This window comes from Aquila chrysaetos, chromosome 22 (genome assembly GCF_900496995.4).
Source record: "Aquila chrysaetos chrysaetos chromosome 22, bAquChr1.4, whole genome shotgun sequence".
Lineage (NCBI taxonomy): Eukaryota > Metazoa > Chordata > Aves > Accipitriformes > Accipitridae > Aquila > Aquila chrysaetos.
In genome coordinates this window covers 1,471,606-1,525,160 of record NC_044025.1, presented here as the reverse complement: position 1 = coordinate 1,525,160, position 53,555 = coordinate 1,471,606, and the positions used below count along the sequence as shown (strand labels likewise).

Sequence of the window (53,555 nt, the reverse complement as noted above, 5' to 3'; positions counted from 1 at the left end):
GCATTATCACAGACAAAAGCCCACCTCCACATCATTACAATGAGCAAGTCGGGACGTTAAACACACACAGAAGGGAAGGGATGACAACATACTCTTCTAGATTATGGCATAACTCAGGTGTTTCATAGGTTACAAAACCAGGGCTGGCTCCTCCCAAAGCTCCCTTTAGGGCACTTGCCATAAGTATACAATTAAGCTGTTAGTTAGAAACATCACCACAACGTGCAAGCACACAGGAGGAACCTCCCAGGCCTCCCTATGCAGCTGGAACAACGTGTCTGACTTGGGCCAAACTTACTTGGGAAGCCAAAACTCACATTGCATGATACTACAGATGGGCACCGAACAGGGAAAGGAGCAAACCAGATCTCTTGTGTCTGGTTCCACAGCCCCTCACAAACACCTCCCAAGACTCTCGTCTCCAAGCCGTCACAACTTGCTTGGTGTTCGTTGACCCTCATAGTTTGCAAGCACTTGTTATCAGAGGGCCAGAACCCAGACCCTTTGTCCTCGACATGGATCACTACCACGCCACGGACCTCGCCGAGATTTCGCTACATCTCCGTACTGAGAAGGAAGATACGTTGCCTGCTCACTAGTCTTCTGGAAAGAAACCTCGGGGCTTTAAGAGTAAAAGAGGAGCTGTCCTCCGGCAGAGGCTGGGTCAGTGAACAGCATGTAACACATCAGCGACGTGATAAAAGCAGCAAGCCCCCCTGAGAGGAAACTCCAGCAAGCAACAGCAGCCTCCCGCTTCTCCTGCCTCCCGCAGCAACTGTCACGCTGAGCCGCGATCCCCCGTTCACCTCCCGGGAGCAAGAGGCGCCAGCGTCCCGCGCGTCGCTGAGCGAGGCTTTGCCTTCCCGCTACCTCCACCCCCCGAGGCAGGAGACAGAAGTCGGGGGGAAAGGGCGGAGAAGCAGCGGAGGGAAGCGTCGCGCCGCGCCGCGCCGCGCCGCGGGGAAGGGCTGGTGGGAGGAACTCACCGGGGGAGCGGCGGGGTCCGCGCGGCGGGCGCCGGCAGGGTCCTCCCCGAGCAGCGGCGCGGGCTCGTCGGGCGGCGGCCGGGCCGGGAGGGTGTCGCAGCAGCTGCCGCCCGACAAGCGGAGCTGGCTCTTGCGCGAGTCGGCGGTGAGCGACACCTCGTGCGAGTAGGAGTGCAGGAAGGCGCGGACGCCGTCGATGCCCACGAAGTGCGAGGCCGGGACGCCGCGCAAGGCGCCGCTGCCCGCCGCCAGCAGCTGCGAGCGGCGCCAGCGCCGCAGGCGCAGCGCCAGCAGCAGCAGCAGGAAGGCGAGGAAGAGGCAGGACACGGCCGCCACGGCCACCACCAGCCACCGCGTCAGGCTGCCGGCCGGCTCGCCCGGCGCCGCCGCCGCCGCGCTGCCCAGCTCCGACAGCAGCTCGGCCACGCTCTCGGCCAGCACCACCGTCAGCGTGGCCGTGGCCGACAGCGCCGGCCGCCCGTGGTCCTTCACCACCACCACCAGGCTCTGCCGCGCCGCGTCGCGGGCCAGCGGGAAGCGCGCCGTCCGCACCTCGCCGCTGTGCAGCCCCACGCGGAACAGCCCCGGCTCCGTCGCCTTGGCCAGCTCGTACGACAGCCACGCGTTCTGCCCCGCGTCCGCGTCCACCGCCACCACCTTGGCCACCAGCGCCCCGGGCTCCGCCGAGCGCGGCGCCAGCTCCACGCCCGCCCAGCCCGCGCCCGGCGCCGGCGCCGGCGGCGGGTACAGCACCTGCGGCGCGTTGTCGTTCTCGTCCACGATCACGAGCCGCACCGACACGTTGCTGCTCAGCGCCGGCGCGCCGCCGTCCTCCGCCCGCACCCACAGCCCCACCTCGCGCACCTCCTCGTAGTCGAAGGAGCGCAGCGCGTACAGCGCGCCCGTCTCCGCCTGCACCGACACGTAGGACGAGAGCGGCGCGCCCCGCACCCGCCCCTCCGACAGCCGGTACCGCACGCGCGCGTTCTGCCCCCAGTCCGCGTCCGCCGCCCGCACCGTCAGCACCAGCGCGCCCGCCGCGTTGTTCTCGGGCAGCCGGGCGCTGTAGCGCGCCTCCGCGAACACCGGCGCGTTGTCGTTCACGTCCAGCACCCGCAGCGCCAGCACCGCGCTGCTCCACAGCGCCGGCGACCCGCCGTCCGCCGCCCGCACCGTCACGTTGTACTCCGCCACCTCCTCCCGGTCCAGCTCCCTCGCCGTCACCACGCGGTAGTAGCTGCCCTGCGAGCTCCGCAGCCGGAACGGGACGCCCCCGTCCAGCGAGCACCGCACCTCGCCGTTCGCCCCCGAGTCCCGGTCCTGCACGTGCAGCAGGGCCACCACCGTCCCCGGCGGCGCGTCCTCCGAGATCGCGCTCAGCGACGACCGCACCGAAATCTCGGGCGCGTTGTCGTTCACGTCTGTCACCGTGATCGCGACTTTGGCCGTGTCGGAAAGGCCCCCGCCGTCCCGCGCCTGCACCTCCAATTCGTGCGAGTCGCCTTCCTCGAAGTCCAGGTTCCGCACCAGCGTGATCGCTCCCGTCTCGGCGTCCAGCTGGAAAACCTCCCATGCCAGATCCTTCGTTTTCCTCAACGAGTATTTCACTCGCCCGTTAAGCCCCTCGTCGGCGTCGGTGGCCGTGACGGTGACGAGGGTGGAGCCGACGGGCACGTCCTCCGGCACACGCAGCGTGTACTCCGCCTGGCTGAACACGGGCGCGTTGTCGTTCGCGTCCAGCACCGCCACGCGGATCCGCGCCGTGCCCGTCCGCGCCGGCTCTCCGCCGTCGCTCGCCCTCAGCACCAGCTCGTGAAACACCGCCTCCTCCCGGTCCAGCGCCTTCGCCAGCACCAGCTCGGGACGCTGATCCCCGCCGGGGCCCGCCTGCACGGCCAGCGAGAAGTGCTCGTCGCCGCTCAGCTCGTAGCTCTGCAGCGAATTCCGTCCCGAGTCCGGGTCGTGGGCCCTGGCCAGGGGAAACCGCGACCCAGGGGCTGTCGTCTCGCTGATTCTCTCCTCCAGCTCGAGTTCCTGGAAGCTGGGCGCGTTGTCGTTGATGTCCGTGATTTCCACTTCGATGCCGTAAACCTGCATTTCCCCCTCCACTATCACCTCACAGCGCAGCACGCATTTCTCCACCAGCGGGCACAGCTGCTCTCTGTCTATCCTCTCCGCCGTCACCAAATGTCCCGTCTTCCCGTGAAGAGCGAAATACTGCGTCGTCCCCTCGGAGACAACGCGGACGCCGCCGTCGCGGAGCGCCGGCAGCTCCAGCCCCAGGTCCTTGGCCACGTCGCCCACGAACGAGCCCTTCGGCATCTCCTCGGGAACCGAGTAGCGCAGCTGCCCCCACGCCGCCTCCCACGCCGCCACCAGGACGCACCACAGCAGGGCTCGCTCCCGCCGGCCCCAGCGCCTCCCCGCCGCGCACATCTCCGCCGCGGCCCCGCCGGACCCGCACCGCCGCCGCACGCTCCTCGCAGGCGCTCCGGCTCGGGCTCCGCTTCCCTCTAAGGCTCGGCCCCGGCTCGCCGCTCCCGGCCGCTGCCGCCGGCCCCTCCGCCTCGCTGCAGCACGGCTCCGCACCGCGGGGACGCTCGCAGACCGCCCGGCCGCCGAGCCAGCCAGCCAGCCAGCCAGCGAGCGAGCCGGGCCGCAGCGGGCGGGGCTGCCGGCAGCGCTCCGGCCTTCCTCTCGCTCCTCCTCGGTCAACAGCGGCGCCCGCAGCCTCCTCCCGGCACTGCAGGCACCGAGCGCTGCCGAACGCTGCCCGCCCTGCCTTTCCCGCGGGCAGCGGGCGGGGACGGCACCGTCGCCACGGGGACAGCGGGGCCCGTCCCGCGGTCATCTCCTGCGCTGGCTTTTCGCCAGCCCTTCTCTCCTTCGACCCTCGAGGCGATCACGACCAGGAGGAAGGCAGGGGCCTCCCGCGGCCGCGCTGCTTCAACCGCACGGGAAAAATCACTTGCTAACGCCGAGACGTGCCAAGTAAAAGAATGTCTCTTCGTCTCACATGCAGGTGATTACGAGCCTCATCCCATTAGTCCGAAGCCACAATCTCCAACACTAATATGTGTAGCAGTCATGCCTGAACGACTGGTGCAAGGAGAGCAAGAGGAAACAGGCTCTGAAATACAAACCGGGATATCCAGACACACACCCCGCCCCCTCCGTGAACCAGAGTTAGGAACCCAAGCGGCAGGGACTTTGCTTTAAAGACCTCCGTTCCTAAGGAACACGCTTGGAATTAACTACGCCACCACCACCGACTGAGATTAGGCATTTAAAGGCTGAAGCAGGCACATGGAGCCACTTGGGAAGAAAGAGCACTTTTAGGCTCGGAAGGAACCCCAATTCAATATGGAGAAGAAATAGCGAAACTTTTACAGGCAGTTCTTCAAGCCAAGGAAGTTCCAATAACACATTATGAAGCCCTTCAGAGTGGGAATAGTGAAATTGTAAAGGGAAGTCGAAAAGCGGATCAAGTGGAAAAAGCAGCAGCTCTCAAAGAGTCAACAGTTGAAGGAGCCTTAATTCCAGTACCTCGTTTAGAATCATCACCTGCACAATATACTGAGAGAGAAGATCAATTGCCAGAACATTTAGATTGTTCTAAGAATGATCAGGGATGGTGGGTGACACCTTTAAAGCAACTGCTACTTTCTGAAAAGATGATGGAAAGTCTACTTAAAAGATTGCATCGAGAAACACATTCAAGAACAAATGCATTGGTATTGACTGCCAAAAAGATAGCTTATAGGATCAAAAATGCAAAATCTGACAGACATAATAGTTAAGAGACGTGCTATTTGTTGTGCTAATCATCCAAAAAATTACCAAGAGGGTTACAGGAGAAGTTGTGAAACAAGGAATAACTACTGGGGAATACTGGCAAATAGATTTTATGGAACTACCACGGTGTAATTCATACAGATATTTCTTGCTGATAGTAGATAACTTTTTTGGTTGGCCAGAGGCCTTTCCATGTCGTCCCAAGAAGGCTAGAGAAATCATTAAGGCCTTGTCAAAAGAAATTTTCCCTAGGTTTGATATTCCAGAAGGTCTTTCTTCTGACAATGGGGCTTCATGTTTATGTCAGATAAGGTAATGGATTGTGGTCTGGTCAATAAACCTCGAAGAACCACCTGTAACTGCCAAGACAGAGTAACAAGTACGTAAGAGGCAATTCCTACAGGGGGAGATTGCGACCACGACTCATTGACCACCTACTCCAATGAGACCACCTACTCAAAAGAAGATCATGAAGGAGGAAGACCGAGTCTGCGCACTAATTTACATGACAGGCGAAGAAGAAAGGACCAATCGTCCTTTAATATATAATAATAATATAATAATATGTATTTATTTATAATATATAATTTATATTTATAATATATTAATTAAAATATAATATTTTAATATATAATAATATAATAATAATAGTGAATATGTATCACTTAATTAGATAAACGTGGGGATTTCTGAGACAAAGGTGTGCTGTCTTGAGACAGGCACCCGTTCTTGCGCATCCATGAAATTAATTTAAAAATACCTCGACTCTGTGTGGTATTCCTTGCAGGCCGGGTAAACGAACCCCGTTTGTGGAACAACAATAAGGAACACGCTTGAAATTAACTACACCACGACAATCGGCTGAGATTAGACATTCAAAGGCCCAAGAAGGTGGGGTCAATCAACTGCGAATCTAAGAACATACCACAATCTCTAACACGACTTTTTGTAACGTCGTGCTTGAATGACTGCTACAAGGAAAGCAAGAGAAAACAGGCTCTGAAATACAAAACGTGATATTCGGACACACACCCGTACCCCCCGGAGAAATAAGCATATCGGGCTCATGAACCCACGCTTCAGGAACTTTCCTTTAAATACTCCCGTTCACACGGCTCATTCGGAGGGTGGAGGGTGATTGCAGCCATACGACACCTCTGCGTTGCTCCCAATTTTTCTTCTGCGCCTATTTTCCCGCTAGTCGTCAAGTCCCGACGGTGTTTTAGAACGGGATGAGAGCATTGGAATGCTTCAGTGAAGTCACTGAGCTACTGGCTACATCACTAAACTGTTGGAAGACCTACAGAGGCAGCTAATACCGAAAAGGGAAAGTTAACGGACTTGAATGGGTGATTTCCCATTAGGCCACATAAATTACGGGTCTGCATGCTTCATAGGCATTTACACCTAAACAATTAATTCGATAACGTGAAGGAATCGGCTAGGAAGGGGCGGTGACGACCAGAAAGAAATGACACGCCTCCCGTGGTTGTGTTATTTCTACCGCGGGGCAAAATGTTTTTGTTACGGTGATACAATGTAGATATAAAGTTCTCTTAATATTCCGTGCAGAACATTACCAGTCTTGGCCGTCAGTTCAAAAGCACAATCTGCCACCACCACTTGCACAGCAATTAGCAGCAGTCGTGCTTGCACGACTTTTCCCTCACCCTTTCCGCAGATCAAAAGTGTGTCACACTGGAACGCCACCAGCCACATTAGTTTCCCTAACCCCCAGCCATAGCACAAGGCAGCAATGAAGATCCCCCCTCACAAGGAGTCCTCCTCAGGGACGGCCCTCTACTCTCCACTTCGTTGCTTTTCGGCTGCACATCGGAGGCCGCTCGCAATCAGCCTCGATTTCACCCCACTTTTTTTTTTCAGGTTTTGTTTGTTTTGTTTTGTTTTGTTTTGTTTTGTTTTGTTTTGTTTTGTTTTGTTTTTACAGCCATACACGGTACGGACCGTGCTTACACTTAGGACTTGCTGCTCCACTCGAGAGTAACTCAGCAGCAGGCAGCGATGCACATGCCCCCTCTGTTCGGGGCTCTATCAGAAAAAGAAAACAGCTAGCACATAGCACAGCCTTAGCGTTGGACCTTTCCTTCGTTCGTGGAAAGGGAGAGCGTCAGCAGGCGCCCAAGCGGCCAAAGGACGAGCACGAGCCCACTCCCCTCGGCGTGAGCTTAGGAAAGGCGCAGAGGCAAGGACTGCGCGGGCTTACAGACCTGCGGGGCCTCGGCGTCCGCGGGCGGCTCTCCCGCGCCGGCGCTGCTGGTCGGGCTCCGCTTCCCGCAGGGCTCCGCGCCGAGAAGCTCCTCCGCGGCCAGGCTGGGCGGCGGCGGCGGCAGCCAAGCGCCCTCGGCGACGGCGCGGCCCGGCGCCACGCACAGGTTGTAGGAGTAGGGCAAGGTGCCCTCGCAGAAGTCGGCCGGGAAGGCGGCGCCGGCCACGGAGAAGCGCTGCGCGCCCAGGCAGCGCAGGACGGCGGGCGGCCCGGCCCGGCGCACCCGCGCCAGCACGGCCAGCGCCACGCTCAGCAGGAAGAGGGCGGAGAGGAGCGCCAGCGCCAGCACCAGGTAGAACTGCAGCTCCGCCGGCGAGTCGGCGCCCGCCGCCCGCTCGCTCAGCTCCGGCAGCGCCTCCTGCAAGCTCTCGGCCAGCACCACGTGCAGCGTGGCCGTGGCCGACAGCGCCGGCTGCCCGTGGTCCTTCACCACGGCCACCAGCCGCTGCTTCGCCGCGTCCCTCTCCGACACGGCCCGCGCCGTCCGCACCTCGCCGCTGTGCAGCCCCACGCGGAACAGCGCCGGCTCCGGCGCCTGCACCAGCTCGTACGACAGCCACGCGTTGCGCCCCGCGTCCGCGTCCACCGCCACCACCTTGGCCACCAGGTACCCGGCCTCGGCCGACCGCGGCACCACCTCGAACGGGGCCGCGGCCGGGGCCGCCCCCGCGCCCGCCCCCGCCCCCGCGCCCGCCCCCGCGCCCGCCGCCGGCCACAGCACCCGCGGCGCGTTGTCGTTGCGGTCCAGCACGAAGACGCGCACCGTCGCCGTCGAGCTCCGCGCCGGCGCCCCGCCGTCCTGCGCCCGCACCACCACCGCGAACTCGCGGCACTGCTCGTAGTCGAAGGAGCGCTGCGCGTACACCGCGCCGCTCCGCGCCTCCACCGACACGTACGGCGCCGCGCCCGCGCTGCCGCCCGCCAGCCAGTAGCTGACGCGCCCGTTGGCGCCCGCGTCCGCGTCCCGCGCGCGCACGCGCAGCACCGGCGCGCCCACCACGTTGTTCTCCGCCACGTAGGCGCTGTAGGCGGCCTCCTCGAACACCGGCGCGTTGTCGTTCACGTCCGACACCTCCAGCACCAGCGCCGCGCGGCTGGAGAGCGCCGGGCTGCCCCGGTCCCTGGCCACCACCGCCACCCGGTGCTCGGGCGCCTGCTCCCGGTCCAGCGCGCTCGCCGTCACCACCTTGTACGAGCCGCCCGACGACGCCACGATCGACAGCGGCGCCTCGCCCGACAGCTCGCACGACACCTGCCCGTTCTCCCCGGAGTCCCGGTCCCGCACTTTCACCAGGGCCACCACCGTGCCGGCCGGCGCGTCCTCGGGCACCGGGCTCGACACCGACAACAGCGTGATTTCGGGCGCGTTGTCGTTCTCGTCCGTGATGTCTATCTGCACTTCGCAGTGAGCCGTGAGCCCGCCCCCGTCCCTCGCCTCCAGGCCGAAGCTGTATTTGCTCTTCTCCTCGAAATCGAGGGGCCCCGCCGTCCTGACCTCGCCGCTGTCGCTGTCAACACTGAACAATGCGCGGACGCCGTCCGGCACGTTGCCGAAGGAGTAGGAGACCCGCCCGTTGGACCCCGCGTCTGCATCCGTGGCCCGCACCCGCAGTACCAGCGACCCCGGTGGAAGGTTCTCCCGCACTCGCGACTTGTAGGCGCTTTTACTGAACAGGGGCGCGTTGTCGTTGAGGTCCGTCACGTTGATGCGAACCTGGACAGTCCCGGACCTCACGGGGTCTCCGCCATCCACCGCCGTCAGCACCAGCTGAAAGGAACTCCGCTTCTCCCGGTCCAGCGCTCTCTCCAGCACTAATTCCGGCTGCTTGCTTCCATCCGGGCTCTCCTTCACGGCCAGGGTGAAGGACGGGTTGCCGGTGAGCTGGTAAGTCAGGAGCGCGTTACTGCCCACGTCCGTGTCTCGGGCCATCTCCAGCGGAAAACGCGCCCCGGGAAGTGTCCATTCACCGATCTCTATGTCCAGAGCAGCCTTGCTGAAGGCTGGGGCGTTGTCGTTGATGTCCTGGATGGCCACCTCGACGTGGAAAACGTTGAGCGGGTTCTGCACCAGCGCCTCGAAGCTGACGGAGCAGGACGCCGCCTCGCCGCACATCTCCTCCCGGTCCAGCCTCTCGCTCACGTAGAGGTTCCCGGTCTCCCCGCTCACGCCGAAGTACTGCTTCTCGGCGCTGAGCCGCAGCTGGCGTGCCGGCAGGTCGGCCGGGCTCAGCCCCAGGTCCCGCGCCAGCGGCCCCACCAGCGAGCCTCTGCCCAGCTCCTCGGGGATGGCGTAGCGGACCCGCTCCGGCGCCGCCCGGCAGCACAAGCCCAGCAGCAAAGCGGGCAGCAGCACTCGCCCGGCTGCTCGCCGCCGGCTCTGCCTCTGCCTCTGCCTCTGCCTGCCCGCCATTGTGGGCAGCGCTCGCCGCGCTCCTCCCTCCTGCCGCTGCCCTGCCTCCCTTCCAGCCACTCTCCGCAGCGAGCGCAGGGCCCGCCGGAGGGCAGCGATCTCGGCCCCGGCTCGGACGCCGCTGCTCCCCGCGCCGCGCCGCCTCTCGCCTCTGCTGCCCGTGCCGCTGCCGCTCTGGCCGGCGCCGTGCGAGCGAGCAGCCTGCGGGGGCAGGACGCTGCGGCGGCTGCGGCTGCGGCTCCGGCTGCGGCTGCGGCTCCAGCGCCGCTCCGCCTCGGCCAACAGCGGCACCCGGAGGCGCCGCGACGCCACCGCAGCCGGCTGACGGCCGCGCTCGCTCCCGGCGGCCCCGGCTTTCGAGCTGTACGCATCAAGCTTGGCGGTCTCTCTTTTAATACAAAAGGACACTCAGAGGCACTGACGGAATGCTTAGCAGGAACCCTAGCCATTATAATACAACCGTCGTCTCCTACTCAAGAAGGAGTTTGAGGCCGCAGTAGACTTTTAAAGTAGTGATACACCCTGCCATGTACCTTTACGTCTTCTGGCGTGCGTTGGTATGAAAACTAAGAAGGAAATATCTGTGACAGAGCAATAAAGAAGCTTCGTCATGCATGTTTTCAGCCCTTCCTGATGTTTCTTCTCCCTGCCCACGTGTGCCTCGGAAGCCCATGCAAAAAGGGTGAATTTCATTTTACTCTGAAATGCTCAGGTTTGATTCTGATTTAGAACAACAGTTAACACTGATGGAGAGATGTGAAGCCTAAAGGTCGTGGACCTGAACTCAGACCAATGTCACTGTACGTGCCTGGCAGAGAAGAGCAAAGCGCAGAACTGTGTAGGCTCTTTGCCCTGTGCACATCCTGACGCTGACTCGACTTCAGTCCAGAAAAACCTTCAGTGCTCTTGCTGGAAACGCCAAACTCCGAGGCCTGCCATAAGGCTCGATTTTGCATTTCTCTCTCTGTGATTTTGGGAGCTTCCAGGCACAAGTCCCACCATCTGGCCAGCCCATGCAGGGACTGCCTGATCAGCTGAAAGCTTGTCAACGATTTCTGGTGATTAATGTACAAACCCAAAACCTCCACCTGACCTCATTGGGGCAGGTACTTCAGTGCTGTGATTTGCAGTTGCTTTGCCACAAGTCGCTGAGGCCTCAAGGTGTAAGCTAGGCAAGTTACAGTGATTTAGAAGGACTGCTTGGTCTCTCTTGCCTGTACTGCATGACATGACTTTACTAGGCGCCACATGTTCCTTTAATGAGAACAACAAAACTCAGCAGCACTTAATTAAACCAAAGCAGCCAAAACCAATACCTCTCACTAAGCAAGATGGGGCAGGTTATTTGCTACTGTGACACATCCAGGCCTGTGCAGGCTAGGAAATCACACAGAGGGATATGTAGCCTTGTAGTCCTCAGAGACATAAGAACAAGGCACAGGCAGGTGGGATTGGCCAGCAGTACTCTACACCAGTCTGTACCACCTTCCTGAGTAGCCAGCTTGCCAGAGGGGGATCAGAGGTGACTGCTGCTATGCAATAATGCTCATTGATCTTCATTAGTGCTCGTTATCCACTTGGAGTAAGCGATGGGTAGGGGGGTGTGCAAGTGTTCTCCACGAGTTCCTACTTGCCAAGCAGAAGCTCAAATCTTTCAGCCATTTCTGATTACTAAACAAAAAGAAATAGTCTAACTTGCTCCACCGAGGTAAATATTTGACTACTGGAATGTACAGAGGCTTGGCCACAAGTCTGCCTTGAAAATTCATCTCCCAGAGCACCTGGAAGTGGCTGAGGTCTGAACCCACAAGCAAAGCCCTAAAGTCTTACTTTGGACTACATAGTAGGGGGGGGCGCTTTTGGAAATCTGCCAGTCCTTGTGACTTTTTCTACTGTGTAAATGCTTTATCAAAGTCTTTATCTAGGTGTAAGAGCTTATGAGAGACTCAGTTTTAACTTCTGTTTCATTTTCCTCACACAAAAAAGACTTGTCTTCACGTGGTTCTCCAGGGAAGTCAGCGTTTGCTGCAAAACAACACTCACAGTTCCAACTGCAAAAGAACAATCCACAAGTGCTAAACGATGACCTTCCAGGAAACAAAGCCTGAAGGCAGATCAAAGGATGGGAAAATGTAATTACCACTTTGATGAAAGTCTCCATCAAAACGTTACAGGGAGAAATACATGGATAGAGGAGGTTTCACACAGGAATTACAAGATGTTCTAGCCATATGTCCTGAGTTCAGCTGGGATAGAGTTAATTTTCACAGGATCCTGGGAGGGGTCACAGCCAGGACAGCTGACCTGAACTAGCTAGGAGCTATTCCATACCATGTGACATCATGCTCAGTATATAAATGGGGAGCAGGCTGGGTGGGGGGCTCTTGGCTTTCAGTGGGGGAGCGTCGGGGTCCGGGTGGTGAGCAGTTGCACTGTGCATCACTCGTTTTGTATATTCTTTTATTAGTACTGTTGTTGTTGTTGTAACTTCTCATTTTGTGTTGTCCCAGTCAATTGTCCTTGTGTCAGCCCACGAGGTTCCTTTTTTTTTTCTTTTCTCCTTTCTGATTCTCCTCCCCATCCCACCGGAGGGGAGTGGGGAGGAGTGAGCAAGTGGCTGTGTGGTCCTTTGTTAGCGACTGGGCTGAAACCACAACACCATGTATATATGAACAATGATATATCATTGTTCTCAATTCTCTCCAACCCCACGCAACTTGCAGGTTAGCTTCTGACCCTCATAACTGGCACACACATGTCATGAGAGGTTAATGGATCACGATCATACCAAGAAAGGACATACATTTGTCTGCTCACCACCATTCTCAGAAGAAACATAAGTATTCAAAAGCACACGAGAGTTAACATGGCCAAACTAAAAGATGAGCGGTCCTCCAACAGAGACTGGGTCATCAAACTCTTCATTTAGGAGAAATCTCTTCTCCTCTTTTATCACACACACTGTTCCACAGAGATGCAACTTCTTCAAAGGTCATGTTTACATCTATTCACCTGTAACAAAACCAGAACACAAATGTACCCCCCCTTACATCTCCTGCCTTCCACACCAGCTGTAACATGAGCAAGAGGCACTAACACACAAGGCATTGCTAAATGAAGATATGCCACTACTTATAACTAAACCTACATACATAGAACACCAGGGGGCAGGGAGGGGGGAAGAAAAGGAAAAAAAAAACCAGACAAGCAATGCAGGGAAGCATTAAAAGTACTGTCAGAGAAACTCACCAGGAAGATGTTTCAGTCTTCACTGTGGGCATGGCAATTCATCCCCCAGAGCACCTGGGAGCCATTGCGTTCTCAAGCTGCACGTTCAGCCCTAAAGTCTTACTCTGGACTACAGAGTAGGGGGGGGGTCCTTTTATGAAAAACTCATCAGCTCTCATCATTTTTTCTACTCTGTGGCCTGCTCATCTCCCACAAGTCTGAAGCCGTAAGTGGAAACACCTAATCACAGGCCCCTTTCTCAAGCTAAGTCTTCTGAGAATGTATAGCAGATTCTCTTTTAGCTTCTGCTTTTTTTTCTCATACATAAAATTCTGTCTTCCAGTGGCTGAGGGCTTGCCAGGGGAAGTAAGGATTTGCTGCAGAACAACACTCCGAGTCTCCAAAGATAAAGAACTATCCAGAAATGGGGCAAAATGAACCATGACCTTCCAGGAAACAAAGGCATGAAAGACAGTGTAATTACAACTATCAAGAAAGTCTACATCGCAGATGTTACACGGAGATGCAGATGGATGAAGGAGGTTTCACACAGGATCTACCCATGCATCATGGTTCTGCAGGGAGAGTTATTCTACAAACGCTTTATTGCTGGAGGACTGTCATTGCCTTTCAGGACAGGCGAACCAGGATCACCGCATGAATGGCACAGGCCTTGGCACCAGGCATGAAATCAAACCATTGCTCAGCCAAAGCCACATAGACCCACCAATTTTCCTGCTTGGGAGCCAGCCTGCTGGCTCTGCAGTCACAGCCCTTATTTGCACCATGGACAACATCCAAGGTTTGGCCATGGATCAGCCACAGGCAAAAGAGCACCTCAGTCAGCGACACTGTAGAGAAACAGAAGTCTATCCAAGTCTTTGTCTTGGCAGCTCTAAACCTTCAAGGTATGGATGGAAACTTCAAGGTATGGATGGATGAAAGCCTGTATTTATGACATAGCAATTACAGCCCTCCAGGGAAATGCTTTTCTACCCTCAGCTGTACATCAACATCTCCCTTCACCCTCACCTCGATAGGCAAGGAAGGGGCTACCTCCAAGGATGGAATAAACAGTGAGAAATAGCTGCAGCAAGAACACAGAGAAATCATGCCTGGAGAAAATGAATCCATCCCACTAATGCTACCGTTTATGCAGCAGCCTTCCTCCAAAGGATGGGAGGGCAGACAGTGAGACTCCTTTCTTTCTTTACGCAGAACAAACTCTCATTTCTCTATTCATGGAACTGCACGCTCATTTCCTTTCGGACTTCCATTATCAAACCAGCAATAACCATCAGCTATGTGTCCAATGCTATCAATCGGGTCCAAGTGCATCCCAATGGGAAAAAGCATTGAGAAAGGAAAACAAGCTCTGCAACACAAAGCTGACCATGCTGCAGAGTCTGTTATGCAGAGTCAGGTGATTTCACTAGAAATCAAAAGGTTTCAGGGATACCCGTTTTAGTTTCTACCATTTCAGTCAGCACAAATGGAGTCAACTTGCTGCTCTGAATGGACGGTGGTTACACTGTTCCTTCTTTCATTCCTTCCTAGAGACACAGATCAGCACTTCCCATCCACGCTAACCAGGGAAATGCAGGGGAAAGAGGACAGAGGTTCAGAAAGGCTCAAGGAAAACAGTGAGACAGCGCGGACTTATAGACATGTGGCCCCTCAGTGTCCATGGGCAGCTCTTCTGCACTGGCACTGGTGCTCGGGCTCCACTTCCCACAGCTGTCCCCGCCAAAAATGTCCTCTGTTACCGGGAGGACCATCTTCATTCTAAAGGCACAGTTATTGTCCTGTCCTGACTTCAGCTGGGAGAGATTTAATATTCTTTCTAGTAGCTGATAACAGTGTTACGGTTTGGATTCAGTATGAGAAGAATATTGATAACACACTGATGTTTTCAGTGGTTGCTAAGTAGTGTTTAGACCAAGTCAAGGATTTTACACCTTCTCATGCCCAGCCAGCAAGAAGGCTGGCAGGGTACAAGAAGTTGGGAGGAGACACACAGCCAGGACAGCTGACCCAAACTGGCCAAAGGCGTATTCACTACTATGTGACATCATGCCTAGTATATAACCTGGGGGGAGTGGGGCTGGGGAGGGGATTGCTGCTTGGGAACTAACTGGGCATGGGACGGTGAGTGGTGAGCAATTGCACTGTGCATCACTTGGTTTGTATATTCCAATCCTTTTATTAGTATTGCCATTTTGTTATTGGTACTGTTATCATTATTAGTTTATTCCTTTCTGTTCTATTAAACTGTTCTTATCTCAACCCAGGAGATTTTCTCTTTTTTTCCTCGATTCCCTCCCCCATCCCACTGGGTGGGGGGGAAGTGAGCGAGTGGCTGCGTGGTGCTTAGTTGCTGGCTGGGGTTAAACCACAACATGCGCAAACACTTCATTATTGTTGGAGGACTACCATGACCTTTCAGGACAGGGAAACCAGGATCACAGCATGGATGGCACAGGCCTTGGCACCAGGCATGAAATCAAACCATTGCCCAGACAAAGCCACACTGACCCACCTATTTTCCGGGTTCAAAGACAGCCTCTCACCCTCCTTGCTCTGCATTCACAGTCTGTAGTTGAACCATGGATAATATCCAACTTTTGGCTGTATGCTGGTCACAGGTAAAAGCGCATTTCATTCAGCAACATTTTAGGGAAACAGAAGTATATCAAAGTCTTTGTGTTGTGTATTGGGTTTGCATGGCCAGGTTTTGGTAGCAGGGGGGCTACAGGGGTGGCTTCTGTGAGAAGATGCCAGAAGCTTCCCTCATGTATGACAGAGCCAGTTCCAGCTGGCTCCAAGATGGGCCCACCGCTGGCCAAACTGAGCCAATCAGCAGCAGTGGTAACACCTCTGTGTTAACATATTTAAGAAGAGTTAAAACCTGCTGCGCAACAGCAGCTGGGAGGGAGGAGTGAGAATATGTGAGAGAAACAATGATGCAGGCACCAAGGTCAGTGAAGAAGGAGGTGCTCCAGGTGCTGGACCAGAGATTCCCCTGCAGCCCGTGGTGAAGACCATGGTGATGCAGGTTGTCCCCCTGCAGCACATGGAGGTCCATGGTGGAGCAGATATCCACCCTGCAGCCCCTGGAGGACCCCACGCTGGAGCGGGTGGATGTGCCCCGTAAGAGGCTGTGAGCCTGTGGAGAGCCCATGCTGGAGCAGGCTCTTGGAAAAACATGGGGCCCCATGGAGAGGATTGCACTCTGGACCAGGTCTTCTGGCAGCGAAGGAACTGTGACCCTTGCAGGCGACATACTCTGGAGCAGTCCATTCATGAAGGACTGCACCCCATGGAAAGGACCCATGCTGGAGCAGTTTATGAAGATCTGCAGCTTGTGGGAAGGACTTGGTTGGAGAAGTTTGTAAAGGACTGTCTCCCATGGGTGGGACCCCACGCTGGAGCAGGGGAAGAACGTGAGGAGGAAGGAGTGGCAGAGGCAAACCATGATGAACTGACCACAACCCCCATTCCCCATTCCCTGTCCCCCTGCACCTCTCAGTGGGAGGAGGTCGAGAAACTGGCAGTGAAGTAGAGCTTGGGAAGAAGGGAGGAGTGGGGGGAAGGTGTTTTTAAGTTTGTTCTTGTTTCTCATTATCCTACTCTGACTTTAACTGGCAATACATAAAATTAATTTCCCCAAGTCAAGATGGGTTTGCCTGTGACAGTAATTGCTGAGTGATCTCTCCCTGTCCTTATCTCAACCCATGAGCCTTTTGTCATATTTTCTCTCTGTAGTCCAACTTCAGACCTGCACAAAGAAACAAAGCAGGAATGGCAAGCCTACACAAGTGAAGAAATCATAGATTAACATTTCAGATAACGTCAACTGTAGTAGGTACACAGAAAAGGTAACTAGCTGCTAACAAGTCCACAGGAGGCTCACACAGGAGCTCACACACAAAAACATAGCCACAGTTCCTCAACGTAATTTCTTTGGATGATGGCACAGCCCTTGGCACCAGGCATGAAATCAAACCATTGCTCAGCCAAAGCCACAGTGACCCACCTGTTTTCCTGGCTGGGAAACCCCAGCCTCCCACCCTCCTTGCTCTCCATTCACAGCCTTTAGTGGCACCACGGACAATATCCACTGTTTTGGCCACATGGCGACCACAGGCAAAAGAGCATTTCATTCAGTGACATTGTAGGGAAACAGAAGTGTGCCAACGTCTTTGTCTTGGCAGCTGAACACCTTCAAGGTATGGTTGGAAACTGCTTCCTCAGCCTAACAATTATAAGAGATCTTTTCATGTTTTGAGGGTTACCAGTCACAAGGAGGCCTAGCTTCATACCTGGACAACAAGCAAGGCAAGAATGGGAAACCTACACAAGTGAAGGAATCATAGCTTAACATTTCAGCTTATGTCAACTGTAGTGGGTACACAAGAAGGCTATCTAGTTAGGGAAAAGTCCACAGGAGGCTCACACAGGAGCTCACACCAAAGAGCATAGCCACAGTTCCTCAAAGTAATTCCTTTGCACAATAAAAAGGGGGAAATGCATGGAACCACAACTGTGGGGTACATCTAACAACTAGGACAAACTGAACTTTTACACCATCTTTCCATCTTTTACACATTTCAAATTATACCACAGCAAACTTTTTCACCTGCTCTGGAGTGGAACAGACAGAATTTTTCAGTGTGCTCAAATATTACGCAACAGGAAACCTACCTCTGCAGACAGACACCATTGAAAGAAAAGTTGCACGTGCAAATTCTCCTTACTGAGAACAAGGATGACAACATGGGCACATGCAAAGAGATTTCTCTGCTCATCGCACTGATGTCAGATTTAGAAAATTGTGGTTTAGATTAGAAAATCCTGTTCTAAATCACGTTAGTTAATAATTTTCAACTTCAAACAATTTTCAGTAATACCTACAGAAGTAGCCAAGGTCATTCTGACCCTTTCTGTTCTTTCCTGATTGATGAGACGTCCCTCTTGGCAGGAAAACAAACCATTGACCAGGCACAGAGCGACTTAGCTGTCGAAAGTGAGGAGGGAATACCTCCCCAAACAACCACCAAAGACCACCTGAGACCCCTGCGTATGCGGAGAAGGCCTTTGATGTGTCGTGGTTATATGCAATGCTCTGCATATGGTATTAGCATAGCCTGAATATGTATTAGGTAGGAGTAGTTTAATAACTTATATGCAATAGTTATTGTAATAAAAGAGACACACCTGATGAATCTGGCGTGCCTGGATTGTGGAAAGTCCACTGAGCATCCCAGGCCCCAACAAAAAGCAATAGATCTCCTGGGTGTGTCAGATTGGTCTATTGCAACAGCAGGTAACAAATCTGCTTTTAGGACAACAACACTGACTTTGAAGGAAATGTAAAATGTTCTCCAGGGGCATAAGCAGACATGCAGCTCTGATAAAGACCCAGTTGTCAAAGTATCAGCTCAAAGACACCATCATCCTACTTCAGCACCATGGACAACTGGGAAGGTACATGACTCTCAAATCTGAACATAAAGTGTACGTCTGTGCGCAGTAACTGCCATTCCCAGGAAACATCATGCAAAAGCACACTGATGAGCCCACAACTTGGACAGCTGGAGCTGTCAGTCTTTTAACCTTTCAGTGTTTTAAGGATTACTAGCCAAAGTGAGGCCCAGCTTCAGACCTGGACAAAGAAAAAGGCATTAATGGGAACCCTACAGGAGTGGAAGAATCGTAGCTTCACATTTCAGATTGTGTCAGCTGTAGTAGGTACACAGAAAAGGTAACCACCTGCTAACAAGTACACAGGAGGCTCACACAGCAGCTCACACCATAGACCATAGCCATATTCCCACAAATACTTTCTTTGGGTGATAAAAAAGGGGAAAGACTTGGAACCACAACTGTGGGCCTCATCTAACAACTAGGACAAACTTGTAAACCTACTCTTTAGCCGTTTCACACTATACCACAGCAAAGTCTTCCAGCTGCCCTGTCTCTGTACAGGCAGAACTGCAACCTGCCCAAAGAGCATTGTATACGGATGGGTTAAAAGATGGGATTTTGGTCCGTGGATGAACACTGGGGGAGAGGTAGATAGCTGAGGAAAATGCAGTCAGCACAGAAAATGGATGGTTTGTTGCCTGTTGCTTGGAATGCTGACCACGGAGATAAAAGAGCTGATTAATACTGGGGGAGGACGGGCAGCAGGCTGTTGCACAGCACAGCTGTGTGCATGATTGGCGCATGACTGCGGGATGATGACAATATGCCGCATGTACAAAGCCCATGAACCAATAGACAGGGTGGCTATGGCTTGTGCAGCGCGCCTGGCCAGCGAGCGCATGCGCCATAGGCTCCCTATGTTACAATCGAGGGGTGTTTAGGCACCCGCTGGCCACGTGTGCCAAAACCTGTTCCTCTGCAAATATATAAATACTGGGATTTTTCCGAAGAGCATCAAGCTGGTGTATGGCGAGGACACCATTGCCTACGTGGGGACGCCCACGTAAAGCTGACACCTACCGATTGCTGGACTGAGCTTGCGGTGCAAGATGGCACAAGAATGTACGGATGGTCCATCTTCCTCACAGTCCTCGGGTCAGTATGTTAATTTGCTTTACAAGATACCTTTAGCAAAATGCACATCTGTAGTTAATACATGCATGCTTTTCCCCCTTATAGTCAGCGTGTCTGTGTTCGCCTTCTCGGGAATCCTCGACACCACCCTAAAACAAGCATGCAACAGGAAAGCCACCTCTGCAGACAGACAGCATTGAAAGAAACGTTGGGCACACGGCGTCTCAGAATCCAAGCATTGCAACATGGACACATGCAAAGAGATCTTTCTGCTCATCCCATATAATTTGATTAAACATTAAAAGTTCTAAAGGCCATGAGTGGACACGAGCTCAGTTAAAGACCCAGTCATCAAAGTCTCAGCTCAAAGGCAACATCATCCTTCTTCAACACACAGGCAACTTGGAAGATACGTTACGCTACCACACGATTGCAAAGTTTACATCTATGCTTCATAACCACCATTCCCAGGAAACATCATGCAACAGGAAAGCACACTGATGAACCCACATCTTGGACAGCTGGACTCTGACCAAGGCAATATCCAAAAATGAGACACCTTCAGACTCATTTTCAGAACACCAACAATAAAACCTGGGAATCAGCAAAACACATGCCATGTCTCCACTAGTATCTCCTCACACATAGCACCCTTGACAGTCTCCTCAAACCCTTCACAGGTTGCATGGTTGTCCTTGACCTTCATCATTTGCAGATAGACTCCACCCAAAGAAAAGCTGCACAGACAACTTCTCCTTACCAGGGAGAATATTTGACTTCTCAGCATGTCCATGTGACAAGCAAGAGCATTTCTTCCAGTAGTAATTTAAGGAAACGCATCTATGAAAGCCTCTCTCTCTTTACAGCTGTAAACATGAAAGGCACATAGGGGACAGTCAGCCAAATGTAACGCATGTGGTCTTCCACACATTATCACAGACAAAAGCCCACCTCCACAGCATTACAACGAGCAAGTCGGGACGTTAACACACACAGAAGGGAAGGGATGACAACATACTCTTCTAGATTATGGCATAACTCAGGTGTTTCATAGGTTACAAAACCAGGGCTGGCTCCTCCCAAAGCTCCCTTTAGGGCACTTGCCATAAGTATACAATTAAGCTGTTAGTTAGAAACATCACCACAACGTGCAAGCACACAGGAGGAACCTCCCAGGCCTCCCTATGCAGCTGGAACAACGTGTCTGACTTGGGCCAAACTTACTTGGGAAGCCAAAACTCACATTGCATGATACTACAGATGGGCACCGAACAGGGAAAGGAGCAAACCAGATCTCTTGTGTCTGGTTCCACAGCCCCTCACAAACACCTCCCAAGACTCTCGTCTCCAAGCCGTCACAACTTGCCTGGTGTTCGTTGACCCTCATAGTTTGCAAGCACTTGTTATCAGAGGGCCAGAACCCAGACCCTTTGTCCTCGACATGCACCACTACCACGCCACGGACCTCGCCGAGATTTCGCTACATCTCCGTACTGAGAAGGAAGATACATTGCCTGCTCACTAGTCTTCTGGAAAGAAACCTCGGGGCTCTACGAGTAAAAGAGGAGCTGTCCTCCGGGAGAGGCTGGGTCAGTGAACAGCATGTAACACATCAGCGACGTGATAAAAGCAGCAAGCCCCCCTGAGAGGAAACTCCAGCAGGCAACAGCAGCCTCCCGCTTCTCCTGCCTCCCGCAGCAACTGTCACGCTGAGCCGCGATCCCCCGTTCACCTCCCGGGAGCAAGAGGCGCCAGCGCCCCGCGCGTCGCTGAGCGAAGCTTTGCCTTCCCGCTACCTCCACCCCCCGAGGCAGGAGACAGAAGTCGGGGGGAAAGGGCGGAGAAGCAGCGGAGGGAAGCGTCGCGCCGCGCCGCGCCGCGCCGCGGGGAAGGGCTGGTGGGAGGAACTCACCGGGGGAGCGGCAGGGTCCTCCCCGAGCAGCGGCGCGGGCTCGTCGGGCGGCGGCCGGGCCGGGAGGGTGTCGCAGCAGCTGCCGCCCGACAAGCGGAGCTGGCTCTTGCGCGAGTCGGCGGTGAGCGACACCTCGTGCGAGTAGGAGTGCAGGAAGGCGCGGACGCCGTCGATGCCCACGAAGTGCGAGGCCGGGACGCCGCGCAAGGCGCCGCTGCCCGCCGCCAGCAGCTGCGAGCGGCGCCAGCGCCGCAGGCGCAGCGCCAGCAGCAGCAGCAGGAAGGCGAGGAAGAGGCAGGACACGGCCGCCACGGCCACCACCAGCCACCGCGTCAGGCTGCCGGCCGGCTCGCCCGGCGCCGCCGCCGCCGCGCTGCCCAGCTCCGACAGCAGCTCGGCCACGCTCTCGGCCAGCACCACCGTCAGCGTGGCCGTGGCCGACAGCGCCGGCCGCCCGTGGTCCTTCACCACCACCACCAGGCTCTGCCGCGCCGCGTCGCGGGCCAGCGGGAAGCGCGCCGTCCGCACCTCGCCGCTGTGCAGCCCCACGCGGAACAGCCCCGGCTCCGTCGCCTTGGCCAGCTCGTACGACAGCCACGCGTTCTGCCCCGCGTCCGCGTCCACCGCCACCACCTTGGCCACCAGCGCCCCGGGCTCCGCCGAGCGCGGCGCCAGCTCCACGCCCGCCCAGCCCGCGCCCGGCGCCGGCGCCGGCGGCGGGTACAGCACCTGCGGCGCGTTGTCGTTCTCGTCCACGATCACGAGCCGCACCGACACGTTGCTGCTCAGCGCCGGCGCGCCGCCGTCCTCCGCCCGCACCCACAGCCCCACCTCGCGCACCTCCTCGTAGTCGAAGGAGCGCAGCGCGTACAGCGCGCCCGTCTCCGCCTGCACCGACACGTAGGACGAGAGCGGCGCGCCCCGCACCCGCCCCTCCAACAGCCGGTACCGCACGCGCGCGTTCTGCCCCCAGTCCGCGTCCGCCGCCCGCACCGTCAGCACCAGCGCGCCCGCCGCGTTGTTCTCGGGCAGCCGGGCGCTGTAGCGCGCCTCTGCGAACACCGGCGCGTTGTCGTTCACGTCCAGCACCCGCAGCGCCAGCACCGCGCTGCTCCACAGCGCCGGCGACCCGCCGTCCGCCGCCCGCACCGTCACGTTGTACTCCGCCACCTCCTCCCGGTCCAGCTCCCTCGCCGTCACCACGCTGTAGTAGCTGCCCTGCGAGCTCCGCAGCCGGAAAGGGACGCCCCCGTCCAGCGAGCACCGCACCTCGCCGTTCGCCCCCGAGTCCCGGTCCTGCACGTGCAGCAGGGCCACCACCGTCCCCGGCGGCGCGTCCTCCGAGATCGCGCTCAGCGACGACGACACTGTCAGTTCGGGCGCGTTGTCGTTCACGTCTGTCACCGTGATCGCGACTTTGGCCGTGTCGGAAAGGCCCCCGCCGTCTTCTGCCTGCACCTCCAGTTCGTGCGAGTCACCTTCCTCGAAGTCCAGGCTCCGCAGCAGTGTGATGGCTCCCGTCTCGGCGTCCAGCTGGAAAATCTCCGATGCCAGGTCAGTCGCTTTCTTCAGGGAATACTTCACGTGCCCGTAGATGCCCTCGTCGGCGTCGGTGGCCGTGACGGTGACGAGGGTGGAGCCCACGGGCACGTCCTCCGGCACACGCAGCGTGTACTCCGCCTGGCTGAACACGGGCGCGTTGTCGTTCGCGTCCAGCACCGCCACGCGGATCCGCGCCGTGCCCGTCCGCGCCGGCTCTCCGCCGTCGCTCGCCCTCAGCACCAGCTCGTGAAACGCCGCCTCCTCCCGGTCCAGCGCCTTCGCCAGCACCAGCTCGGGACGCTGATCCCCACCGGGGCCCGCCTGCACGGCCAGCGAGAAGTGCTCGTCGCCGCTCAGCTCGTAGCTCTGCAGCGAATTCCGTCCCGAGTCCGGGTCGTGGGCCTCGGCCAGGGGAAAACGCGACCCCAGCGCTGTCGTCTCGCTCATTCTCAGTTCTTTTTGCGACTCTCGGAAACTGGGCGCGTTGTCGTTAATGTCCGTGATTTCCACTTCGATTTCGAAAAACTTCATTTCCCCCTCCACTATCACCTCACAGCGCAGCACGCATTTCTCCACCAGCCGGCACAGCTGCTCTCTGTCTATCCTCTCCGCCGTCACCAAATGCCCCGTCTTGCCGTGCAGAGCGAAATACTGTGTCCTACCTCTGTCCAAGATGCGGACGCCGCGGTCGCGGAGCGCCGGTAGCTCCAGCCCCAGGTCCTTGGCCACGTCGCCCACGAACGAGCCCTTCGGCATCTCCTCGGGAACCGAGTAGCGCAGCTGCCCCCACGCCGCCTCCCACGCCGCCACCAGGACGCACCACAGCAGGGCTCGCTCCCGCCGGCCCCAGCGCCTCCCCGCCGCGCACATCTCCGCCGCGGCCCCGCCGGACCCGCACCGCCGCCGCACGCTCCTCGCAGACGCTTCCCGCTCCGGCTCTGACTCCGGCCCCGGCTCGCCGCTCCCGGCCGCTGCCGCCGGCTCCTCCGCCTCGCTGCAGCACGGCTCCGCACCGCGGGGACGCTCGCAGACCGCCCGGCCGCCGAGCCAGCCAGCCAGCCAGCCAGCGAGCGAGCCGGGCCGCAGCGGGCGGGGCTGCCGGCAGCGCTCCGGCCTTCCTCTCGCTCCTCCTCGGTCAACAGCGGCGCCCGCAGCCTCCTCCCGGCACTGCAGGCACCGAGCGCTGCCGAGCGCTGCCCGCCCTGCCTTTCCCGCGGGCAGCGGGCGGGGACGGCACCGTCGCCACGGGGACAGCGGGGCCCGTCCCGCGGTCATCTCCTGCGCTGGCTTTTCGCCAGCCCTTCTCTCCTTCGACCCTCGAGGCGATCACGACCAGGAGGAAGGCAGGGGCCTCCCGCGGCCGCGCTGCTTCAACCGCACGGGAAAAATCACTTGCTAACGCCGAGACGTGCCAAGTAAAAGAATGTCTCTTCGTCTCACATGCAGGTGATTACGAGCCTCATCCCATTAGTCCGAAGCCACAATCTCCAACACTAATATGTGTAGCAGTCATGCCTGAATGAATGACTGGTGCAAGGAGAGCAAGAGGAAACAGGCTCTGAAATACAAACCGGGATATTCAGACACACACTCCGCCCCTCCCGTGAACTAGAGGTAGGAACCCAAGCGGCAGGGACTTTGCTTTAAAGACCTCCGTTCCTAAGGAACACGCTTGGAATTAACTACGCCACCACCACTGACTGAGATTAGGCATTTAGAGGCTGAAGCAGGCACATGGCGCTCCTTGGAAAGAAAGAGGACTTTTAAGCTCGCAAGGAACCCCAATTCAATATGGAGAAGAAATAGAGAAACTTTTGCAGGCAGTTCTTCAGCCCAAGGAAGTTCCAATAACACATTGTAAAGCCCATCCGAAAGGGAATAGTGAAATGATAAAGGGAAGTCGAAAAGCGGATCAAGTGGCAAAAGAAGCAGCTCTCAAAGAGTCAACAGTTGAAGGAGCCTTAATTCCAGCACCTCGTTTAGAATCATCACCTGCACAATATACTGAGAGAGAAGATCAATTGCCAGAACAATTAGATTGTTCTAAGAATGATCAGGGATGGTGGATGACACCTTTAAAGCAACTGCTACTTTCTGAAAAGATGATGGAAAGTCTACTTAAAGGATTGCATCGAGAAACACATTCAAGAGCAAATGCATTGGCACTGACTGGACGAGCAAGAGCCCACTCCCCTCGACGTGAGCTTAGGAAAGGCGCAGAGGCAAGGACTGCGCGGGCTTACAGACCTGCGGGGCCTCGGCGTCCGCGGGCGGCTCTCCCGCGCCGGCGCTGCTGGTCGGGCTCCGCTTCCCGCAGGGCTCCGCGCCGAGAAGCTCCTCCGCGGCCAGGCTGGGCGGCGGCGGCGGCAGCCAAGCGCCCTCGGCGACGGCGCGGCCCGGCGCCACGCACAGGTTGTAGGAGTAGGGCAAGGTGCCCTCGCAGAAGTCGGCCGGGAAGGCGGCGCCGGCCACGGAGAAGCGCTGCGCGCCCAGGCAGCGCAGGACGGCGGGCGGCCCGGCCCGGCGCACCCGCGCCAGCACGGCCAGCGCCACGCTCAGCAGGAAGAGGGCGGAGAGGAGCGCCAGCGCCAGCACCAGGTAGAACTGCAGCTCCGCCGGCGAGTCGGCGCCCGCCGCCCGCTCGCTCAGCTCCGGCAGCGCCTCCTGCAAGCTCTCGGCCAGCACCACGTGCAGCGTGGCCGTGGCCGACAGCGCCGGCTGCCCGTGGTCCTTCACCACGGCCACCAGCCGCTGCTTCGCCGCGTCCCTCTCCGACACGGCCCGCGCCGTCCGCACCTCGCCGCTGTGCAGCCCCACGCGGAACAGCGCCGGCTCCGGCGCCTGCACCAGCTCGTACGACAGCCACGCGTTGCGCCCCGCGTCCGCGTCCACCGCCACCACCTTGGCCACCAGGTACCCGGCCTCGGCCGACCGCGGCACCACCTCGAACGGGGCCGCGGCCGGGGCCGCCCCCGCGCCCGCCCCCGCGCCCGCCCCCGCGCCCGCGCCCGCCGCCGGCCACAGCACCCGCGGCGCGTTGTCGTTGCGGTCCAGCACGAAGACGCGCACCGTCGCCGTCGAGCTCCGCGCCGGCGCCCCGCCGTCCTGCGCCCGCACCGCCACCGCGAACTCGCGGCACTGCTCGTAGTCGAAGGAGCGCTGCGCGTACACCGCGCCGCTCCGCGCCTCCACCGACACGTACGGCGCCGCGCCCGCGCTGCCGCCCGCCAGCCAGTAGCTGACGCGCCCGTTGGCGCCCGCGTCCGCGTCCCGCGCGCGCACGCGCAGCACCGGCGCGCCCGCCGCGTTGTTCTCCGCCACGTAGGCGCTGTAGGCGGCCTCCTCGAACACCGGCGCGTTGTCGTTCACGTCCGACACCTCCAGCACCAGCGCCGCGCGGCTGGAGAGCGCCGGGCTGCCCCGGTCCCTGGCCACCACCGCCACCCGGTGCTCGGGCGCCTGCTCCCGGTCCAGCGCGCTCGCCGTCACCACCTTGTACGAGCCGCCCGACGACGCCACGATCGACAGCGGCGCCTCGCCCGACAGCTCGCACGACACCTGCCCGTTCTCCCCGGAGTCCCGGTCCCGCACTTTCACCAGGGCCACCACCGTGCCGGCCGGCGCGTCCTCGGGGACCGGGCTCGACACCGACGTCAGTGTCACCTCGGGCGCGTTGTCGTTCACGTCCAGCACCTCCACCTCCACTTCGCAGTGCGCCACCAGACCGCCCCCGTCCCTCGCCTCCACCAGCAGCGTGTAGCCTCGCGTGTCCTCGAAGTCCAGCGCCTCCTGCAGCGTGATCGTCCCGCTCTCCGCGTCCACCACGAATTTCTGGAGCACCTTGGCCGGCATTTTCCCAAAGCCGTAGGTGATGCGGGCGTTGGTGCCGGCGTCGGCGTCGGAGGCAGAGACGTTCAGCACCAACGAGCCCGGCGGCGCGTCTTCCCTCAGGCTGGCGCGGTAGCGGTCCTGCGCGAACACGGGTGGGTTGTCGTTGGCGTCGGTGACGTTGATGCAGAGCTGGGCGGTGCCGCTCCGGGGCGGCTCGCCGCCGTCCAGCGCCGTCAGCACCAGCCGCAGGCTCTGCTCGCTCTCCCGGTCCAGCGCGCGCCGCAGCACCAGCTCCGCGAACTTGCTGCCGTCCTGGCTCTCCTTCACCTCCACCGCGAAGTACCCGTTGGCCTCCAGCTCGTAGCCCTGCAGCGAGTTGCTGCGCACGTCTGCGTCCTCGGCCGTGCCCAAGGCAAACCGGGTGCCGGGAAAAGTCAACTCGTTGATCTCCAGCTGGAAACTGTCTTGCAGGAAGCGCGGGGCGTTGTCGTTGATGTCCTGGATGGCCACCTCGACGTGGAAAACGTTGAGCGGGTTCTGCACCAGCGCCTCGAAGCTGACGAAGCAGGACGCCGCCTCGCCGCACATCTCCTCCCGGTCCAGCCTCTCGCTCACGTAGAGGTTCCCGGTCTCCCCGCTCACGCCGAAGTACTGCTTCTCGGCGCTGAGCCGCAGCTGGCGTGCCGGCAGGTCGGCCGGGCTCAGCCCCAGGTCCCGCGCCAGCGGCCCCACCAGCGAGCCTCTGCCCAGCTCCTCGGGGATGGCGTAGCGGACCCGCTCCGGCGCCGCCCGGCAGCACAAGCCCAGCAGCAAAGCGGGCAGCAGCACTCGCCCGGCTGCTCGCCGCCGGCTCTGCCTCTGCCTCTGCCTCTGCCTGCCCGCCATTGTGGGCAGCGCTCGCCGCGCTCCTCCCTCCTGCCGCTGCCCTGCCTCCCTTCCAGCCACTCTCCGCAGCGAGCGCAGGGCCCGCCGGAGGGCAGCGATCTCGGCGCCGGCTCGGACGCCGCTGCTCCCCGCGCCGCGCCGCCTCTCGCCTCTGCTGCCCGTGCCGCTGCCGCTCTGGCCGGCGCCGTGCGAGCGAGCAGCCTGCGGGGGCAGGACGCTGCGGCGGCTGCGGCTGCGGCTGCGGCTCCGGCTGCGGCTCCAGCGCCGCTCCGCCTCGGCCAACAGCGGCACCCGGAGGCGCCGCGACGCCACCGCAGCCGGCTGACGGCCGCGCTCGCTCCCGGCGGCCCGGGCTTTCGAGCTGTACGCATCAAGCTTGGCGGTCTCTCTTTTAATACAAAAGGACACTCAGAGGCACTGACGGAATGCTTAGCAGGAACCCTAGCCATTATAATACAACCGTCGTCTCCTACTCAAGAAGGAGTTTGAGGCCGCAGTAGACTTTTAAAGTAGTGATACACCCTGCCATTTACCTTTACGTCTTCTGGCGTGCGTTGGTATGAAAACTAAGAAGGAAATATCTGTGACAGAGCAATAAAGAAGTTTCATCATGCATGTTTTCAGCCCTTCCTGATGTTTCTTCTCCCTGCCCACGTGTGCCTCGGAAGCCCACGCAAAAAGGGTGAATTTCATTTTACTCTGAAATGCTCAGGTTTGATTCTGATTTAGAACAACAGTTAACACTGATGGAGAGATGTGAAGCCTAAAGGTCGTGGACCTGAACTCAGACCAATGTCACTGTACATGCCTGGCAGAGAAGAACAAAGCACAGAACTGTGTAGGCTTTTTGCCCTGTGCACATTCTGACGCTGACTCCTCTTCCACCCAGAAAAACCTTCAGTGCTCTTGCTGGAAACGCCAAACTCCAAGGCCTGCCATAAGGCTCGATTTTGCATTTTTCTCTCTATGTGATTTTGGGAGCTTCTAGGCAAAAGTCCCACCATCTGGCCAGCCCATGCAGGGACTGCCTGATCAGCTGAAAGCTTGTCAACGATTTCTGGTGATTAATATACAAACCCAAAACCTCCACCTGACCTCATTGGGGCAGGTACTTCAGTGCTGTGATTTGCAGTTGCTCTGCCACAAGTCGCTAAGGCCTCAAGGTGTAAGCTAGGCAAGTTGCAGTGATTTAGAAGGGCTGCTAGGTCTCTCTTGCCTGTACTGCATGGCATGACTTTACTAGGCGCAACATGTTCCTTTAATCAGAACAACAAAACTCAGCAGCACTTAATTAAACCAAAGCAGCCAAAACAAGTACCTCTCACTAAGCAAGATGGGGCAGGTTATTTGCTACTGTGACACATCCAGGCCTGTGCAGGCTAGGAAATCACACAGAGGGATACGTAGCCTTGTAGTCCTCAGAGACATAAGAACAAGGCACAGGCAGGTGGGATTGGCCAGCAGTACTCTACACCAGTCTGTACCACCTTCCTGAGTAGCCAGCTTGCCAGAGGGGGATCAGAGGTGACTGCTGCTATGCAGTAATGCTCATTGGTCTTCATTAGTGCTCGTTATCCACTTGGAGTAAGCGATGGGTAAGGGGTTGTGCAAGTGTTTTCCATGAGTTCCTTCTTGCAAAGCAGAGGCTCAACTCTCTCAGCCATTTCTGATTCTTAATAAACAAAACCAAACACTCTGACTTGCTCCACCGAGATAAGTATTTGACTACTGGAATGTACAGAGGCTTGGCCACAAGTCTGCCTTGAAAATTCATCTCCCAGAGCACCTGGAAGTGACTGAGGTCTGAACCCACAAGCAAAGCCCTAAAGTCTTACTTTGGACTACATAGTAGGGGGGGTCGCATTTGGAAATCCGTCTGTCCTTGTGACTTTTTTCTACTGTGTAAATGCTTTATCAAAGTCTTTATCTAGGTGTAAGAGCATATGAGAGACTCAGTTTTAACTTCTGTTTCATTTTCCTCACACAAAAAAGTCTTGTCTTCACGTGGTTCTCCAGGGAAGTCAGCGTTTGCTGCAAAACAACACTCACAGTTCCAACTGCAAAAGAACAATCCACAAGTGCTAAACGATGACCTTCCAGGAAACAAAGCCTGAAGGCAGATCAAAGGATGGGAAAATGTAATTACCACTTTGATGAAAGTCTCCATCAAAACGTTACAGGGAGAAATACATGGATAGAGGAGGTTTCACACAGGAATTACAAGATGTTCTAGCCATATGTCCTGAGTTCAGCTGGGATAGAGTTAATTTTCACAGGATCCTGGGAGGGGTCACAGCCAGGACAGCTGACCTGAACTAGCTAGGAGCTATTCCATACCATGTGACATCATGCTCAGTATATAAATGGGGAGCAGGCTGGGTGGGGGGCTCTTGGCTTTCAGTGGGGGAGCGTCGGGGTCCGGGTGGTGAGCAGTTGCACTGTGCATCACTCGTTTTGTATATTCTTTTATTAGTACTGTTGTTGTTGTTGTAACTTCTCATTTTGTGTTGTCCCAGTCAATTGTCCTTGTGTCAGCCCACGAGGTTCCTTTTTTTTTTCTTTTCTCCTTTCTGATTCTCCTCCCCATCCCACCGGAGGGGAGTGGGGAGGAGTGAGCAAGTGGCTGTGTGGTCCTTTGTTAGCGACTGGGCTGAAACCACAACACCATGTATATATGAACAATGATATATCATTGTTCTCAATTCTCTCCAACCCCACGCAACTTGCAGGTTAGCTTCTGACCCTCATAACTGGCACACACATGTCATGAGAGGTTAATGCATCACGATCATACCAAGAAAGGACATACATTTGTCTGCTCACCACCATTCTCAGAAGAAACATAACTATTCAAAAGCACAGGAGAGTTAACATGGCCAAACTAAAAGATGAGCGGTCCTCCAACAGAGACTGGGTCATCAAACTCTTCATTTAGGAGAAATCTCTTCTCCTCTTTTATCACACACACTGTTCCACAGAGATGCAACTTCTTCAAAGGTCATGTTTACATCTATTCACCTGTAACAAAACCAGAACACAAATGTACCCCCCCCTTACATCTCCTGCCTTCCACACCAGCTGTAACATGAGCAAGAGGCACTAACACACAAGGCATTGCTAAATGAAGATATGCCACTACTTATAACTAAACCTACATACATAGAACACCAGGGGGCAGGGAGGGGGGAAGAAAAGGAAAAAAAAAACCAGACAAGCAATGCAGGGAAGCATTAAAAGTACTGTCAGAGAAACTCACCAGGAAGATGTTTCAGTCTTCACTGTGGGCATGGCAATTCGTCCCCCAGAGCACCTGGGAGCCATTGCGTTCTCAAGCTGCACGTTCAGCCCTAAAGTCTTACTCTGGACTACAGAGTAGGGGGGGGGTCCTTTTATGAAAAACTCATCAGCTCTCATCATTTTTTCTACTCTGTGGCCTGCTCATCTCCCACAAGTCTGAAGCCGTAAGTGGAAACACCTAATCACAGGCCCCTTTCTCAAGCTAAGTCTTCTGAGAATGTATAGCAGATTCTCTTTTAGCTTCTGCTTTTTTTTTCTCATACATAAAATTCTGTCTTCCAGTGGCTGAGGGCTTGCCAGGGGAAGTAAGGATTTGCTGCAGAACAACACTCCGAGTCTCCAAAGATAAAGAACTATCCAGAAATGGGGCAAAATGAACCATGACCTTCCAGGAAACAAAGGCATGAAAGACAGTGTAATTACAACTATCAAGAAAGTCTACATCGCAGATGTTACACGGAGATGCAGATGGATGAAGGAGGTTTCACACAGGATCTACCCATGCATCATGGTTCTGCAGGGAGAGTTATTCTACAAACGCTTTATTGCTGGAGGACTGTCATTGCCTTTCAGGACAGGCGAACCAGGATCACCGCATGAATGGCACAGGCCTTGGCACCAGGCATGAAATCAAACCATTGCTCAGCCAAAGCCACATAGACCCACCAATTTTCCTGCTTGGGAGCCAGCCTGCTGGCTCTGCAGTCACAGCCCTTATTTGCACCATGGACAACATCCAAGGTTTGGCCATGGATCAGCCACAGGCAAAAGAGCACCTCAGTCAGCGACACTGTAGAGAAACAGAAGTCTATCCAAGTCTTTGTCTTGGCAGCTCTAAACCTTCAAGGTATGGATGGAAACTTCAAGGTATGGATGGATGAAAGCCTGTATTTATGACATAGCAATTACAGCCCTCCAGGGAAATGCTTTTCTACCCTCAGCTGTACATCAACATCTCCCTTCACCCTCACCTCGATAGGCAAGGAAGGGGCTACCTCCAAGGATGGAATAAACAGTGAGAAATAGCTGCAGCAAGAACACAGAGAAATCATGCCTGGAGAAAATGAATCCATCCCACTAATGCTACCGTTTATGCAGCAGTCTTCCTCCAAAGGATGGGAGGGCAGACAGTGAGACTCCTTTCTTTCTTTACGCAGAACAAACTCTCATTTCTCTATTCATGGAACTGCACGCTCATTTCCTTTCGGACTTCCATTATCAAACCAGCAATAACCATCAGCTATGTGTCCAATGCTATCAATGGGGTCCAAGTGCATCCCAATGGGAAAAAGCGTTGAGAAAGGAAAAGAAGCTCTGCAACACAAAGCTGACCATGCTGCAGAGTCTGTTATGCAGAGTCAGGTGATTTCACTAGAAATCAAAAGGTTTCAGGGATACCCGTTTTAGTTTTCTACCATTTCAGTCAGCACAAATGGAGTCAACTTGCTGCTCTGAATGGACGGTGGTTACACTGTTCCTTCTTTCATTCCTTCCTAGAGACACAGATCAGCACTTCCCATCCACGCTAACCAGGGAAATGCAGGGGAAAGAGGACAGAGGTTCAGAAAGGCTCAAGGAAAACAGTGAGACAGCGCGGACTTATAGACATGTGGCCCCTCAGTGTCCATGGGCAGCTCTTCTGCACTGGCACTGGTGCTCGGGCTCCACTTCCCACAGCTGTCCCCGCCAAAAATGTCCTCTGTTACCGGGAGGACCATCTTCATTCTAAAGGCACAGTTATTGTCCTGTCCTGACTTCAGCTGGGAGAGATTTAATATTCTTTCTAGTAGCTGATAACAGTGTTACGGTTTGGATTCAGTATGAGAAGAATATTGATAACACACTGATGTTTTCAGTGGTTGCTAAGTAGTGTTTAGACCAAGTCAAGGATTTTTACAGCCTTCTCATGCCCAGCCAGCAAGAAGGCTGGCAGGGTACAAGAAGCTTGGGAGGAGGACACACAGCCAGGACAGCTGACCCAAACTGGCCAAAGGCGTATTCACTACTATGTGACATCATGCCTAAGTATATAACCTGGGGGGAGTGGGGCTGGGGAGGGGATTGCTGCTTGGGAACTAACTGGGCATGGGACGGTGAGTGGTGAGCAATTGCACTGTGCATCACTTGGTTTGTATATTCCAATCCTTTTATTAGTATTGCCATTTTGTTATTGGTACTGTTATCATTATTAGTTTATTCCTTTCTGTTCTATTAAACTGTTCTTATCTCAACCAGGAGATTTTCTCTTTTTTTCCTCGATTCCCTCCCCATCCCACTGGGTGGGGGGGAAGTGAGCGAGTGGCTGCGTGGTGCTTAGTTGCTGGCTGGGGTTAAACCACAGACATGCGCAAACACTTCATTATTGTTGGAGGACTACCATGACCTTTCAGGACAGGGAAACCAGGATCACAGCATGGATGGCACAGGCCTTGGCACCAGGCATGAAATCAAACCATTGCCCAGACAAAGCCACACTGACCCACCTATTTTCCGGGTTCAAAGACAGCCTCTCACCCTCCTTGCTCTGCATTCACAGTCTGTAGTTGAACCATGGATAATATCCAACTTTTGGCTGTATGCTGGTCACAGGTAAAAGCGCATTTCATTCAGCAACATTTTAGGGAAACAGAAGTATATCAAAGTCTTTGTGTTGTGTATTGGGTTTGCATGGCCAGGTTTTGGTAGCAGGGGGGCTACAGGGGTGGCTTCTGTGAGAAGATGCCAGAAGCTTCCCTCATGTATGACAGAGCCAGTTCCAGCTGGCTCCAAGATGGGCCCACCGCTGGCCAAACTGAGCCAATCAGCAGCAGTGGTAACACCTCTGTGTTAACATATTTAAGAAGAGTTAAAACCTGCTGCGCAACAGCAGCTGGGAGGGAGGAGTGAGAATATGTGAGAGAAACAATGATGCAGGCACCAAGGTCAGTGAAGAAGGAGGTGCTCCAGGTGCTGGACCAGAGATTCCCCTGCAGCCCGTGGTGAAGACCATGGTGATGCAGGTTGTCCCCCTGCAGCACATGGAGGTCCATGGTGGAGCAGATATCCACCCTGCAGCCCCTGGAGGACCCCACGCTGGAGCGGGTGGATGTGCCCCGTAAGAGGCTGTGAGCCTGTGGAGAGCCCATGCTGGAGCAGGCTCTTGGAAAAACATGGGGCCCCATGGAGAGGATTGCACTCTGGACCAGGTCTTCTGGCAGCGAAGGAACTGTGACCCTTGCAGGCGACATACTCTGGAGCAGTCCATTCATGAAGGACTGCACCCCATGGAAAGGACCCATGCTGGAGCAGTTTATGAAGATCTGCAGCTTGTGGGAAGGACTTGGTTGGAGAAGTTTGTAAAGGACTGTCTCCCATGGGTGGGACCCCACGCTGGAGCAGGGGAAGAACGTGAGGAGGAAGGAGTGGCAGAGGCAAACCATGATGAACTGACCACAACCCCCATTCCCCATTCCCTGTCCCCCTGCACCTCTCAGTGGGAGGAGGTCGAGAAACTGGCAGTGAAGTAGAGCTTGGGAAGAAGGAGGAGTGGGGGGAAGGTTGTTTTTAAGTTTGTTCTTGTTTCTCATTATCCTACTCTGACTTTAACTGGCAATACATAAAATTAATTTCCCCAAGTCAAGATGGGTTTGCCTGTGACAGTAATTGCTGAGTGATCTCTCCCTGTCCTTATCTCAACCCATGAGCCTTTTGTCATATTTTCTCTCTGTAGTCCAACTTCAGACCTGCACAAAGAAACAAAGCAGGAATGGCAAGCCTACACAAGTGAAGAAATCATAGATTAACATTTCAGATAACGTCAACTGTAGTAGGTACACAGAAAAGGTAACTAGCTGCTAACAAGTCCACAGGAGGCTCACACAGGAGCTCACACACAAAAACATAGCCACAGTTCCTCAACGTAATTTCTTTGGATGATGGCACAGCCCTTGGCACCAGGCATGAAATCAAACCATTGCTCAGCCAAAGCCACAGTGACCCACCTGTTTTCCTGGCTGGGAAACCCCAGCCTCCCACCCTCCTTGCTCTCCATTCACAGCCTTTAGTGGCACCACGGACAATATCCACTGTTTTGGCCACATGGCGACCACAGGCAAAAGAGCATTTCATTCAGTGACATTGTAGGGAAACAGAAGTGTGCCAACGTCTTTGTCTTGGCAGCTGAACACCTTCAAGGTATGGTTGGAAACTGCTTCCTCAGCCTAACAATTATAAGAGATCTTTTCATGTTTTGAGGGTTACCAGTCACAAGGAGGCCTAGCTTCATACCTGGACAACAAGCAAGGCAAGAATGGGAAACCCTACACAAGTGAAGGAATCATAGCTTAACATTTCAGCTTATGTCAACTGTAGTGGGTACACAAGAAGGCTATCTAGTTAGGGAAAAGTCCACAGGAGGCTCACACAGGAGCTCACACCAAAGAGCATAGCCACAGTTCCTCAAAGTAATTCCTTTGCACAATAAAAAGGGGGAAATGCATGGAACCACAACTGTGGGGTCATCTAACAACTAGGACAAACTGAACTTTTACACCACCTTTCCATCTTTTACACATTTCAAATTATACCACAGCAAACTTTTTCACCTGCTCTGGAGTGGAACAGACAGAATTTTTCAGTGTGCTCAAATATTACGCAACAGGAAACCTACCTCTGCAGACAGACACCATTGAAAGAAAAGTTGCACGTGCAAATTCTCCTTACTGAGAACAAGGATGACAACATGGGCACATGCAAAGAGATTTCTCTGCTCATCGCACTGATGTCAGATTTAGAAAATTGTGGTTTAGATTAGAAAATCCTGTTCTAAATCACGTTAGTTAATAATTTTCAACTTCAAACAATTTTCATAATACCTACAGAAGTAGCCAAGGTCATTCTGACCCTTTCTGTTCTTTCCTGATTGATGAGACGTCCCTCTTGGCAGGAAAACAAACCATTGACCAGGCACAGAGCGACTTAGTGGTCAAAGTGAGGAGGGAATACCTCCCCAAACAACCACCAAAGACCACCTGAGACCCCTGCGTATGCGGAGAAGGCCTTTGATGTGTCGTGGTTATGCAATGCTCTGCATATGGGTTACATAGCCTGAATATGTATTAGGTAGGAGTAGTTTAATAACTTATATGCAATAGTTATTGTATAAAAGAGACACACCTGATGAATCTGGCGTGCCTGGATTGTGGAAAGTCCACTGAGCTCCCAGGCCCCAACAAAAAGCAATAGATCTCCTGGGTGTGTCAGATTGGTCTATTGCACAGCGGGTAACAAATCTGCTTTTAGGACAACAACACTACTTTGAAGAAATGTAAAATGTTCTCCAGGGGAAAAGAGACATGCACCTCTGATAAAGACCCAGTTGTCAAAGTATCAGCTCAAAGACACCATCATCCTACTTCAGCACACCAGACAACTGGGAAGGTACATGCTCTCAAATCTGAACATAAAGTGTACGTCTGTGCACAGTAACTGCCATTCCCAGGAAACATCATGCAAAAGCACACTGATGAGCCCACAACTTGGACAGCTGAGCTGTCAGTCTTTTAACCTTTCAGTGTTTTAAGGATTACTAGCCAAAGTGAGGCCCAGCTTCAGACCTGGACAAAGAAAAAGGCATTAATGGGAACCCTACAGGAGTGGAAGAATCGTAGCTTCACATTTCAGATTGTGTCAGCTGTAGTAGGTACACAGAAAAGGTAACCACCTGCTAACAAGTACACAGGAGGCTCACACAGCAGCTCACACCATAGACCATAGCCATATTCCCCACAAATACTTTCTTTGGGTGATAAAAAAGGGGAAAGACTTGGAACCACAACTGTGGGCCTCATCTAACAACTAGGACAAACTTGTAAACCTACTCTTTAGCCGTTTCACACTATACCACAGCAAAGTCTTCCAGCTGCCCTGTCTCTGTACAGGCAGAACTGCAACCTGCCCAAAGAGCATTGTATACGGATGGGTTAAAAGATGGGATTTTGGTCCGTGGATGAACACTGGGGGAGAGGTAGATAGCTGAGGAAAATGCAGTCAGCACAGAAAATGGATGGTTTGTTGCCTGTTGCTTGGAATGCTGACCACGGAGATAAAAGAGCTGATTAATACTGGGGGAGGACGGGCAGCAGGCTGTTGCACAGCACAGCTGTGTGCATGATTGGCGCATGACTGCGGGATGATGACAATATGCCGCATGTACAAAGCCCATGAACCAATAGACAGGGTGGCTATGGCTTGTGCAGCGCGCCTGGCCAGCGAGCGCATGCGCCATAGGCTCCCTATGTTACAATCGAGGGGTGTTTAGGCACCCGCTGGCCACGTGTGCCAAAACCTGTTCCTCTGCAAATATATAAATACTGGGATTTTTCCGAAGAGCATCAAGCTGGTGTATGGCGAGGACACCATTGCCTACGTGGGGACGCCCACGTAAAGCTGACACCTACCGATTGCTGGACTGAGCTTGCGGTGCAAGATGGCACAAGAATGTACGGATGGTCCATCTTCCTCACAGTCCTCGGGTCAGTATGTTAATTTGCTTTACAAGATACCTTTAGCAAAATGCACATCTGTAGTTAATACATGCATGCTTTTCCCCCTTATAGTCAGCGTGTCTGTGTTCGCCTTCTCGGGAATCCTCGACACCACCCTAAAACAAGCATGCAACAGGAAAGCCACCTCTGCAGACAGACAGCATTGAAAGAAACGTTGGGCACACGGCGTCTCAGAATCCAAGCATTGCAACATGGACACATGCAAAGAGATCTTTCTGCTCATCCCATATAATTTGATTAAACATTAAAAGTTCTAAAGGCCATGAGTGGACACGAGCTCAGTTAAAGACCCAGTCATCAAAGTCTCAGCTCAAAGGCAACATCATCCTTCTTCAACACACAGGCAACTTGGAAGATACGTTACGCTACCACACGATTGCAAAGTTTACATCTATGCTTCATAACCACCATTCCCAGGAAACATCATGCAACAGGAAAGCACACTGATGAACCCACATCTTGGACAGCTGGACTCTGACCAAGGCAATATCCAAAAATGAGACACCTTCAGACTCATTTTCAGAACACCAACAATAAAACCTGGGAATCAGCAAAACACATGCCATGTCTCCACTAGTATCTCCTCACACATAGCACCCTTGACAGTCTCCTCAAACCCTTCACAGGTTGCATGGTTGTCCTTGACCTTCATCATTTGCAGATAGACTCCACCCAAAGAAAAGCTGCACAGACAACTTCTCCTTACCAGGGAGAATATTTGACTTCTCAGCATGTCCATGTGACAAGCAAGAGCATTTCTTCCAGTAGTAATTTAAGGAAACGCATCTATGAAAGCCTCTCTCTCTTTACAGCTGTAAACATGAAAGGCACATAGGGGACAGTCAGCCAAATGTAACGCATGTGGTCTTCCACACATTATCACAGACAAAAGCCCACCTCCACAGCATTACAACGAGCAAGTCGGGACGTTAACACACACAGAAGGGAAGGGATGACAACATACTCTTCTAGATTATGGCATAACTCAGGTGTTTCATAGGTTACAAAACCAGGGCTGGCTCCTCCCAAAGCTCCCTTTAGGGCACTTGCCATAAGTATACAATTAAGCTGTTAGTTAGAAACATCACCACAACGTGCAAGCACACAGGAGGAACCTCCCAGGCCTCCCTATGCAGCTGGAACAACGTGTCTGACTTGGGCCAAACTTACTTGGGAAGCCAAAACTCACATTGCATGATACTACAGATGGGCACCGAACAGGGAAAGGAGCAAACCAGATCTCTTGTGTCTGGTTCCACAGCCCCTCACAAACACCTCCCAAGACTCTCGTCTCCAAGCCGTCACAACTTGCCTGGTGTTCGTTGACCCTCATAGTTTGCAAGCACTTGTTATCAGAGGGCCAGAACCCAGACCCTTTGTCCTCGACATGCACCACTACCACGCCACGGACCTCGCCGAGATTTCGCTACATCTCCGTACTGAGAAGGAAGATACATTGCCTGCTCACTAGTCTTCTGGAAAGAAACCTCGGGGCTCTACGAGTAAAAGAGGAGCTGTCCTCCGGCAGAGGCTGGGTCAGTGAACAGCATGTAACACATCAGCGACGTGATAAAAGCAGCAAGCCCCCCTGAGAGGAAACTCCAGCAGGCAACAGCAGCCTCCCGCTTCTCCTGCCTCCCGCAGCAACTGTCACGCTGAGCCGCGATCCCCCGTTCACCTCCCGGGAGCAAGAGGCGCCAGCGCCCCGCGCGTCGCTGAGCGAAGCTTTGCCTTCCCGCTACCTCCACCCCCCGAGGCAGGAGACAGAAGTCGGGGGGAAAGGGCGGAGAAGCAGCGGAGGGAAGCATCGCGCCGCGCCGCGCCGCGCCGCGGGGAAGGGCTGGTGGGAGGAACTCACCGGGGGAGCGGCGGGGTCCGCGCGGCGGGCGCCGGCAGGGTCCTCCCCGAGCAGCGGCGCGGGCTCGTCGGGCGGCGGCCGGGCCGGGAGGGTGTCGCAGCAGCTGCCGCCCGACAAGCGGAGCTGGCTCTTGCGCGAGTCGGCGGTGAGCGACACCTCGTGCGAGTAGGAGTGCAGGAAGGCGCGGACGCCGTCGATGCCCACGAAGTGCGAGGCCGGGACGCCGCGCAAGGCGCCGCTGCCCGCCGCCAGCAGCTGCGAGCGGCGCCAGCGCCGCAGGCGCAGCGCCAGCAGCAGCAGCAGGAAGGCGAGGAAGAGGCAGGACACGGCCGCCACGGCCACCACCAGCCACCGCGTCAGGCTGCCGGCCGGCTCGCCCGGCGCCGCCGCCGCCGCGCTGCCCAGCTCCGACAGCAGCTCGGCCACGCTCTCGGCCAGCACCACCGTCAGCGTGGCCGTGGCCGACAGCGCCGGCCGCCCGTGGTCCTTCACCACCACCACCAGGCTCTGCCGCGCCGCGTCGCGGGCCAGCGGGAAGCGCGCCGTCCGCACCTCGCCGCTGTGCAGCCCCACGCGGAACAGCCCCGGCTCCGTCGCCTTGGCCAGCTCGTACGACAGCCACGCGTTCTGCCCCGCGTCCGGCGTCCACCGCCACCACCTTGGCCACCAGCGCCCCGGGCTCCGCCGAGCGCGGCGCCAGCTCCACGCCCGCCCAGCCCGCGCCCGGCGCCGGCGCCGGCGGCGGGTACAGCACCTGCGGCGCGTTGTCGTTCTCGTCCACGATCACGAGCCGCACCGACACGTTGCTGCTCAGCGCCGGCGCGCCGCCGTCCTCCGCCCGCACCCACAGCCCCACCTCGCGCACCTCCTCGTAGTCGAAGGAGCGCAGCGCGTACAGCGCGCCCGTCTCCGCCTGCACCGACACGTAGGACGAGAGCGGCGCGCCCCGCACCCGCCCCTCCGACAGCCGGTACCGCACGCGCGCGTTCTGCCCCCAGTCCGCGTCCGCCGCCCGCACCGTCAGCACCAGCGCGCCCGCCGCGTTGTTCTCGGGCAGCCGGGCGCTGTAGCGCGCCTCCGCGAACACCGGCGCGTTGTCGTTCACGTCCAGCACCCGCAGCGCCAGCACCGCGCTGCTCCACAGCGCCGGCGACCCGCCGTCCGCCGCCCGCACCGTCACGTTGTACTCCGCCACCTCCTCCCGGTCCAGCTCCCTCGCCGTCACCACGCTGTAGTAGCTGCCCTGCGAGCTCCGCAGCCGGAACGGGACGCCCCCGTCCAGCGAGCACCGCACCTCGCCGTTCGCCCCCGAGTCCCGGTCCTGCACGTGCAGCAGGGCCACCACCGTCCCCGGCGGCGCGTCCTCCGAGATCGCGCTCAGCGACGACCGCACCGAAATCTCGGGCGCGTTGTCGTTCACGTCTGTCACCGTGATCGCGACTTTGGCCGTGTCGGAAAGGCCCCCGCCGTCTTCTGCCTGCACCTCCAGTTCGTGCGACTCGCCTTCCTCGAAGTCCAGGCTCCGCAGCAGTGTGATGGCTCCCGTCTCGGCGTCCAGCTGGAAAATCTCCGATGCCAGGTCAGTCGCTTTCTTCAGGGAATACTTCACGTGCCCGTAGATGCCCTCGTCGGCGTCGGTGGCCGTGACGGTGACGAGGGTGGAGCTCACGGGCACGTCCTCCGGCACACGCAGCGTGTACTCCGCCTGGCTGAACACGGGCGCGTTGTCGTTCGCGTCCAGCACCGCCACGCGGATCCGCGCCGTGCCCGTCCGCGCCGGCTCTCCGCCGTCGCTCGCCCTCAGCACCAGCTCGTGAAACGCCGCCTCCTCCCGGTCCAGCGCCTTCGCCAGCACCAGCTCGGGACGCTGATCCCCGCCGGGGCCCGCCTGCACGGCCAGCGAGAAGTGCTCGTCGCCGCTCAGCTCGTAGCTCTGCAGCGAATTCCGTCCCGAGTCCGGGTCGTGAGCCTCGGCCAGGGGAAAACGCGACCCCGGGGCTGTCGTCTCGCTCATTCTCAGTTCTTTTTGCGACTCTCGGAAACTGGGCGCGTTGTCGTTAATGTCCGTGATTTCCACTTCGATTTCGAAAAACTTCATTTCCCCCTCCACTATCACCTCACAGCGCAGCACGCATTTCTCCACCAGCCGGCACAGCTGCTCCCTGTCTATCCTCTCCGCCGTCACCAAATGTCCCGTCTTCCCGTGCAGAGCGAAATACTGCGTCGTCCCCTCAGATACAACGCGGACGCCGCGGTCGCGGAGCGCCGGCAGCTCCAGCCCCAGGTCCTTGGCCACGTCGCCCACGAACGAGCCCTTCGGCATCTCCTCGGGAACCGAGTAGCGCAGCTGCCCCCACGCCGCCTCCCACGCCGCCACCAGGACGCACCACAGCAGGGCTCGCTCCCGCCGGCCCCAGCGCCTCCCCGCCGCGCACATCGCCGCCGCGGCCCCGCCGGACCCGCACCGCCGCCGCACGCTCCTCGCAGGCGCTCCGGCTCGGGCTCCGCTTCCCTCTAAGGCTCGGCCCCGGCTCGCCGCTCCCGGCCGCTGCCGCCGGCCCCTCCGCCTCGCTGCAGCACGGCTCCGCACCGCGGGGACTCTCGCAGACCGCCCGGCCGCCGAGCCAGCCAGCCAGCCAGCCAGCGAGCGAGCCGGGCCGCAGCGGGCGGGGCTGCCGGCAGCGCTCCGGCCTTCCTCTCGCTCCTCCTCGGTCAACAGCGGCGCCCGCAGCCTCCTCCCGGCACTGCAGGCACCGAGCGCTGCCGAGCGCTGCCCGCCCTGCCTTTCCCGCGGGCAGCGGGCGGGGACGGCACCGTCGCCACGGGGACAGCGGGGCCCGTCCCGCGGTCATCTCCTGCGCTGGCTTTTCGCCAGCCCTTCTCTCCTTCGACCCTCGAGGCGATCACGACCAGGAGGAAGGCAGGGGCCTCCCGCGGCCGCGCTGCTTCAACCGCACGGGAAAAATCACTTGCTAACGCCGAGACGTGCCAGGTAAAATAATGTCTCTTCGTCTCACATGCAGGTGATTACGAGCCTCATCCCATTAGTCCGAAGCCACAATCTCCAACACAAATTTGCGTAGCAGTCATGCCTGAATGAATGACTGGTGCAAGGAGAGCAAGAGGAAACAGGCTCTGAAATACAAACCGGGATATTCAGACACACACTCCGCCCCTCCCGTGAACTAGAGGTAGGAACCCAAGCGGCAGGGACTTTGCTTTAAAGACCTCCGTTCCTAAGGAACACGCTTGGAATTAACTACGCCACCACCACTGACTGAGATTAGGCATTTAAAGGCTGAAGCAGGCACAGGGAGCCACTTGGGAAGAAAGAGGACTTTTAGGCTCGCAAGGAACCCCAATTCAATATGGAGAAGAAATAGAGAAACTTTTGCAGGCAGTTCTTCAGCCCAAGGAATTTCCAATAACACATTAGTAAGCCCTTCAGAGTGGGAATAGTGAAATTGTAAAGGGAAGTCGAAAAGCGGATGAAGTGGCAAAAGCAGCAGCTCTCAAAGTGTCAACAGTTGAAGGAGCCTTAATTCCAGCACCTCGTTTATCATGCATAATATACTGAGAGAGAAGATCAATTGCCAGAACAATTAGATTGTTCTAAGAATGATCAGGGATGGTGGATGACACCTTTAAAGCAACTGCTACTTTCTGAAAAGATGATGGAAATTCTACTTAAAGGGTTGCATCGAGAAACACATTCAAGAACAAATGCACTGGTATTGACTGCCAAAAAGATAGCTTATAGGATCAAAAATGCAAAATCTGACAGACATAATAGTTAAAAGGTGTGCTATTTGTTGTGCTAATCATCCAAAAAATTACCAAGAGGGTTACAGGAGAGTTGTGAAACAAGGAATAACTCCTGGGGAATACTGGCAAATACATTTTATGTCACTACAAATGTGTAATTCATACAGATATTTATTGATGATAGTAGATACCTTTTTTGGTTGGCCAGAGCCATTTCCATGCCGTCCAAGAAGGCTTGAGAAATCACTAAGGCCTTATCAAAAGAAATTCTCCCTAGGTTTGATATTCCAGAAGGTATGTCTTCTGACATAGGACCCCATTTCATGGTAGAAATCGTAGAGGGAATTTCTAAGTTTTGGGGTATTAAGGAAATTTATATGCCCCTTGGAATCCACAGTCCAGGGGTAAAGTAATCTTGTAGAAATATAAGAGCGGCAATGGAGACAGGGTGCTTGAATAAAATCCCGCACGAGTTTGGATTCTCGCTGACTGGATGGCTACAGAGTTTACTACAGAACCTAATCATTTTGGTTATTACGGTGATTTTTGTTTGTATATTGTTTGGATGTCTCAAGAGTTTCATTATGAGACAGGCATCTCAACCATATGTATTAGTGATAAGAGATATAAAGTGAGACGTGTTAAAATCTATTGACACTTCACAAGTCTGAGAGGGGGGAAAACTGTTATCAATTAATATGCATAATATGATTGAAATAACCAGGGAACTGCTAAAGTCCTGGGTACAGCTCCCATCGGTTAATATTTAAAAAAAGGAAACAAAAACTATACACTAGTCCAATTAAGGTTTAGTAACTAACTATCAGACAATGCGGCTTCGTGTTTATGTCAGAAAAGGTAATGGATTGTGGTCTGGTCAATAAACCTCGAAGAACCACCTGTAACTGCCAAGACAGAGTAACAAGTACGTAAGAGGCAATTCCTACAGGGGGACATCGCGACCACCGACTCTTTGACCACCTACTCCGATGAGACCACCTACTCAAAAGAAGACCATGAAGGAAGAAGACCGAGTCTGCGCACTAATTTACATGACAGGCGAAGAAGAAAGGACCAATCGCTAAGGGAAATAATAATGAATATGTATCACTTAATTAGATAAACGTGGGGAGTTTTGAGACAAAGGTGTGCTGTCTTGAGACAGGCACCCGTTCATGCGCATCCATGAAATTAATTTAAAAATACCTCGACTTTGTGTGGTATTGCCTTGCAGGCCGGGAAAACGAACGCCGTTTGTGGGACAACAATAAGGAACACGCTTGAAATTAACTACACCACGACAATCGGCTGAGATTAGACATTCAAAGGCCCAAGAAGGTGAGGTCAATCAACTGAGAATCTAAACCCGTACCACAATCTCTAACAAGAATTTTTGTAGCCGTCCTGCTTGAATGACTGCTGCAAGGAGAGCAAAAGAAAACAGGCTCTGAAATTCAAAACGTGATATTGGGACACACACCCCACTCCCCCAGAGAAATAAGCATATCGGGCTCATGAACCCACGCTTCAGGAACTTTCCTTGAAATACTCCCGTTCACACGGCCCATTCTGTGAGTGGAGGGTGATTGCAGCCATACGACACCTCTGCGTTGCTCCCAATTTTTCTTCTGCACCTATTTTCCCGCTAGTCGTCAAGTCCCGACGGTGTTTTAGAACGCGATGAGAGCAATGGAGTGCTTCAGTGAAGTCACTGAGCTAATGGCTACATCATTAAACTGTTGGAAGACCTACAGAGGCAGCTAATACCGAAAAAGGAAAGTTAACGGACTTGAATGGGTGATTTCCCATTAGGCCACATAAATTAAGGGTCTGCATGCTTCATAGGCATTTACACCTAAACAATTAATTCGATAACGTGAAGGAATCGGCTAGGAAGGGGCGGTGACGACCAGAAAGAAATGACACGCCTCCCGTGGTTGTGTTATTTCTACCGCGGGGATAAGTCTTTTTGTTACGGTGATACAATGTAAGCATAAAGTTCTCTTAATATTCCGTGCAGAGCATTGCCAGTCTTGGCCGTCAGTTCAAAAGCACAATCTCCACCACCACTTGCACAGCAATTAGCAGCAGTCGTGCTTGCACGACTTTTCCCTCACCCTTTCCGCAGATCAAAAGTGTGTCACACTGGAACGCCACCAGCCACATTATTTCCCTAACCCCCAGCCACAGCACAAGGCAGCAATGAAGATCCCCCCTCATAAGGAGTCTTCCTCAGGGACGGCCCTCTACTCTCCACTTCGTTGCTTTTCGGCTGCACATCGGAGGCCGCTCGCAATCAGCCTCCGTTTCGCCCCACTTTGTTTTTTGTAGGTTGTTTTGTTTTGTTTTGTTTTTACGGCCATACACGGTACGGACCGTGCTTACACTTAGGACTTGCTGCTCCACTCGAGAGTAACTCAGCAGCAGGCAGCGATGCACATGCCCCCTCTGTTCGGGGCTCTATCACAAAAAGAAAACAACTAGCACATCGCACAGCCTTAGCGTTGGACCTTTCCTTCGTTCGTGGAAAGGGAGAGCGTCAGCAGGCGCCCAAGCGGCCAAAGCAAAGCAAGAGCCCACTCCCCTCGGCGTGAGCTTAGGAAAGGCGCAGAGGCAAGGACTGCGCGGGCTTACAGACCTGCGGGGCCTCGGCGTCCGCGGGCGGCTCTCCCGCGCCGGCGCTGCTGGTCGGGCTCCGCTTCCCGCAGGGCTCCGCGCCGAGAAGCTCCTCCGCGGCCAGGCTGGGCGGCGGCGGCGGCAGCCAAGCGCCCTCGGCGACGGCGCGGCCCGGCGCCACGCACAGGTTGTAGGAGTAGGGCAAGGTGCCCTCGCAGAAGTCGGCCGGGAAGGCGGCGCCGGCCACGGAGAAGCGCTGCGCGCCCAGGCAGCGCAGGACGGCGGGCGGCCCGGCCCGGCGCACCCGCGCCAGCACGGCCAGCGCCACGCTCAGCAGGAAGAGGGGCGGAGAGGAGCGCCAGCGCCAGCACCAGGTAGAACTGCAGCTCCGCCGGCGAGTCGGCGCCCGCCGCCCGCTCGCTCAGCTCCGGCAGCGCCTCCTGCAAGCTCTCGGCCAGCACCACGTGCAGCGTGGCCGTGGCCGACAGCGCCGGCTGCCCGTGGTCCTTCACCACGGCCACCAGCCGCTGCTTCGCCGCGTCCCTCTCCGACACGGCCCGCGCCGTCCGCACCTCGCCGCTGTGCAGCCCCACGCGGAACAGCGCCGGCTCCGGCGCCTGCACCAGCTCGTACGACAGCCACGCGTTGCGCCCCGCGTCCGCGTCCACCGCCACCACCTTGGCCACCAGGTACCCGGCCTCGGCCGACCGCGGCACCAACCTCGAACGGGGCCGCGGCCGGGGCCGCCCCCGCCCCCGCGCCCGCCCCCGCGCCCGCGCCCGCCGCCGGCCACAGCACCCGCGGCGCGTTGTCGTTGCGGTCCAGCACGAAGACGCGCACCGTCGCCGTCGAGCTCCGCGCCGGCGCCCCGCCGTCCTGCGCCCGCACCGCCACCGCGAACTCGCGGCACTGCTCGTAGTCGAAGGAGCGCTGCGCGTACACCGCGCCGCTCCGCGCCTCCACCGACACGTACGGCGCCGCGCCCGCGCTGCCGCCCGCCAGCCAGTAGCTGACGCGCCCGTTGGCGCCCGCGTCCGCGTCCCGCGCGCGCACGCGCAGCACCGGCGCGCCCGCCGCGTTGTTCTCCGCCACGTAGGCGCTGTAGGCGGCCTCCTCGAACACCGGCGCGTTGTCGTTCACGTCCGACACCTCCAGCACCAGCGCCGCGCGGCTGGAGAGCGCCGGGCTGCCCCGGTCCCTGGCCACCACCGCCACCCGGTGCTCGGGCGCCTGCTCCCGGTCCAGCGCGCTCGCCGTCACCACCTTGTACGAGCCGCCCGACGACGCCAACGATCGACAGCGGCGCCTCGCCCGACAGCTCGCACGACACCTGCCCGTTCTCCCCGGAGTCCCGGTCCCGCACTTTCACCAGGGCCACCACCGTGCCGGCCGGCGCGTCCTCGGGCACCGGGCTCGACACCGACGTCAGTGTCACCTCGGGCGCGTTGTCGTTCACGTCCAGCACCTCCACCTCCACTTCGCAGTGCGCCACCAGACCGCCCCCGTCCCTCGCCTCCACCAGCAGCGTGTAGCCTCGCGTGTCCTCGAAGTCCAGCGCCTCCTGCAGCGTGATCGTCCCCGCTCTCCGCGTCCACCACGAATTTCTGGAGCACCTTGGCCGGCATTTTCCCAAAGCCGTAGGTGATGCGGGCGTTGGTGCCGGCGTCGGCGTCGGAGGCGGAGACGTTCAGCACCAACGAGCCCGGCGGCGCGTCTTCCCTCAGGCTGGCGCGGTAGCGGTCCTGCGCGAACACGGGTGGGTTGTCGTTGGCGGTCGGTGACGTTGATGCAGAGCTGGGCGGTGCCGCTCCGGGGCGGCTCGCCGCCGTCCAGCGCCGTCAGCACCAGCCGCAGGCTCTGCTCGCTCTCCCGGTCCAGCGCGCGCCGCAGCACCAGCTCCGCGAACTTGCTGCCGTCCTGGCTCTCCTTCACCTCCACCGCGAAGTACCCGTTGGCCTCCAGCTCGTAGCCCTGCAGCGAGTTGCTGCCCACGTCTGCGTCCTCGGCCGTGCCCAAGGCAAACCGGGTGCCGGGAAAAAGTCAACTCGTTGATCTCCAGCTGGAAACTGTCTTGCAGGAAGCGCGGGGCGTTGTCGTTGATGTCCTGGATGGCCACCTCGACGTGGAAAACGTTGAGCGGGTTCTGCACCAGCGCCTCGAAGCTGACGAAGCAGGACGCCGCCTCGCCGCACATCTCCTCCCGGTCCAGCCTCTCGCTCACGTAGAGGTTCCCGGTCTCCCCGCTCACGCCGAAGTACTGCTTCTCGGCGCTGAGCCGCAGCTGGCGTGCCGGCAGGTCGGCCGGGCTCAGCCCCAGGTCCCGCGCCAGCGGCCCCACCAGCGAGCCTCTGCCCAGCTCCTCGGGGATGGCGTAGCGGACCCGCTCCGGCGCCGCCCGGCAGCACAAGCCCAGCAGCAAAGCGGGCAGCAGCACTCGCCCGGCTGCTCGCCGCCGGCTCTGCCTCTGCCTCTGCCTCTGCCTGCCCGCCATTGTGGGCAGCGCTCGCCGCGCTCCTCCCTCCTGCCGCTGCCCTGCCTCCCTTCCAGCCACTCTCCGCAGCGAGCGCAGGGCCCGCCGGAGGGCAGCGATCTCGGCGCCGGCTCGGACGCCGCTGCTCCCCGCGCCGCGCCGCCTCTCGCCTCTGCTGCCCGTGCCGCTGCCGCTCTGGCCGGCGCCGTGCGAGCGAGCAGCCTGCGGGGGCAGGACGCTGCGGCGGCTGCGGCTGCGGCTGCGGCTCCGGCTGCGGCTCCAGCGCCGCTCCGCCTCGGCCAACAGCGGCACCCGGAGGCGCCGCGACGCCACCGCAGCCGGCTGACGGCCGCGCTCGCTCCCGGCGGCCCGGGCTTTCGAGCTGTACGCATCAAGCTTGGCGGTCTCTCTTTTAATACAAAAGGACACTCAGAGGCACTGACGGAATGCTTAGCAGGAACCCTAGCCATTATAATACAACCGTCGTCTCCTACTCAAGAAGGAGTTTGAGGCCGCAGTAGACTTTTAAAGTAGTGATACACCCTGCCATTACCTTTACGTCTTCTGGCGTGCGTTGGTATGAAAACTAAGAAGGAAATATCTGTGACAGAGCAATAAAGAAGTTTCATCATGCATGTTTTCAGCCCTTCCTGATGTTTCTTCTCCCTGCCCACGTGTGCCTCGGAAGCCCACGCAAAAAGGGTGAATTTCATTTTACTCTGAAATGCTCAGGTTTGATTCTGATTTAGAACAACAGTTAACACTGATGGAGAGATGTGAAGCCTAAAGGTCGTGGACCTGAACTCAGACCAATGTCACTGTACATGCCTGGCAGAGAAGAACAAAGCACAGAACTGTGTAGGCTTTTTGCCCTGTGCACATTCTGACGCTGACTCCTCTTCCACCCAGAAAAACCTTCAGTGCTCTTGCTGGAAACGCCAAACTCCAAGGCCTGCCATAAGGCTCGATTTTGCATTTTCTCTCTATGTGATTTTGGGAGCTTCTAGGCAAAAGTCCCACCATCTGGCCAGCCCATGCAGGGACTGCCTGATCAGCTGAAAGCTTGTCAACGATTTCTGGTGATTAATATACAAACCCAAAACCTCCACCTGACCTCATTGGGGCAGGTACTTCAGTGCTGTGATTTGCAGTTGCTCTGCCACAAGTCGCTAAGGCCTCAAGGTGTAAGCTAGGCAAGTTGCAGTGATTTAGAAGGGCTGCTAGGTCTCTCTTGCCTGTACTGCATGGCATGACTTTACTAGGCGCAACATGTTCCTTTAATCAGAACAACAAAACTCAGCAGCACTTAATTAAACCAAAGCAGCCAAAACAAGTACCTCTCACTAAGCAAGATGGGGCAGGTTATTTGCTACTGTGACACATCCAGGCCTGTGCAGGCTAGGAAATCACACAGAGGGATACGTAGCCTTGTAGTCCTCAGAGACATAAGAACAAGGCACAGGCAGGTGGGATTGGCCAGCAGTACTCTACACCAGTCTGTACCACCTTCCTGAGTAGCCAGCTTGCCAGAGGGGGATCAGAGGTGACTGCTGCTATGCAGTAATGCTCATTGGTCTTCATTAGTGCTCGTTATCCACTTGGAGTAAGCGATGGGTAAGGGGTTGTGCAAGTGTTTTCCATGAGTTCCTTCTTGCAAAGCAGAGGCTCAACTCTCTCAGCCATTTCTGATTCTTAATAAACAAAACCAAACACTCTGACTTGCTCCACTGAGATAAGTATTTGACTACTGGAATGTACAGAGGCTTGGCCACAACTCTGCCTTGAAAATTCATCTCCCAGAGCACCTGGAAGTGACTGAGGTCTGAACCCACAAGCAAAGCCCTAAAGTCTTACTTTGGACTACATAGTAGGGGGGGTCGCATTTGGAAATCCGTCTGTCCTTGTGACTTTTTTCTACTGTGTAAATGCTTTATCAAAGTCTTTATCTAGGTGTAAGAGCATATGAGAGACTCAGTTTTAACTTCTGTTTCATTTTCCTCACACAAAAAAGTCTTGTCTTCACGTGGTTCTCCAGGGAAGTCAGCGTTTGCTGCAAAACAACACTCACAGTTCCAACTGCAAAAGAACAATCCACAAGTGCTAAACGATGACCTTCCAGGAAACAAAGCCTGAAGGCAGATCAAAGGATGGGAAAATGTAATTACCACTTTGATGAAAGTCTCCATCAAAACGTTACAGGGAGAAATACATGGATAGAGGAGGTTTCCACACAGGAATTACAAGATGTTCTAGCCATATGTCCTGAGTTCAGCGCGGATAGAGTTAATTTTCACAGGATCCTGGGAGGGGTCACAGCCAGGACAGCTGACCTGAACTAGCTAGGAGCTATTCCATACCATGTGACATCATGCTCAGTATATAAATGGGGAGCAGGCTGGGTGGGGGGCTCTTGGCTTTCAGTGGGGGAGCGTCGGGGTCCGGGTGGTGAGCAGTTGCACTGTGCATCACTCGTTTTGTATATTCTTTTATTAGTACTGTTGTTGTTGTTGTAACTTCTCATTTTGTGTTGTCCCAGTCAATTGTCCTTGTGTCAGCCCACGAGGTTCCTTTTTTTTTTCTTTTCTCCTTTCTGATTCTCCTCCCCATCCCACCGGAGGGGAGTGGGGAGGAGTGAGCAGTGGCTGTGTGGTCCTTTGTTAGCGACTGGGCTGAAACCACAACACCATGTATATATGAACAATGATATATCATTGTTCTCAATTCTCTCCAACCCCACGCAACTTGCAGGTTAGCTTCTGACCCTCATAACTGGCACACACATGTCATGAGAGGTTAATGGATCACGATCATACCAAGAAAGGACATACATTTGTCTGCTCACCACATTCTCAGAAGAAACATAAGTATTCAAAAGCACACGAGAGTTAACATGGCCAAACTAAAAGACAAGCGGTCCTCCAACAGAGACTGGGTCATCAAACTCTTCGCTTAGAAGGAATCTCTTCTCTTTTATCACACACACTCTTCCACAGAGATGCAAACTTCTTCAAAGGTCATGTTTACATCTATTCACCCGTAACAAAACCAGAACACAAATGTACCTCCCTTACATCTCCTGCCTTCCACACCAGCTGTAACATGAGCAAGAGACTGTGTGGCTTGTCCGGCTCATAGTTCACAAACGAGTATCACCATGTCTAGTGCACACAGGCGACTCATGGGGGGTTACAAAAGTGACCCAGCCTTGGGTTGCCTTGAGGCCCTGTCTCTCTGCAGAGTCAACTCACGGGGAGCTGTGTAGACAGCTTAGTCCTGGGTTGTCTGATAAACCCTAAACTACACAGGGCGGTGACTGTGCCATTCAAAGAACCAAAACCTGAACTGAGCCTTGAAATCCCTTAAGAAATAGTATGCCCTGAGTCTCAGTCCAACCACTACTCAGTTGCCTGAGGAAGCAAGGCAAAAACCCCCCAAACCTGGAGGGTTTCAGCTTCAGTTTCAAATGACAACCTTGTGTATTCAAACAGTCACAGACCAACAAAGGAAAGATAAGGGAAAACTCCACTCAGATATACATAATCCATTTAGGCATATACCATAATCCGCTCAGACATAGTCATACACACCATTCCACAAGTCAGGGGATAAAAACTCTGAGATTCAGGTTGGAAATGGGGGAGTCACTTCTCCAACTATACAGTTGGCTTGTGAAGGAAACCCTTTCCCCCTTGATGGCGATGCCGGTCAAGGTAACTTCCCTGGGATTGAAAGCCCTTACCTGGAGGAGTAGTGAATATTGTTTATGCTTTAAGTTTGTAAACACGTGTGTGCCTGTGGTTGTCTGTGAATTGCTTGTGGTTGTAATAATGTACAACTCTTGCCTTAAAAAATTGCAATAGTGCATTCCTCCATTGCATCTGTAAAAACTGCAATACTGACGTGTTAAGTCTGTAAGTAAAGTTCAAATAAATCATTTGCTTGAACCTTGCAATTAAGTCTGTGAGTGAAGTTCAAGTCGTTTGCTTGAACCTTGCAGTTAAGTCTGTGAGCAAAGTTCCAGTCGTTTGCTTGAACCTTGCAGTTAAGTCCTTTTCCGTCACAGAGACACTAACACATAAGAAGATATGCCACTACTTATAACTAAACCTACATACATAGAACACCAGGGGGCAGGGAGGGGGGAAGAAAAGGCAAAAAAACCCAGTCAGGCAATGCAGGGAAGCATTAAAAGTACTGTCAGATAAAATTCACCAGGCAGATGTCTTAGTCTTCACTGTGGGCATGGAAATTCATCCCCCAGAGCACCTGGGAGCCATTGCGTTCTCAAGCTGCACGTTCAGCCCTAAAGTCTTACTCTGGACTACAGAGTAGGGGGGGGTCCTTTTATGAAAAACTCATCAGCTCTCATCATTTCTTCTACTCTGTGGCCTGCTCATCTCCCACAGTCTGAAGCCGTAAGTGGAAACACCTAATCACAGGCCCCTTTCTCAAGCTAAGTCTTCTGAGAAAGTATAGCAGATTCTCTTTTAGCTTCTGCTTTCTTTTTCTCATACATAAAATTCTGCCTTCCAGTGGCTGAGGGCTTGCCAGGGGAAGTAAGGATTTGCTGCAGAACAACACTCCGAGTCTCCAAAGATAAAGAACTATCCAGAAATGGGGCAAAATGAACCATGACCTTCCAGGAAACAAAGGCATGAAAGACAGTGTAATTACAAGTATCAAGAAAGTCTACATCGCAGATGTTACACGAGATGCAGATGGATGAAGGAGGTTTCACACAGGATCTACCCATGCATCATGGTTCTGCAGGGAGAGTTATTGTACAAACGCTTTATTGCTGGAGGACTGTCATTGCCTTTCAGGACAGGCGAACCAGGATCACCGCGTGAATGGCACAGGCCTTGGCACCAGGCATGAAATCAAACCATTGCTCAGCCAAAGCCACATAGACCCACCAATTTTCCTGCTTGGGAGCCAGCCTGCTGGCTCTGCAGTCACAGCCTTTATTTGTACCATGGAAAACATCCAAGGTTTGGCCATGGATCAGCCACAGGCAAAAGAGCACCTCAGTCAGCGACACTGTAGAGAAACAGAAGTCTATCCAAGTCTTTGTCTTGGCAGCTCTAAACCTTCAAGGTATGGATGGAAACTTCAAGGTATGGATGGATGAAAGCCTGTATTTATGACATAGCAATTACAGCCCTCCAGGGAAATGCTTTTCTACCCTCAGCTGTACATCAACATCTCCCTTCACCCTCACCTCGATAGGCAAGGAAGGGGCTACCTCCAAGGATGGAATAAACAGTGAGAAATAGCTGCAGCAAGAACACAGAGAAATCATGCCTGGAGAAAATGAATCCATCCCACTAATGCTACCGTTTATGCAGCAGCCTTCCTCCAAAGGATGGGAGGGCAGACAGTGAGACTCCTTTCTTTCTTTACGCAGAACAAACTCTCATTTCTCTATTCATGGAACTGCACGCTCATTTCCTTTCGGACTTCCATTATCAAACCAGCAATAACCATCAGCTATGTGTCCAATGCTATCAATCGGGTCCAAGTGCATCCCAATGGGAAAAAGCATTGAGAAAGGAAAAGAAGCTCTG

At 55.6% G+C, this 53,555-nt stretch overlaps 3 protein-coding genes and 2 pseudogenes across 4 annotated transcripts; all 5 read right to left on the bottom strand.

Annotated features, from left to right (window-relative positions):
- Positions 1-861: 861 nt before the first annotated feature.
- On the bottom strand, positions 862-24,415 carry LOC115334406 (protocadherin gamma-A12-like). Of its 2 annotated transcripts, none has more exons than XM_029998533.1 (2): positions 21,195-24,415; positions 862-1,025 (listed from the first exon to the last, which is right to left on the bottom strand). In XM_029998533.1, exons 1-2 carry the CDS (start codon positions 23,994-23,996, stop codon positions 867-869), a joined length of 2,961 nt encoding a protein of 986 aa, XP_029854393.1. In that variant the 5' UTR covers positions 23,997-24,415; the 3' UTR covers positions 862-866. The 2 variants fall into 2 exon arrangements, with proteins under 2 accessions (XP_029854393.1, XP_029854394.1); XM_029998534.1 differs by having other exon boundaries at positions 862-1,028; positions 21,198-24,415.
- LOC115334432 (protocadherin gamma-B5-like) lies at positions 6,926-10,007 on the bottom strand. The gene is made up of 2 exons (XM_041119319.1): positions 9,952-10,007; positions 6,926-9,866 (listed from the first exon to the last, which is right to left on the bottom strand). Exons 1-2 carry the CDS (start codon positions 10,005-10,007, stop codon positions 6,968-6,970), a joined length of 2,955 nt encoding a protein of 984 aa, XP_040975253.1. The 3' UTR covers positions 6,926-6,967.
- A 511-nt stretch (positions 24,416-24,926) lies between the features above and the next one.
- On the bottom strand, positions 24,927-28,587 carry LOC121232526 (protocadherin gamma-B5-like). Its single transcript, XM_041119331.1, has one exon. The coding sequence runs from the start codon at positions 27,435-27,437 to the stop codon at positions 24,927-24,929; it is 2,511 nt and encodes an 836-aa protein (XP_040975265.1). The 5' UTR covers positions 27,438-28,587.
- Positions 28,588-39,017: 10,430 nt separating this feature from the next.
- Positions 39,018-42,259, bottom strand: LOC115334454 (annotated as a pseudogene).
- A 3,217-nt stretch (positions 42,260-45,476) lies between these two features.
- LOC115334417 lies at positions 45,477-48,960 on the bottom strand (annotated as a pseudogene).
- Between the last annotated feature and the right edge of the window lie 4,595 nt (positions 48,961-53,555).

Bases quoted from the DNA above. Each gene is read 5' to 3' on its own strand.
- LOC115334432 (XM_041119319.1), bottom strand. From the start codon at position 10,007: ATGGCAGGGTGTATCACTACTTTAAAAGTCTACTGCGGCCTCAAACTC. The intron at 9,867-9,951 runs GTAGGAGACGAC...TTGTATTAAAAG, and splicing joins GGCCTCAAACTCCTTCTTGA to AGAGACCGCCAAGCTTGATG.
- LOC115334406 (XM_029998533.1), bottom strand. From the start codon at position 23,996: ATGACCGCGGGACGGGCCCCGCTGTCCCCGTGGCGACGGTGCCGTCCC. The intron at 1,026-21,194 runs CCTGCCGCTCCC...CTCGGGGAGGAC, and splicing joins CGCCGCTGCTCGGGGAGGAC to CCTGCCGGCGCCCGCCGCGC.
- LOC121232526 (XM_041119331.1), bottom strand. From the start codon at position 27,437: ATGGCGGGCAGGCAGAGGCAGAGGCAGAGGCAGAGCCGGCGGCGAGCA.